Source organism: Brassica napus, chromosome C3 (assembly GCF_020379485.1).
Source record: "Brassica napus cultivar Da-Ae chromosome C3, Da-Ae, whole genome shotgun sequence".
NCBI lineage: Eukaryota > Viridiplantae > Streptophyta > Magnoliopsida > Brassicales > Brassicaceae > Brassica > Brassica napus.
In genome coordinates, this window is record NC_063446.1 from 41,751,277 (window position 1) to 41,813,340 (window position 62,064).

General features: G+C 34.5%; 5 protein-coding genes and 1 long non-coding RNA gene across 7 annotated transcripts; 4 read left to right on the forward strand and 2 right to left on the reverse strand.

Annotated features, from left to right (window-relative positions):
- The first annotated feature begins 4,148 nt into the window (after positions 1-4,148).
- Positions 4,149-7,829, forward strand: LOC125583088. The gene has a single exon (XM_048749642.1). It carries the CDS (start codon positions 4,149-4,151, stop codon positions 7,827-7,829), a length of 3,681 nt encoding a protein of 1,226 aa, XP_048605599.1.
- Positions 7,830-8,697: 868 nt separating this feature from the next.
- Positions 8,698-10,597, reverse strand: LOC106384835. 2 transcript variants are annotated; one of them, XM_048751627.1, is made up of 4 exons: positions 10,429-10,597; positions 9,781-10,352; positions 9,066-9,705; positions 8,698-8,978 (listed from the first exon to the last, which is right to left on the reverse strand). In XM_048751627.1, exons 2-4 carry the CDS (start codon positions 10,273-10,275, stop codon positions 8,887-8,889), a joined length of 1,227 nt encoding a protein of 408 aa, XP_048607584.1. In that variant the 5' UTR covers positions 10,276-10,352; positions 10,429-10,597; the 3' UTR covers positions 8,698-8,886. The 2 variants fall into 2 exon arrangements, with proteins under 2 accessions (XP_048607584.1, XP_048607583.1); XM_048751626.1 differs by having other exon boundaries at positions 8,698-8,984.
- An 11,283-nt stretch (positions 10,598-21,880) lies between these two features.
- BNAC03G51920D lies at positions 21,881-22,991 on the reverse strand. The gene has a single exon (XM_048751628.1). The coding sequence runs from the start codon at positions 22,213-22,215 to the stop codon at positions 21,907-21,909; it is 309 nt and encodes a 102-aa protein (XP_048607585.1). The 5' UTR covers positions 22,216-22,991; the 3' UTR covers positions 21,881-21,906.
- Positions 22,992-34,664: 11,673 nt separating this feature from the next.
- LOC106435057 lies at positions 34,665-36,602 on the forward strand. Its single transcript, XR_001286894.3, has 2 exons — positions 34,665-35,822; positions 35,913-36,602. It is a non-coding gene; the product is annotated as an uncharacterized LOC106435057 (long non-coding RNA).
- Positions 36,603-39,792: 3,190 nt separating this feature from the next.
- On the forward strand, positions 39,793-42,568 carry LOC106435056 (post-GPI attachment to proteins factor 3). The gene is made up of 4 exons (XM_013875907.3): positions 39,793-40,296; positions 41,118-41,576; positions 41,660-41,847; positions 41,944-42,568. Exons 1-4 carry the CDS (start codon positions 40,193-40,195, stop codon positions 42,228-42,230), a joined length of 1,038 nt encoding a protein of 345 aa, XP_013731361.1. The 5' UTR covers positions 39,793-40,192; the 3' UTR covers positions 42,231-42,568.
- Positions 42,569-51,182: 8,614 nt separating this feature from the next.
- Positions 51,183-53,813, forward strand: LOC125583089 (hornerin-like). Its single transcript, XM_048749643.1, has 6 exons — positions 51,183-51,496; positions 51,806-53,065; positions 53,152-53,220; positions 53,391-53,477; positions 53,575-53,622; positions 53,760-53,813. Exons 1-6 carry the CDS (start codon positions 51,449-51,451, stop codon positions 53,811-53,813), a joined length of 1,566 nt encoding a protein of 521 aa, XP_048605600.1. The 5' UTR covers positions 51,183-51,448.
- The last annotated feature ends 8,251 nt before the right edge of the window (positions 53,814-62,064 follow it).

The window sequence follows — 62,064 nt, forward strand, 5'->3', positions numbered from 1 at the left end:
ATGACCAATCCGGTCATACCATAAAGTGTATAATTTTGTGGATAAACCATTCTGGTTACCATGACTATTGCCTCTATCATACTGATCTTGGCATAGTCTAGATCAATAGAGAATGCATGTATAGTTTTTTAGGACTCATTATGGCCTTGGGCGATTTTATACATATATCTGAAGGAACTCTTTGTTTCCTTCGCCCATTGTTTCAATATGGAAACCATTCATTCTTATATCTCTATATAATCTCAATGGGTTTTTCTGGGTGAATATAAAGCATCTAAATGCTTGCCCTTATACATATTTTGCCATAGCCCTTAATGTGTACCATACCCGCAAATCATATTGGCGTTTTCAAAAAAATCATTCATTCCTTTTATTAAGTTTTAATAAAACAAGTTCATAGAAATGAAATACATAGAAATGAAAAACATCAAAACAACGAACATAGAATTTAGATTACAAATGTCGAAATCAATCTTCAGTTTTTTTTTTAGACAATCTGAACTTTCATAATCCATAAGATCGTCCTTCTCATGATTGAAGTCGTTTTCATCATCTTGGTAAGTCATATGGACTTCAGGATTCTTTCCTTTCAAGCACTCTTGATAGAGGTCAACTAGATGCTTGGGAGTCCTACAAGTCTTAGCCCAATGATTGCTCATTCCACATCTATGGCACATGTATTTCTCTGATTTAATCGAATGTTGGGGTTTAAAAGAAGATCCACGGCCACGACCATGGCCTCGTCCAAATGAGCCACGGTCCCGTCCATGGCCTCGACCATTTCCTCGCCCGCGGCCAAAGGATCTTCGGCCGCGGCCACGTCCGTTCGATTTGTCTCGACCACGGCCATGCTGGCCGTTTCCTTGGACGTGGTTGGACTCTTTATTTTCCTCTGTAGCGTGTGCATCAGGTAGTGGAGCTGATCCAAGTGGTTGTTGGACCCGAATATGACCCTCAGGTGAGGTACCGATAAGCGTGAGCTAGCATGTGGGTTGCGATAAGCCCATCATAACAAAGGGAGCTGAAAGCCGAGCTGACGACTGGACCTGGGAGACATCATAGCAGAGGTCACGACAGAAAGTGAGCTAACACCTTAAGAGACTCGGTCAAGAGGAGCCTAAAGCGAGTTCCGTAATTGAAGCCGAATATCTCGGAGAACAGTTGAAGGGTTGCCAACGAAACCTAGACTATATAAAGACGGAGAAGATAAAAGACAAGTCATCTCTTTTCCATATATCAACTTTTGTACTAGATTAAAAGCATTACGTATTCTTTAGTAATCATCTCAAGATACATTCCTTTGTATTCATCATCTTTCAACTCATCAATAAAATCATATTCATTCTTCAAGTTTATTTACGGGATTCAGCCCACGATTCTCATTCATCTCTCTTGACCTAACCTAAATCTAAGAAGTGAAACCTTGTCTCTCACAATTGGCGCCGTCTGTGGGGACAAATAATCGAATCCCTTTCTCTAAAGCTTAAAGGATGAATCCATTAGACGGAACGAATCCATCTAACCCCGATCAATCGAACCAGAGCAATAGCTCACCGAATCGCACTGCTCCGGGGGCAAATAACCCGAGAGCCTCCGGAGGGACCAACTCTGGGTCCTCAGCCCTCAATAACCCATCGCATCAATCCGCTCCGAACCAAACGGAAGATCAGCTTTCTGAGATCCGTCGGATGATGCTCCAGTTAGTGGACAAAGCTCAAGAGACCGAGCGAACGGTGCAACAGTTAGCCGAACGGCAGCAACAGTTCGAAGAGATAACCAGATCTCAATCCGCAACGACCCAACCGTCCGTCCACCAGGGAAGAGGAGTCACTTTCCATGAACGGTTAGCTGACCCTTCCTTCCCTAGAGAGCGCCTGAACTTCTCCCCTGATAGCCCAGGTGCAGAAGGGCAGGAACCTGCTTTCCAAACGCCTCGCGCTAGGACAGCTCCTGCGTTTACCCCTCCTATCACCAGCACCATGGGGAGCAATGTAGCTACAACTAGCTCCATGCCTGATCGAAACACCGGTGGGAGCACCCGTTTGCCTCCACCGCCACCTCCTTCCGGGTCTGGAGCAGGAACCAACATACCGTCCGGGGCCAGAACATCAGCTTCAGTGTTTCAAGCTAGGGTTTCAACCCCAAGCACAGACGAATACCAAAGGACGGATGCTGATCCTGCAGCTCTCCGCACTAACCTCGCTCGGAGCCTAAGGACCAATGAGCGACCTATTTCGCCAGCTAGCTGGGAAGACGACCGAGCTCGGTCTCACCAGGAACCTGCTCGCCGAGTATCTGATAATGACCCAAATGTCCTTCCCTTCGAGGGACCTGACGCAATTCGCAGGTACATGGAGCGAACCCACGCAGCTCTCCAGAAATTGGGAGCTCAAGTTCACAAGGTAACGAGCTCAGCTCCCGAAATCGAGAGCTTAATTGAGGAGACTCGTGGAACTCCGTTCACCGATAGAATTGCCAACTCTTACATAAGAGATACTCGAAAAATTAAGATTCCTGAATACGATGGGAACGCAGACCCAAAGGCCTATTTAAGAGCCTTCCGATTAGCTATCGTTAAAGCTCACTTCACAAAGGAAGAGTGTGATGCAGGATATTGCAGAACATTTGCCGAAAACCTGATCGGAACAGCTCTCGAATGGTTCTCCAGCCTCGAGCCGAACTCTATAGACAGTTTCGATCAATTGGCTAACGCCTTTATGAAGCAATATTCAACTCACATCCTGAAACAAGCGTCTGAGGCTGACCTCTGGAAGATCAGACAAGGACTGGGAGACTCACTGCGAGTCTACATCGAAAAGTTCAGAGCAGTAAGAACTAAACTCTCGAATCCCAACGATCAGGTAGCCATTGAGGCTCTTAGGAGAGGTCTCTGGTATAAATCAGGTTTCTTCTCGGAGCTAACGCTAAATCCCCCTCCAACTATCGACGACGCCCTCCATAAGGCCTCTAGATACATTACCTTGGAGGAGGAAATGGCAGCATTAGATAAGCTCCACAGAAAACCCCAGAGTCACCCGAAAGGCGAAGCCTCCGATGGAAAGGGACCTCACAAAAGAGGTAGCTCCCGAAATAATCAGACCCAGGGAGAACATTCTTACGTAGTCGAGGAAGACAAGGAAGAAAAACCTGTCGCCGCGACAGCTAAAGCCCCCTGGTCCAAAGGTTATGACGAGAGCAAACATTGCTCTTACCACGATCGAAAGGGACATTCAACCGAAGAATGTTGGGACCTCCAACGACAACTGGCTGCTAAATTCGCAGCCGGAGAAATAAAAGATGTGGACCTCAAAAAGCCACAACCTTATCAGAAGAGAGGTCCCAGAGATAGCTCTCCAAAACGCGAGAGGTCACCTGAAAAAGAAACAGACTCACCACCCCCAGCTCCCAAAAAGAGAGTCGATATGATCCTTGGAAAGTTTCCACAAGGAAAAAGCCTACAAATCGAGGCCCTCTTGAGTAAACCACCTCCCCAATCGAGCCCTGGCTCAAGGATCGATTACATCCTTGGAGGGTCCGATGTGTGTCAAGACTCCGTTAACTCTATTAAAAGTCACGTACGGAAAGCTGTGTCAAACACTCAGTCCAAACCGACCAAGCCTGAGTCTAACACTAAGATCTCTTTCTGGGAGAGTGAGACATTAGACCTCGATAGACCTCATGACGATGCCCTTGTCATAACATTAAATATAGCAGGGTACGAGGTACCTAAGCTCATGATCGACACCGGAAGCTCCGTCGATCTTATTTTCTACAACGCACTAAAGGGAATGGAAATAGACGACTACGAAATTGTCGACCAGAAATCCAACCTCGTAGGTTTCTCAGGTGAAACAGCCACCTCATTGGGAACAATTAAGCTCCCAATTATAGCTGGCGGAGTCATGAAAATGACCAACTTCATAGTTGTCGACAAACCATCCCCTTTCCACGCAATCCTCGGAAGGCCTTGGATTCATAAGATGAAAGCAGTAGCTTCAACTTATCACCAATGCGTGAAATTTCCAACAACCAACGGAATAGCTACCATACACGGTAGCCAAAAGATTTCAAGGATCTGTTACCTGGGAGGATTCGAGATCATAAAAGAATCCCCCCAATAGCAATTACAGATCCAGGAGAGTCGCGAAATGCAACGAAATATCCGAGGTCCCCCTAAGAACCTCACCGAAAAAGTTAGCATCGACGACTCAAATCCTGAGAAACAGGTGAGCATCGGATCCGAGCTACCTCTCGAAACCAAAAAGGAGCTCGTCGAATTCCTAAAACAGAATATCAAAACCTTTGCATGGACCACCAGCGACATGAAAGGCATAGATGCAAATGTCACCACTCATAAGCTCAATGTAGACCCTACTTTTAAACCGATCAAACAGAAACGTCGTAAGCTAGGTCTAGAAAAAGCCCAAGCTGTCAACGACGAGGTCGATCGACTAACAAAGGCCGGGTCCATCCGAGAGGTACAATACCCCGATTGGCTAGCTAACCCAGTGGTAGTAAAAAAGAAGAATGGGAAATGGAGAATCTGTGTAGACTTCACCGATTTAAACAAAGCCTGTCCTAAGGACAGCTTCCCGTTACCTCATATCGATCGTTTGGTCGAAGCAACGGCTGGACACCAGCTCTTGTCCTTTATGGATGCCTTTTCAGGATATAACCAGATTATGATGGATCCTGAGGATCAAGAGAAAACCGCATTCATAACTGAACGAGGAACCTATTGTTACAAGGTCATGCCGTTTGGTTTGAAAAACGCGGGAGCTACCTATCAAAGGTTAGTAAATAAAATGTTCGCTGGACAACTCGGAAAAACCATGGAAGTCTACATCGACGACATGTTAGTCAAATCCTCAAAGGGGGAGGACCACATCTCCCATCTAAGAGAATGTTTCGAAATCCTCAACAAATACGACATGAAGCTAAACCCAGCTAAGTGTACCTTCGGAGTACCTTCCGGCGAATTCCTAGGTTACCTCGTAACCGAAAGAGGCATCGAAGCCAACCCGAAACAAATAGCGACATTCCTGGAAATGCCATCACCTAAAACGACCAGAGAGGTACAAAGATTGACCGGACGGATCGCAGCACTAAATCGATTCATCTCCAGGTCCACCGATAAATGCCTTCCATTCTATAAACTTCTGAAAAATAATAAGAAGTTCTTATGGGATGAAAAGTGCGAAGAAGCCTTCAAACAGCTGAAGGCTTACCTCTCGGAACCTCCGATACTATCCAAACCTGTAGTAGGAGAACCACTGTACCTGTACCTCGCCGTGTCGGCAGCTGCAGTCAGCGGAGTGCTAGTACGAGAGGAACAAAACGAACAGAGACCTGTCTATTATACTAGCAAAAGCTTAATAGACGCCGAGACGAGATATCCCACCATGGAAAAACTAGCCCTAGCAGTCGTGACAGCTGCCAGGAAGCTGCGACCTTATTTCCAATCGCACTCGATCATCGTAATGACCTCACAACCATTACGGACGATTCTGCATAGCCCTAGCCAATCCGGACGATTAGCCAAATGGGCTATAGAGCTCAGCGAGTACGACATCGAGTACAGACCCCGAGCAGCAGCAAAAGCTCAGGTCCTCGCCGATTTCGTTATTGAGCTAGCATCCGAACATCTAGACCAGGAAACAGAGGTTCCGAAATGGAGCCTATACGTGGACGGAGCCTCGTCAAGGCAAGGCTCCGGTGTCGGTTTAAGACTAACCTCCTCAGCCGGAGAAACCATCGAACAATCCTATAGACTTGGATTTAACGCTTCCAACAACGAGGCCGAGTACGAAGCACTAATCGCTGGATTAAAGCTCGCCCTGAGCCTCGGAATTCGGGAGCTAAACGCCTACAGCGACTCGCAGCTGGTAGCTAGCCAGTTTCACGGGGAATACGAAACAAGGGACGAAAGAATGGGGGCATACCTCGAGGTCGTCCTAAACCTCACAAAGCAGTTTGACAAGTTCGAGCTAACGAGGATCCCACGAGGGGAGAACTCCTCAGCAGACGCGCTCGCCGCATTAGCTTCCACATCCGACCCTCTCGTAAAACGAATTATACCCGTGGAAGGAATCGAGAAGCCAAGTATCGACATAGCTACCAAGGCTGAGATGGATAGCAAACCAAAGGAAAAAATAGAGGATAACAGCCTCCCGACGGTAGCTACCCAAGTTTTCACGACATTCTGGTTCCCGAAAACTAGAACACGCAGCTTTAGAAAGCACACCTCCAGGAAAGCAACCCAGAACCCGGAAAACAACGACAAAAGTGAAGGTACTCACCGAAGTTCAGACTCCCTAGAGCCTAACTCTACGAGTACCTCCGGGGGCACCATCCAGACCTCGGAGCCACTTGTCTATAAAGTCCAAACAAGAAGCCGCACCGCTCTTAAAAACGCATCTAGGAACGCTACACAAACCACAGGGGATAACGAGGAAATTGGAGATATTCCTCAGAACCCAGAACCTACTCCAACGAATATCTCCGGGGGCACCACGGCACCAGGTCCCGAACAGGAATCTCCCTCCTCTCTTCACAACAAAGTTGTAGGGAGAGAAGACTGGAGAATACCGATCATGGATTACATCCTAGAGGGAAAAATTCCACCCAACAAGTGGGAGGCTCGAAAACTCAAAGCTTTAGCAGCAAGATACTGTATAATCGAGTCAGCCCTCCACAAACGAAGTGTCTCCGGACCTTACCTAAAATGCGTTCACGGCCTAGTAGCTATGAAACTCATGAAGGAAATGCACGACGGTTCCTGTGGAAACCATTCCGGAGGCAGAGCCTTAGCCATCCGAATAAAAAGACAAGGCTACTTCTGGCCTACCATTATCGCAGATTGTGAGGTCTACTCCTCATCGTGCGACAAATGCCAAAGGCATGCACCGATCATACACCAACCAGCGGAAAAGCTGTCTAACATATCAGCTCCCTACCCATTCATGAGGTGGTCTATGGACATTATAGGTCCATTAGTACCTTCAGGGAAAGGAAAGAAGTTACTAAACCTCCTGGTCCTAACCGACTACTTCACGAAATGGATTGAAGCTGAAGCTTTCCAACAAATAAACAGATTCGAGGTCGAAGGATTTGTTTGGAAAAACATCGTATGCAGGCATGGCGTCCCATACGAAATCGTAACCGACAATGGAGGACAGTTCATATCCCACGACTTCAAAAGTTTCTGCGATAAATGGAACATCCGCCTCACCTTCTCATCACCTCGGCGACCTCAAGGGAACGGACAGGCGGAGGCTGCCAACAAATCAGTTTTAGCAAACCTCAAGAAACGCCTAGGAGCCCAAAAGGAGCTTTGGTCGGAAAAACTACCCGAAGTACTATGGGCCTGCCGAACCACCCCACGAAAAGCTACAGAGGAAACTCCCTTCTCCTTAGCTTATGGGATGGAAGCTGTCGTCCCAGCAGAAACCACCGCAGGTAGCCTCAGACGGGAGCTCTGCACCTCAAATCCCGCAGCTAATAACCAGCTCCTGATGGATAGCCTCGACTTGATCGAGGAAAGACGAGACCAAGCCTTGCTTCGCATTCAAAATTATCAGCAAGCAATGGCACGACACTACAATTCCAAAGTAAGGCCCCGACAGTTCGCCGTAGGGGACCTAGTGCTTAGGAAAGTGTTCGAAGGAACAAAGGAACCGGGAGCTGGAAAGTTAGGAACCAACTGGGAAGGACCCTACCGAATTATCCACATAGTACGACCCGGAGTTTACAAACTCCAGAAGGTACGAACCGGGGTACCTGAAATCCGATCGTGGAATGCCACGAACCTCAAAAGATACTATCATTAGGTACCTAAAACCCCTGAACTACGTTTGGCTTGATCCCTTGACTGGGTACGTAGGCAACTCCGTCATGAGTGCAGCCCCAACCTCTTCTCACCAACCTCCTCACCTAAGCCAAAGGGGCAGGTGTTACCAAGAACACTTAGCCTAAAAATAGTTACTGTGTAAATAATCTGAATCATGTATTCTCTGATATCTGATATTAATAAAACGATTGATTCAGTTTCATAAACATCAAAGGTCTTAAAACCCTCCAAGAAAATTTAGGTCCCCCTAAATCGGGACCTAAGCTCAACAATCTCGAATACATTCAGGTCCCTGAAAACCTGAACCTAAGGTCTTAAAATCCTTAATACACCCAAAGGTCTTAAAATCCTTAATACACCCAAAGGTCTTAAAATCCTTAACATAAACTAAGGTCTTAAAATCCTTAACAATCAGCAAGGTCCTAAAATCCTTAACAATCAACCAGGTCCTAAAATCCTAATCAAAACCAAAAGGTCTTGAAACCCTTATCAAAATCGAAAGGTCTTAAAATCCTAAAGAATCAGGAAAATCCCGAAATTCCTCAATTCCATCCGTTAAACTTCAAAGGCCTCGAAGTCCTTCGAATTAACTCAGGTCCCTATGAATCTAAATCCAGGTTCCTACGAACCTGAACAACCAGGTCCCAGAACCTTTCGAATCGGACTCAGGTCCCCGAGCTAAAATCAAGAACTTCTCTTTAAGGTTATCACGACCGAATATCCATTAAGCTAAATGCTTATCATAAATTAAGACTAAAGGTCCTAATCCGACTCAACGATGACAGCACACAACTCATCTGAGATTCGCAATCACTATGATTAAATGAAACGAGGTTAAGTTCAAAAACTTAAAACAGAAATAATAGCCACGATTTAAACATAAGAAAGGGTTTAAAAGCCTCCCCAGGCTATTGAAATCCAGCAAGTGTTAAGGTTTAAAGGCCTCCTCAGGCACTAAGTCATAATGCATAACGAAACAAAGCCCTTAGGCCGAAGTCTTAAAAACACAAAACATAAAGCTAAAAGAGCCGTAGCTCTCAATCTTCCTTCTCTTCCTGAATCGGATCACCAGCACCGGCAGGAACTCCCTCATCGACCACATTGCCATCACCTCCTATTGCTGCCTCGACTGGAGCTAAGTCAGGAGCCATCAAACCCAAATTAGAGCCATACTCCCCAGAAAAGGATGGATTAAACATGTTAATCTCGAAAGTACCTGAACTCTCCGAGATCTGGGGAAGAGGAAGCTTGCTGACCGAGAAGTCAGAGACTTGAGCCTTCTCATACGCAGTTGTCGCTTCTGGTAATAAGGCCACCAATTGGTTGTACTCCTCTTCAACGCTTTGGATCTTGTTGTTCAGCATATCCTTCAAGAGGTCGGCATTAGCTTGGAGCTCCTGAGCGTACACCAAGGCGTTGACCTCATCTTTCTTCCTAGCAAACTTCTCCTTAACACAGACCAGGATCTTGCCGTAAGCTTCGGCGACTTCTTTCTTCCCTTCCCTGACAGCCAGCTTGACTTCAGCTTCCTTGTTCTTCTGGCTATCCTGGGATGAGGCAATGAGCTCACGTACTTGATGCTCAGCTATCTTTCGAGCAGCCTCCAAATCATTGATCCTCCTGCTCTTCACCTGGATATCGAGCTTTTGACTCTCGATCTCTCCTTGCTGAGCATCGGCCTTCGAGCCTAGCCTCGTCACTTCGGCTTCGAGTTCAGAAATTCGAACCCGGGCTTGGTCAAGATCGGCTTTGGCTGCCTTAACCATCTCGGTAACCTCAGCAAGTTCACCAGCATTGGGGGCAGCACACAGAGCATTCTCAAACCTGAGCTGGGCCCTGTTAACAGCCCCAGCCAACTGCAATAAATCCAAAAAATATATATATCATCGTCTCCAAAGAATGTAAACAAAGAACAGATAGAGATCACGTACCTGACCCATACAGTGAGCAATATCGAGATACTCATCTCGGTTAGTCAGGTCCTTGAGCGCTGGAAGGGGACATCCCACGCTCTTCAGGTGCCTCATTATCGCAGCTAGGCCCCAAGAGTCGTCCAGGATCGACCCAGGCTTCGAATGGGTAAAGCTCCACCCAACAGTCCCTCCTCTAGAGGACGAGGAAGAAGAACGGGTGGGAGCTCCGCCCTGATCGGTCCTGGGCCTCTTGTGTCTCGACGGCTCGACCTCAGAGGTACCCTTCGGAGCCTGGTAGTCAGCCTCCGGCACCTGGACCTCAGGGAGAGGAGCAGCATCCTGAGCTACAACCTCAGTTGGAGTAGTCTCGACAACAGGTTTGGATCCTCCGTCGTCCAAAACTTCCTTCATTGAGATAAGGAACGATCCTCCTTGGTTCCTGTCGCTTCCACGAGAAGCACTGGCAGCTTTAGAGGGGTTACCCCTAGAACGGAATGATGGTCGCAGAGTCATGTCACCTGGCTGAGACTTTTCAGTTCCCGAAGCACTAGCACCAGTTGAGATCGATACAACTGAATCGCCTGCCGAAACTGGAACAATGGAAATCCTTAAGTTTAAAAACTTCAAAGCGATAAAATCATTAAAAAGGTTCGAACAAGAACTTACTCTCAAGGTTCTCAGCAGGAATGGGATCTTGGAAAGAGGCGTTGTAGGTATCTGGGAATCTGGCTGCACTTATTCGAGAAGTGGTGTAGGCTACCCAGGTACAGGGACTCTGCTGCAACTTGCGGTATAGAGCCCTGGTGAGCTTGGTAGAGAGCTTCGGAGGATCTTCGATTTCTGCAAGTAAATCAGAGCAAAAAGGTTACTCGGCCATAAATGAATAAAACGGAAAAAGCATATCCCTAGAATTCCTAACCAGATGGATTAGTCCAAGTGACCCTAAGGTTCCGACCCACAGGAACCGTCGAAGGATCAACTTTAACGTAAAAATACTTCTTCCTCCAGTCATCATCACTACTAGAGAATCTGAAGATAACATGATTGGGACGACTAGGGAGGTAGTAGGTCCCGGTACCACCCTCCTTAGAGGCGCTTTCCTTCAGGGAAAAGAGGCTCATAAGTTCGGTAAGACCGACGCTAACCCCCTCCTCTTTGGACCTAGTGATAAAGCCGTTTATCACCCGGATAACCGAGGGACAGAGTTGGGAAAGGGCTAACTGATAATGATCTAGTAGATCAAGCAGTAGGGTCGGAAGAGGAAATCTCAAGTGAGACTTGGAGATGTACTTCTCATGGCAACAGAACCAACCCTCCGGAGCGGTCTCGGGGGTTTCGTCGGAATTACAGGCACGGCCAAGCTCCTTTTGGCCGAGAGCTTGAACCATGAGGTTAACCACGTCTTGATTTTTCAGCAACGAAGGCGAGTGAGGACTGCTCCCGCTAGAATCGTCTTTCTTCTTCCGTTTAGAAACTCTGGTCGCGATTGCCTCCCTGGCTGTCTTTTTCCCCTTCCTCATCTTGGCTCCGACTTCTTGCTTAACTTTCAGTAGTTTAGCTCCAGAAGCAGAGGGAGGCATCCCGGATTCCCCGGAACCTTCTTTCGGATGATCCATAGTATGGGAAGGTTAAGGAGAAAATCGATTGCAAGGTTTGGGAGAGAATTTGCAGAGAAAAGTAACGAGGAAGATAAAAAAAATCGCAGTAAAATAAAGAGAGAGGAGAGAAGTTACCTTGAAAACCGAACGGAGGCGTGGAGAAAGTGGGAGGCTAGCAGTTAATGTTCACCGCTTTATATCCCATCACCTCTCGAGATTCGGAAAAGTCATTTCAAACCCTCTCCATCTGAACCGTAGATTCTGCCAAACGTAATAAAGACCGTTAGATCGAGTAAGCTGAATCTAAATAGGATAAGAACTAATCATTATCTTAACGAAAAGATAAGATCGATAGCTAGATTCTAGCTTCCGAGACAAAGGATTTTATTCGGAAGCTGGGGGCAACTGTTGGACCCGAATATGACCCTCAGGTGAGGTACCGATAAGCGTGAGCTAGCATGTGGGTTGCGATAAGCCCATCATAACAAAGGGAGCTGAAAGCCGAGCTGACGACTGGACCTGGGAGACATCATAGCAGAGGTCACGACAGAAAGTGAGCTAACACCTTAAGAGACTCGGTCAAGAGGAGCCTAAAGCGAGTTCCGTAATTGAAGCCGAATATCTCGGAGAACAGTTGAAGGGTTGCCAACGAAACCTAGACTATATAAAGACGGAGAAGATAAAAGACAAGCCATCTCTTTTCCATAAATCAACTTTTGTACTAGATTAAAAGCATTACGTATTCTTTAGTAATCATCTCAAGATACATTCCTTTGTATTCATCATCTTTCAACTCATCAATAAAATCATATTCATTCTTCAAGTTTATTTACGGGATTCAGCCCACGATTCTCATTCATCTCTCTTGACCTAACCTAAATCTAAGAAGTGAAACCTTGTCTCTCACAGTGGTCTCATCTGACTATTTCTCATTAGTAATTCATTGTTCTGCTCAGCGAACAAGAGACAAGAAATAATATTAGCATAGGTTTTGAAACCTTTCTCTCGGTACTGTTGTTGTAACAGAACATTGCTTGCATGGAAAGTGGAAAAGGTTTTCTCAAGCATATAATGTTCCGTAATACTTTCACCACACAATTTCATTTTAGAAACAATCTTAAACAGTGCAGAGTTATATTCGTCCACAGACTTATAGTCTTGGATCCTCAGATTCGTCCAATCAAACCGAGCTTTTGGTAAGATCACCGTTCTCTGGTGATCATATCTCGATTTCAATTCATTCCAAAGATCTAGTGGATTCTCAATGGTTAGGTATTGATCCTTGAGACTCTCAGCTAGATGATGACGAATGATCAAGATGGCTCTGTAACGATCATTTTCATTGGCATTATTGTTCTCGGTGATACACTCACCGAGTCCCTTGGATTTCAGGATGATCTTAGCATCGAGCGCCCACTGAAGGTAATTGTCTCCAGATAGATTTAGGGCAGCGAAATCAAGGTTGTTGATTTTCGACATCTGAAGTTATAGATTAATATTTTTAGATCTTTTAGGAATAGTTTTTAATGTTTAAACGATTAGGGTTTTATGTTCAAACAATCAAACAAGCCTTCACAGCCAAGATCAATGCCTCATGGCCAATGAGCAAGCCGCACGGCCATGGATGCAAACTAGTTCGTTTTTATGCATTTAGTTTGTCGTGTAATTGCAATCCTAACATGGTTTGTTTCTATCAGTTCATGATGCAATCAAAACAAGCAAACCTATCGGCCAAACAAAGATCAAGCCACACGGCTATTTGATTCAATTCAACACTATTCCTAGAATAAGTTCTAAGTGTAATTGCAATCAATCAATGTGATTAAGTTATGGTATGAATGCAACAAGGCCATACGGCCACGAGTATGATCAAGTCTATAACAGTTTAACCTAATATGTAGTTTCAGATTTTGATTTTAAAATAATCTAAACTATGTCATTAGGGTTTTAGTTTAAATAAGCCAAACAATCAGATTCGAGTTTCAACAATCCTAACAATAGTTCTAGGTGATCAAATCAACCAATCAATGTTCAATTTCAAACAATCAAAATCGATTTTCAGAATTAGGGTTTTAGGGTTTTAGGGTTTCGATTTTATTAACAAGCAATTTCAATTTCAGAATGATCAAATTCAATCTCAATCAATCAATCAATCAGTTTTAATTAATCAATAGTTTTCGAATTAGGGTTTAGGGATTTCGAAAATTTGATCTTAGATCAAAGGGATTTGATTTGAGATTCAAAACCTTTAAGGTTCTGATTTTAATTGATCAATGGATCAATCTCGATTTTTAGGGTTTGGAGACCGTACTTATAGAGCTTCAATTTACTCGCTTAGGGATTGATCTATTATCCTATAGCTTTCATCTTAGAGATTATATTTTAGGGTTTCATTCTTTACAATCAACCAAATTCGATTCATTATGTTCTTAGAATTCGAAATACCTTTAGTTTAGTTGTTTGTAGAAACCGGACCACCAAGAATGAAACTCGAGCTTAGACATGATCGGGACGTGAGCTGGCTGGGACGCGAGCTGGCCTGAAACGCGAATGGATTGAGGTTGGAGACGCGAGCTGCTTCTATCGGATCGCGAGCTGTCCTTGATGTAGGATGGAGCTGAGTTCGTCTAGGATCAGGAACGCCTTGGGGCTGGATCTGATCAGGTGGACACGAGCTGGAACGGAGTTGCGAACGGATTAGGGTTCGTCGGTATCGTCGGGTTTGGATTAGGGTTCCAAAGCAGATCGGCGCGCACTGTATCTGTGCGTGAGGACGTGTCGGTGGTCAGATCGGCAAGCGGTTTGCACTGACTGATTCGTCTCGGCCAGGGCTTCGATTTGATATCTTGATCGTTTCCTGGGTCCTCACGGTTTGGGAAAACGGCATCTTCGAAGTTCCGAGGCAGATTCCTTTTCATTTAGGGTTTTAGGGTTTTAGCAATTTGGTTTTAGGCTCAGAGTGTTAGAGGCTATCGTGCTGATAACGTGTTATAAACTTAAAGATTTAGAACTGTAAGTATCTGTATATTATTAATGAATAAGTGTTCCCTTTATATAAGGGTTACAAGAGAGATAAATGGAAATACAATAATAGGAAATATTACAAATCATAAACATAAACGAATTAGGAAATAGGCAAGTTGTAGCCGCCTCTCTCTCCTCTCCAAATCTCGCGGCCGCCTCTCTCTCTAGGGTTGGGTCGTCTTTCTTTAAGTGTATGGACCGGGTCGGTTATAGACGGATCGGTTAGAAACATTCACCGATTGATTTATAACATTCAATTCGTATTTAATGCAAATATATTTTGACTATTTAATAGCCTAAAAGCAAACACGAGTGGTGAAGTTCTCAACCGGAATTAATATCTAAGCCCACAAATAATAATAATGTAATATTATAAAATATTATAATTGAAATTTATTTTTTTGTCATCCAACTCAACTTTCAGATTTCTAAAGAGGTTCTTCCAAGTTGAACTTTATACGACACTCTTTCACGTTTTTACATTATTTTAATATTTATAAATTTTCATAAATCATGGTGAAATTTCAGTTAGACATGAAGTGTGATCGGTAAATATAAAGTAACTGAAAGTAAAATAAATAAATAAATGAATGGAAAACAGTAAGAATAAATAAATAAAAGAAAAAAAAACAAATCCAAGGCAACATTTTTTCTCACAAACCAAGAAAGAAAAGTACATACTATCATACTCTTTGTTTCTTTTTTAAACAATGAAAAGTGTAAAAAATAAAAGAAAAAAAATCACCTAATTGGTATAGAGATAGCTGAAGTGAGAGTAAATTTGCTTTCCACCTAGAATATATCGTTAATAACGTAATAAAGCCATACCTATAGTCAATCTAGAAAAAAGCTTGGCCAACGTGGACAAATTGGTATAGAGCTTGGCCATCTCTAATTGGTACATGAATCTTGTTCCTTTCTGAGACGAAAAATAAGAAGCCGCTGTTGCAAGACATTCAGACCGATCTAGGTTTTAATAAATTGTTTACCGTTGAGCCACCTGACCAAAGGCGTGGTTTAACTTTGTTTTTTTATGGATGAATTTCAAGTTGATATTTTGTTTTCGAACAATCAAATGATTGATGTAAAAGCAATCATTAATAGAATAAGTGTCTATATGACATTCGTTTATGGAGTCCCTGTTTTAGAAAAAAAAAAGATCAAGTTTGAGAACGTCTTATGCGCTTTGCCACAACTAGAGATGGTTTGTGGTTTATGATTGGTGATTTTAATGAAATAATAGGACACCATGAGAAAGAAGATGGAAAATGACGATATGATATAGGGGTGGGCGTTCGGGTACCCGTTCGGGTTCGGATCGGGTATTTCGGATTTTCGGATATTTCGGTATAGAGGTATAGAACCCGTTCGGGTATTTCTGTACTTCGGGTCGGGTCCGGGTATTTTTAGTTCGGGTTCGGTTATTTTGGATCGGGTTCGGATATTTAGATTTTGAAATTTTTTTTAAAATTTTCATTTCTCATATTTCTTGTATTTAAAAATATAACTTTCACTTAACTATTTTTTTTTTAATAGATTGAATGGTTAATAGATTTGGATATAACATTTTGAAACTAAAAAATACATTAATTTGGTTATTGTTTTTAAACTTTGGATGTAACTTTTTGTTAATTCTTGAAATAAAAAGTTTGACATGCATTTTAAGTGAGTAGCAAATCATTTTCTTCGTAATTTTATGTATATCATATGAACTTAAAGTATGTGTAGTATCAACATAAATATTTTATATAGAATGAGAGATGTAAACTAGAAATATATGGTTAATTATACATATGTTCGGTTATCTTCGGATATCCATTCGGATTCAGATATTACCCGTTCGGGTTCGGATATCCAATCTCTCCTAATTCAATACCCGTTCGGATATTTTGCTACTTCGGTTCGGATTTCGGTTCGGGTTTATCGGATTGGATTCGGGTGCGGCTTCGGATATCGGGTAAAGTGCCCACCCCTAATATGATACATCATTCCTGGCCTTTAAACAAATGATTTCGGATTGTTGTATGCTTGAGTTTTCATATACAGGGAACCATTTGTCATGGGCTGGAAACTGACCCAACGGATGTGTACGCTGTCGACTAGGTCTTGCGCTAGGCAATGAAGATTGACATGAAAATTTCTACACTCTAAAGTACAATACATGCGCATGTGGGGTTCAGGCCATCATCATGTACTAGCAGATATCCTATCCAAGCCAACGAGGACAAAGAAAAATTTTAAATTTAAGAAACAGTGGCTGGATAACGAAGAAATAAAATAAGTCATTATTGATGGATAGAACTCCTCTGATCTATCTCCTAACACCAACATAATGGATCATATATCCAGTTGCATGAAAGCACTAGGACAGTGGAAAAGAAAAAGAAAAAGACCTAAATGCGGCAAAATTAGTGAAAGATCTAAAGTCCAAAGTGGATGCTCTATACTCAGATGATGATGCCAGAACATAGGAGATAAGTGCAGCTCTAAAGGAACTTACGGAGGCTCTTAAGACTGAAGAACGATTCTGGAAGCAAAAGAATAGAGTTTTTTTCTAAGCGAAGGAGATTTAAATACAACATTTTTTCATGCTATTACCAAACAGAGAAGAGCCAGAAATAAAATTACGGGTCCCCTAGATTCCGCTGGGAATCTAGTGGAGGATGTGGAAAAGTTGGTGGCCATTGCCACTAGTTAGTTTAGGGACCTGTTTGCGACATCCAATCTGGAGCTAGTTGAGGAGGCCTTAGCCAATGTCACGACAACTATTTCTGACCAGCTGAATGCAGATCTTATGTCTCCTGTTTCAGAATGGGAAGTTATGATGGCCCAATTTTCAATGCACCCGGAGAAGGCACCGAGACCCGATGGCCTTACAGCCATATTCTATCAAAAATTATGGGATATTGTGAAAGTAGACTTAATCCATATGGTTAATGAATTTCTCTTTGATGGAAAAATGGCCAATAGCTTCAATGATGCAAATATATGTCTTATTCCTAAGAAAGAGAAACCAAATGAGATATCACAGTTTCGACCCATCAGTCTTTACAATGTTAGTTACAAAATAATATCAAAGGTCTTATGCCAGAGATTAAAGAAAATCTTGTCAGATCGGATATCGGAAACCCAGTCAGCCTTTGTTGCTGGAAGATAAATATCAGATAATGTACTAATAGCACATGAGATGTTCCATGCTCTTCGTACAGGTCCCGGTGGAAGAAATAGGAGAATGGTGATAAAGACGAACATGAGTAAAGCCTACGATAGGCTAGAATGGGATTTTATCAGTGCAGTCATCAAGAAAATGGGTTTCTCATAGTTATGGATTGGATGGATAATGTGATGTGTAACATCAGTGAAGTATCATGTTTTGTTCAATGGCCAACCAAGAGGGAATATCATCCCAAAGAGGGGACTACGTCAAGGTGATCCTTTGTCTTCTTTCATCTTTATCTTATGCACGGAAGCGCTCGTTAGCCTTCTTAATCATGCATAGAAATAATGTAAGATAACGGGAATGCGCGTCTCACGCACTAGCCCCCTGGTATCGCACCTTCTCTTTTCTGATGATAGCATGTTCTTCTGCAAGGTGGAGCCCCGTGAATGCGATGAAGTAGTGAAAGTTCTTAAGACTTATGGGAAAGCTTCTGGACAATGCATTAACTTTGAAGAAATCATCTTTACTCTTTGGTAAGAAGATTCCCGGACAGGTGAAGGAGGCAGTCAAAACCTCAACTGAAATTACAAATTATGGGGGAATGGGAACATATCTTGGGATACCGGAGCACATCAGTGGCTTAAAGAGGAAGTTGTTTGTGTTCCTAAAAGATTGACTGCAAAATAGAGATAATGGCTGGACTAGCAGATGGATAACAAAGGGAGGAAATGAAGTCTTGATAAAATCAATCTTGTTGGCTCTACCTACCTATGTAATGTCGAATCTGTTACTGCCACTAGAGACATGCGAGAATATAGCTAGTGCCATTGCATAGTTTTGGTAGAGCTCCAACCCTCCTAAACGGGTATCCATTGGGTTAAATGGGATAAACTGTGTAAATCAAGAGATGAAGGAGGGATTAGATTCAGGATGATCCATGAATTCAATCTTGCATTACAAGGCAAACAGTTATGGCGTTTAGTACAATATACGGATTTACTGGTAGCTAGAGTCCTGAGAGAAAAATACTACAGATGCAGTTGGCCTTTGCGACTGAACAAGACTGACAACGGGTGGACAAGTATAATGGCGGCTAAGCCATTAATATCCCTAGGGATCAGACAAAAGATACACTTTTGAAATGTGATTAGAGTTTGGGAAGACCTTTGGATACCGACAATACCTGCTAGACCGGCAAGGCCTATTGCACCAGTATTACACCCAATGTTCCCAGTGAGAGAACTAATAACAGGAACCCCGAAAAGATGGAATCCTTTGATGCTGGAAAATTATGTCAATCCGAATGATATCCCTTTGATTCAATCTTTGGTCATAAGTCAAAGGTATCATCGAGATGAATATTGTTGGAGTTATACAAAGAATGGGAGGCATACTGTGAAGTCAGGATACTGAGTAGCCAGGAACTTGCTGAACAAGGATAACTTGGAAATCCAGATAGAACCTACTATCACAAAACTTCAAGCTTTTGCTTGGAAGATACAAGCTCCACCAAAAATCAAATACCATATTTGGAAATTGATCTCTGGACAATTAGCAGTGACAAGTAACTTAAAACATCGTCATATGCAATGCGATAATTATTGTCCAAGATGTGGTGCAGAGGACTAAATTATAAACCATGCCATCTTTGAATGTCCCTCAACTCTACAGACATGCGCACATGCAGCTACGCCAACCCCGCCTCTAGTGTTCCCTAACGCTAGTCACTATACAAACATGGACTATCTATTTTGGCGAAAAAATGATATTGAAGATCTTGAGCTGGATAAAGATCCATATCCTTGGATCATATGGTACATTTGGAAAGCACGAAACGATAAACTTCTTAGAGGAATAGATAGGGACCCATTGGAAACTGTCTGACATGCAGAGTCAGAATGCCATGTGTGGTTTGAAGCAAACTGAAAAGACGAGGAACCGATGCCACCACCACATCCTGAACAAATACCAATCTCTGAGAGATGCATGGTGGATGGATCTTGGACACATGACGCACTCTTTTGTGAGTATGGTGGAAATGGATGACTGCATGAGGAGTAATTCAGCTATTGGGAGCCAAGAACCAACTAAGTAGAATCTTACCCATTCACTCAGAGCTTGAGGTGTTATTATGGGCGATGGAGTGCATGCGGCAACTATCGACGTCTCAAGTTTTTCGCACCGATTGTAAGGACATAGTCTCGATGATTCAAGAACCAGGAGCATGGCCTAACTTTTTTAAGGAGTTAAATGAGTTTTCAAAGCTGAAAAATAGATTCTCAGAGTTCTCAATTGTTTTTATCCCTCGTTTTGAAAATGTATCGTCTGATTCATTAGCTAAGGTAGCGCGATCCTTTCATAGAGATATGTACTACATTGTTCTGTTCCGGTCTGGTTTTCCAGACCACCTCAACCTTGAGTAATAGAATAGCCGTTTGACTAAACAAAAACTAGAAAAGAGCTTGGAAAACTTTTCTTAGGATTTTTGGAATAGCTCCAGTGAGGAGTTATCATAGAAGTTCTTAAGATTAAACAAAAGAAATGAAATCAGAAAGATGAGAAAGAGTTAAATACATGTTCTTAGTTTCTAGTTTTATAAACCCCACCAAAACCTCAAAAGCCACATGGGTTTTCAACTGATAAGATTGTTCTTAAAATGCTTCCATAGAAGATTTTTAGATGGAGTTCTCTGAAACAAAAAATAAATAAAAATAAAATAAAAATAGAAAAGAAAAGAAAAATTAAAGAAATCTGCAAGAACCGCATGAGAAACAATGAACTCCACGTGTTTATCGGTCAATGATCAATTGTTCTTTTAAAGTTTAAATTTAAATACATAACTAATTTAAATTAAAAATATTAATACTTTATTAATAAGAACCTCACACTAGCATTTTCATGGATGTAGGTGCTCTTAGAACACTCACATTAATAGGTATCTTACATTTTCTGATGATTTTCATCATTTAAGTAAATAAATTAGTTGAAATTTAAGAGAACGATTATGAACTTTTTTTAAAAGCAATGTACACTTGTCACTTTGTTAATCATTCAAGGATTGTTTAAAAATAAAAATATTTACATTAACAAAACATTATTATTTTATATTTTTGAGAAGTTTATGTCAACTTTAACCATTAAAGATATGCCAAATGGAAATTTTTTGAAAGATCTCTAGTGTATTAAAATAAAGAAAACAATTAAAAATAAGGGGAAATGAAGAGAAAGAATGATTCTTCCATATACTTTAATTTTTATAAATACTGTTGTTTTTAGTGGATAGTATTTTTAATTGTCAAAATATTTATCAAGAAACTTTTCAGGTCTCTTACTATTTTATTTTAGAAAAAAAAACCATGGAGCTTTGAAAGATATATATGAAGGTTGACACCGTTTTCATTTACCGAAAGTCGCATTCTTCTTGTTAGTTTGATAAATTACAAAACGAAGATTAAACGAGACCATGGGCTTCTACCAAAATGTTATGCTTCTCATATGTTTTTGGCCAGTTAACGTATTAGCATTACACGGTTAAAGAAAATGTATATATCAATTAAATTCATTTTCGTCCAAGGTTTTATAAGTCTAAATTCATCAAATAATTTCGAGTGCATAGCACAGTTGGTTCAACAAATAATCAGTATACTATTTAGGCATGGGCATTTCATGTACGTATTCGATTCGGTTCGGTTGATTTCTGTTTTTAGTTTTTTTTTGGTTTTAGCTTTGATCCAGTTATTTTGGTTTTCAGTTCGGTTCGGATAACAAAGCTGGAAACTGGTTAATATTCAAGATAATTTCTGATCCAGTTTGATACTGGTTCAGTTTCAATTTTTCGGTTAATTCATGTTAAAAGTAAAAAAAAATGAGTTATCATATATTAAAATTTATTTATTTCAAGTTTTCGGATAAAAATTTGGATAATTTAAATAATTTATTTTCGGTTCTGTTCGGTTATTTATTTCGGATAAATGTGTCCAAACCTAATACTATTCTTTTGAATACAAATAACTAAGCCGAGGTTAAAGTTCAGATTTCATGATAACATAATCCCTTTAACAAAGTCGTTGACCTTTTACAAATTTGGCGTTTTGTTACTGCATTGATCAGCTACTTTTAAAATTGAATTTTTCAATCCAAAGCCCGGAAACTATGACAAATTATTTACACCTAAAACTTTCCCTAATGGTCATATAAGTCTTCAAAACATGAATAATTAAATTCACGGTGTACTCTGTTTTTGCTCTGTTTCCTTAAAAATCTCTGTATTTGTTTTGGAATTCATTTAGTATATACAAACACATACTGTGGAAAGTATGTTCAATACAAAATTAAAAGAGACAACTAACTTTTTTATATATGTTACACTTTCCTGGGGAAGTAAAAGGGTGCGATCCTGATAACAAGACCCGGGAAGACGTCATCCGGGTCATGGATATGCGGGTTTCTCTCAGCTATAAAAGGGTCGCCGCATTTATCGTCGATGGTGTGAAGCGTTTCTCCTTCTCCCACGACATAAATATCTTCGCAAGTTTTCTCTGAGAATTGAGACCCTCTAGGTGAACCGGAAGCGTTGTTCTCACGAACTGATAACAAAAGTATTAAAGACAACAACACAACAGCAGAACACCAAGCGGTCATCTCTGAAGATGATGTTCTTGAATCTCTCATGCCTTTAAATTAAAACACAGCACGTTTGCTATTTGTAAAATTAGTTTCTATTTGGGATGAATTTTTTTTTATTGGTCTAAATTAGCTTTTAACTGATGCAAGTTAAAACAAAATAGCATCATTTTTAAAATGATGTTTAAAATACATATAAATACATAATTTATAATTTTTTGTTAGCATCATTTTTTATTGATGCAAATTATGTATCACTTTAATAAGTGATGCTAACAAAAAAAAAATACATGAGTTTTTAAATTGATATAAATTTATAAAATAGCATCATTTTTGTAAAGTGATCTAAATTAAGAAAATTATATCATTTTTTATTGAAGTGATGCCAAATTAATTGATAATAACGTCTATCTTATTAAAGTAGAAGTACTTTAAGCTTTTGTTTGCCAACATAGATATCAGTTAAAAAAATAAGTGTTGTTTGGAAACATAGATAACACTAAGTTAGGAAAAAAAAGCAATCTATATTATTAAAGTAGAAAGTATAAGTACTTTAAGCTTTTGTTTTGGCAACATAGATCTATCTTATTAAAGTATAAGTACTTTAATCTTTTGTTTGGCAACATAGATAGCAGTTAAAAAAATAGTGTTGTTTGGAAACATGGATATTAGTAACTAAGAAAAGAATATTAATGGACTTATGCTATTAAAAAAATTAGAAGTCAATTACATTATATTAAAAAGTAATGGGTTTATGTTACTTGATATACATATTCAAATCAAAATAATAATTTAAAATTGATTTATATCAAAAATTCATTCAAAAATATACATATATTCAAAATTTTGATTTTTACTAACATATTTTTCAATAACAATTATAAAAATGATTTCAATATATATAAGAAAAATACAATACAAAGCCCAATTTCAAACACCAACTTAAATTATGGTTTTAATATTTCACATTGAAATTTAAAAATATAATATATGTAATTATTTATATGATTGTACGTATAAAATATTATTAATTATAAGAAAACTTATTTGATGGCACGTATAAAATTTGATTAATTATATGATAGCACATATTTTGTTACATATGATGACACATATAGGATATATAATAGTGATTAGGGGTGGACGTTCGTGTTCGTTTTCGGGTATGTTTGGTTCGGATTTGGATAACCAAGTTAAATTGGTTTGGTTTAAATATTTGGATAGAGAATTAATAATTATTTAAGTATTTTGGAGTTTTGAGTATATTTTAACTATTTTAGATATTTACGTTTGATTATTTTTATATATTTTCAACTATTTAAATGAACTTAAAAGTATCATATATATTCTGGATATTTTTATATGTATTAAATCTAAAAATAATTAATATATAAATATATATAAATCTATTCTGGATACCCAAAATACTTCAGTTCGGATCGGATTAGGTTTCAGTTCTTCAAATACCAAAATTTTGAATAATCCGGATATTTAATCAATTTCGGTTCGGATTTGGCACTACTTATTTGAATAGGGATCGGTTCGATTCTTATCATTCGAGTTTTTTGTTCAATCCTAAATAGTGACATAAAAACAAATAACATCGTATTTAAAAAAACAAATACACCCGCGCGCCCGGGTCAAAATTCAGTCAGTTATTATAATTGATATTATAATATATATATATATTTGTCTCATTTAACAATAATTGATTTAAAATAATATCACTTAATTTTGTGATACAATTTAAGTTATGTAATTCAATCTTTTTTTAAAGTGTAGATTGCACTTGTGTTCACTACGTGAGCTCGCGTTGTTTATATTGGTGAGAGAAGTAAGAGTATTTTCGTCGTTTGGATTTAGGGGTTCATGTGTTGTGTCGTGTTGGTTGGGTTAAGTAAGGACTTGATCACTTGTGGCGCAGGTCAACCGTCATGACTCACTAAAAAACGGTTTTTACTTTTTAGCTATTTTCTCAACTATTCCTTTGAGTCACAATATCCTTATCACTGATTGTTTTGAATCTATTTTATTTTATTCTTTTAGCAGAAATTTGTGTCTATATCAGCTAGCACACTTGGTGGAAAATATTGAGAGATTGATTGTTTGTGGTTTTTAAAATAGTTTTTGATTTTTGTTTTTCTAAAAACTACTTTTTTACCAATCAAGTTTAAAAAAAAGTAGATTTCCTAAATTGTAGGAAAACCAAAATTTGAAAATAACTACCACTTCTTAGCAAAAACCATAATCCATGTTTTCTTCGTTTTTCATCAATGTACGTCAGTTTTCTTTTTCTTTTTTCTTCTTTTCTTTTGTTAAAATTAATGCATTAATATAGCAAAACAATCTCTATGTAAATTAAACGGATCAAACATTAATTATTCTAACTTCTTAGTTGAGTAAAAATAATTTATCTGACGTCTAAAATCTAATAGAAAAAATATATTTATTTTTATTAAATTTTGTAGCTTTGTTTAGGTCTATTATTTAATAATGTTTTAACTAATATTTTACCATAGACTTTAATTGTAGAAAATATAACTGAAGCTGTTATAAAGTAATAAGTACTATATATTTATTGCACTATATATATATATATATATTCTAACTTTAGCTATTAATATTTAAACTACATAAACTTATATACGTATCATAGTGTTAAAATATATTTAAATTTTTTAATATTAAAAAAAAATAAAATTAATCATTTTATGTGGTAATATTTTGTATTATTTATTATTTTCCGAGTAAGTAATATATTTGTTTTTGCTATTTTTATAAATAAGCTTATGTGTGTTTTGGTAATGATATTATATTTCATTATTTCCAGAATAAATATTTTATTATTGATAATATTTTATTTCATTATTTATAATCAAAAACCAAAAACTGAAAACCAAAATCTAAAATCTTCATTCATGTTTTTCAAAAAACTTAAATCTAAATCAAAAACCAAAAATCTAAATCTAAAATCTAAAAGCCAAAAAATAAAAACCAAAATCTAAAATCCAAAATCTAGAAACCAAACAAACAATAATCACCTGAATGTATTTGTATATGTTATGCTAAAAATATGGTATTCATTTAAAAAAGACAGGTGGAAAATCATACTTAACACTTTAACAGGTTATGATGTCTAGTATAATTAGCTAATACTCCATTTGTTTCTAAAAGTTCTAAAAGATACATTTATGTATCACAAACATATTAAAAAGTGATTTAAATACATTTTTTCTAGAATTAGTTATTTTCATAGTTTTAAACAATAGTATTGAATAATATGTAATTAATTTTGAAGTTTGCAATTTACCATTATTAATTAACAAATTTTACTTTTTAAAACAAACTTCTTTAGAAGATTAAATAAGAATCTCTGGAAGATAAGATAATGAAAAGTATGAAAATCAGAAATTAGATACAATGTGTTTTTTTTGTGACAACAGAAATTCGATACTATGTGTATGGGTGTTTGATAAATATATTACATAATTCTTATTAAATTTAAAATATTTAGGATACCGTATTAGCAAGGGAAATGGAGAACTTCGGTTGAGAGAAACGTAGCCGCCAAATAATGTCACGTAAGTTATACTATTAACTTCCACAAAAGCCAACGTTCCACTTCCAAGTACCTTTTCGATTGCTTAATTAAGCTCACACTAGATCTTGAGTGCGAGTGTTTTCTTTTTATACTAAATTTTTTTAGTTTATATAACAAAATATATCACTAATTTAATGTAATTTATATGTATTACATAACTCTATAATGCCTATATTTATGTGGCTTATAATGCTATCACTATAATATTTTGTAAAATTTGTATTTATAACAAAATTTGTTTTGAGAACATTATTATGTAACCATACTATTTTAGATAATTTTAATTTTATTTCTAAATTTGAAATGTATATGAAAGTTAAATTAAATTAGACCTACATAACAGAGAATAAATATTTTGAGATATTGTTAACAACAACAAAAAAAAAACTATAATATATTGTACATGCAAAATAATTTTGTAGTAAAAATCTTATTTGAAAAATTGCTTGAAGCACACAAAATTGGATAAGATTTTTTATTTTCTTATCTGTAATAGAAACAGATATTTCTTTCTAACAAAATGTTTTAAGATGTTTATAAAATTTATTTTTGAAAATTAATCAATTTAAAATTTTTAATATCATTAAAATATAATTAAATATATTTAACATGATTTCAGTTTTCGTTCATAAAACATTACTAAATTTAGTTTGAAATTATAATTATATTTTATGATAATTAGATTAAATTAATTAATTTTCAGAAATAAAATTTAAAATGATTCTGAAAATATTTTTCTTAAGCAACATTGATTTGTATTTTAAATGAAAAATACAAATATTAAAAGATACGATGATTAAGTTATGTAAAATTTGATAGTTTTTTTAGGAGATGGTTCATTTTAAAATATCACACACGAAAGAAGCCATGACTTTTATTTTAATAATATATATATAGATATTACGAATGGCTTCCAAAAATATGAAATTACAAAATACCCTAGTCATCTGAAAAAGTGGTTCACCAGTGTTATCAATATTTTGTTATTTGTCAACGTCTTTTCGACTCTATTAATCATACTTCGGATAATATAACATCGAACCAATTGTCACCGCATTGGTTGTCCTGTCATGTCGTGTGTATATACACCACTCATAACAATTTGACGAAAGCAAATGATCTAGGAATTTATATAATTGATATGTAGAGTTCAACTATATACTCTTTTTTTTGTTTACTAAATTTACTGAAGACGGGTGAGCAACCTAATATGTTATGATAATTTGAAATAAATAAACTTTTATCAAAAAAAAGAAGAATACAATTTGAAGAAAGATCGATGTATTTCCATATATGCATATTATTGAATTTCCATATAGTGATCAATACGTAGCAAGTTCTCCTATTGTTAATCTTGATCCTTTCAGCAATAACGTAACAATACGTTGTAAGAACCTTACAAAACAAAAACAAAAATAAGTTCAAAAATAAAAGAACCTTACAAAACATAAATGAACAAAGAAACATCTAGCCAAATAATGCCCTTTTTCAAAAAAAAAAAAAAAAAACATCTAGCCAAATAGATACTAGAGTGCTATGTGTCGTGTTGATGTACAACTAAATTAGGAATGGGTGCTTTTCTTCTTCTTTTTTTTTCACTGGAAATATGGTGTTATGGAAGGCTGAGATTAGGAAAGCATTGGCGATGATAAATAATGGGAATCTTTATTGTTAAAGGATTGCGGAAAATAAGTAATTAATCGATAGGATGGACTATATGGTCTATGGAGGACCAATGGTTAAGATGAAATTTGACAGTCAGATCGGTCCATATTCTACAAAAGCACACTCCCAATTTTATAGACTTATAGTTTCCACAATGGCTGAAAGTCTTTAATTTTCTATATATATACGCATATTAAGTGTTTCATACGCACATATTCGCTCACGAAACGATCTAAACGTATTAATAATTGAAAAATGAGTGGCTCTTTTTCAGAGTTTTAGGAAATTTTATAATTCCAACAACCCATTAGTTTGGCTTGCATTTTATACAATTTGGACGGTTGTAATGTTTTTAGATTTGGTCGATTATCTAAGATTAGCTTTTAAATAGTTTAAGTATGGTTGGATAGATTTATCACATGTTTTTGTATGTATCCTTATCATTATGATATCTTTTAGCTTTTGTAATATATAAAACACAATTGTGGGTTTGAGTTAGTAGTGGATGCGGAATGGTGGACAGAGGCTCACTTGAAAACATGGCATGACCAAATATAAATGGTTTCTGGCCGTCTTCCTTTTCTGTGTCAAAGTGCTTGTTGCGTAAACGCAAATATTTATAATAATAGTGTAAGAGATGAAAATTTCAAGAAATTTAAAATTACATGTACTTTGATTTTCTAAATTATCTTTAGTAGTTGTAATTCTTTTAGTTCCAATGACAAGTTACAAGCTCGACCATTTTCCCATTTGCTTTGACTAAACCAACTTCGGCCTCACTCATTTGGTAAAAAGAAAACGATGTCCAGCGTGCATTATGTACAAGACCAACATGAACCAAATGTCTCAAACCAGTAACAAAACTTCCGGTTTCTTACACACTGCAGATAGATTGAGCCCAAAACTAAATAAGAGTAAGCTAGCACACTGTTTTTTTTTGTTGGGCCCATGTATATCATTTTTCTTTCAGCCCATTATTCGTAAAACTATAATTATGCGAGCTGAAGGATGAACATGAGAAACCAGGCATATTTTCAAAATGTTACATGATAAGACCTATGATTTCTTCAATTTGTGTTTCCTTAATCAAATAATAGACTGTTAAGTACAGTGAGAGACAATGGCTTCAACAAAGATAAACACATTAACAACAATGTGCAAATCCCACTAAAGATACATTTAAACCACCAATCCCCAAACCAAATCAAACTAGTTTCAAGTTCCCTAAGCCCTAAACCCAACACTACACAGCTTCCCAGTAATCTCTACAATGCCAGTTTCAAGACTACTGGAATAGGTAAGCTTGCATCTCAAGATATCCCGACTTCGAATGTTCTCCTAAAGGAGACTCCGGCGCCGGAACCGCCCGGAAAATCTATGTCGACGACGAAGACAAAAACAGAGCATCAAGTTCCGAGCCGTCTGCTACTTTCGACGTGGGTATTATTTATATCGTCGGAACGTCTCGCCGATCTACATGCTGTAATATCAGTCAATATTGATTCTTGATGATAGACATGCATACTAAGACATTAAAAACTGGTTTAGTTAAATATTTTGGGATTACTGTGGAAGAAATCTATACTATTAAAAGTGAGCTTTTGAGGCTCCATAAGACGTTCACATCAGCAGAAAAAACTTATTGTAAAAAATGACACGTGGCATAAAATATAGTTTTACATTTTAATATTACTAATTTTTGAAAATTATAAATAATATGTAAACATACAGCATAAAAAAAAGGAAAATCTACATTAAACATATGTAAAATTACCATTTTTCACTTTAAAAAAAAGACGGCTTATCTCCATAATGTAACATTACCGTTTTATAAAAAAAAACAAAAAACATTATATATAATTTCGAAAATAATAAATATATGTAAACATACAACATAAAAATGGAAATACTACATTAAACATATGTAAGATTACCATTTTACATTTTTATTTTTTAAAAATAATATGTAAACATACAACATAAAAAATAGAAAAACTCTTACTAATAAAAGAGACCTTTTGAGGCTCCATAGAGCGTCCACATCAGCAAAAAAACTTCTCCCGAAAGATGACACGTGGCATAAAATATAGTTTTACATTTTAATATTACTAATTTTCGAAAATTATAAATAATATGTAAACATACAGCATAAAAATGTAAAATCTACATTAAACATACGTAAAATTACCATTTTTCACTTAAAAAAAAGACGGCTTATCTCTATAATGTAACATTACCGTTTTATAAAAAAAAACAAAAAACATTATATATAATTTCGAAAATAGTAAATATATGTAAACATACAACATAAAAATGGAAATAATACATTAAACATATGTAAGATTACCATTTTACATTTTTATTTTTAAAAAATAATATGTAAACATACAACATAAAAAATAGAAAAACTACATTAAACATATGTAAGATTACCATTTTTCACTAAAAAAAGACGGCTTATCTCCATAATATACATTACTATTTTGTAAAAAAAAACATTATATATAATTTAAATAATAAATAATATGTAAATATACAACATAAAAAATGGAAATCTATACTATTAAAAGTGAGCTTTTGAGGCTCCATAAGACGTCCACATCAGCAGAAAAAACTTTTTGTAAAAAATAACACGTGGCATAAAATATAGTTTTACATTTTAATATTACTAATTTTTGAAAATTATAAATAATATGTAAACATACAGCATAAAAAAAAGGAAAATCTACATTAAACATATGTAAAATTACCATTTTTCACTTTAAAAAAAAGACGGCTTATCTCCATAATGTAATATTACCGTTTTATAAAAAAAAACAAAAAACATTATATATAATTTCGAAAATAATAAATATATGTAAACATACAACATAAAAATGGAAATACTACATTAAACATATGTAAGATTACCATTTTACATTTTTATTTTTTAAAAATAATATGTAAACATACAACATAAAAAATAGAAAATCTCTTACTAATAAAAGGGACCTTTTGAGGCTCCATAGAGCGTCCACATCAGCAAAAAAACTTCTCCCGAAAGATGACACGTGGCATAAAATATAGTTTTACATTTTAATATTACTAATTTTCGAAAATTATAAATAATATGTAAACATACAGCATAAAAATGGAAAATCTACATTAAACATACATAAAATTACCATTTTTCACTTAAAAAAAAGACGACTTATCTCTATAATGTAACATTACCGTTTTATAAAAAAAAAACAAAAAACATTATATATAATTTCGAAAATAGTAAATATATGTAAACATACAACATAAAAAATGGAAATAATACATTAAACATATGTAAGATTACCATTTTACATTTTTATTTTTAAAAAATAATATGTAAACATACAACATAAAAAATAGAAAAACTACATTAAACATATGTAAGATTACCATTTTTCACTAAAAAAAAGACGGCTTATCTCCATAATATACATTACTATTTTGTAAAAAAAAACATTATATATAATTTAAATAATAAATAATATGTAAATATACAACATAAAAAATGGAAATATACTACATTAAACATATGTAAGATTACCATTTTATAAAATCCTTAGTAATAAAAAGGACCTTTTGAGGCTCCATAGAGCGTCCAAATCAGCAAAAACACTTCTCCCGTAAGATGCCACGTGGCATAAAATATAGTTTTGCATTTTAATATTACTAATTTTTTTAAAGTGAAAAACGGTAATTTTACATATGTTTAATGTATATTTTCCATTTTTTATGCTGTATGTTTACGTATTATTTATGGTAATCTTAAACAGTTTATAAATAATAATATGTTTACATATTATTTATAATATGTAAACATATTATTATTTATAAGCTGTTTAAGATTACCATTTTATAAAAGAGACCTTTTGAGGCTCCATACAGCGTCCACATCAGCAAAAAAACTTCTCCCGAAAGATGACACGTGACATAAAATATAGTTTTACATTTTAATATTACTAATTTTCGAAAATTATAAATAATATTTAAACATACAGCATAAAAAATGGAAAAACTACATTAAACATATGTAAAATTACCATTTTTCACTTAAAAAAAAAGACGGCTTATTTCCATAATGTAACATTACCGTTTTATAAAAAAACAAAAAACATTATATATAATTTCGAAAATAATAAATATATGTAAACATACAACATAAAAAATAGAAATCCTACATTAAACATATGTAAGATTACCATTTTACATTTTTATTTTTTAAAAATCATATGTAAACATACAACATAAAAAATAGAAAAACTACATTAAACATATGTAAGATTACCATTTTTTCACTAAAAAAAAAGACGGCTTATCTCCATAATGTACATTACTATTTTGTAAAAAAACCATTATATATAATTTCGAAAATAATAAATAATATGTAAACATACAACATAAACAATGGAAATACTACATTAAACATATGTAAGATTACCATTTTACATTTAAAAATAACAAAAATATGTAAACATACAACATAAAAAAAAATGGAAAAACTACATTAAACATATGTAAGGTTACCATTTTTCACTAAAAAAATGGCTCATCTCCATAATGTAACATTACCATTTTATAAATAAAAAAAAACCTAAATATAACTATTTGACTATTTGTCCAAGTTCTTCTATTAAACATTGCCATTTTACATTAAAAATGGAAAAAACATTAAGATTTAAACATCTATCTTAAAATATAAAATATAGATATTAACAAAATATAAAGTATAAGAAAGAAAAATACTCAATATATAGAAAAATAAATAATAAGTAAAAATTATAAATATATAAATATATGAATTATATATACAATAATAAGTAAATGCACAATTTTTAAAATATGGAAAGAGTACATTAATATTAAACATCTATCTTAAAATGTAAAATATAGATATTAAGTAAATAGAAAGTATAAGAAAAAGAAATACACAACTTAAAAACAAAGGAAAAAATATATTACTATTTAAACATATATCTTAAAATGTAAAATATAGATATTACGCAAATAGAAAGTATAAGAATAGGAAATACACAATTTAAAAAAAATGGAAAAGTACATTAGTATTTAAACATCTATCTTAAAATGTAAATCTATCTTAAAATATAAAATTATTAGTAAATAGAAAGTATAAGAAATAGAAATACAAAATATAAAGAAAAATAAATAATAAGTAAATACATAATATAAGTAAATACGCAATTTAAAAATAGAAAATTACATTAAGATTTAAAAATATATCTTAAAATTTAAAATATAGATATTACGTAAATAGAAAGTATAACAAATGGAAATATACAATTTAAAGAAAATGGAAAATTTACATTAAGATTTAAACATCTATCTTAAAATGTAAAATGAAGATATTAAGTAAATAAAAAGTACAAGAAATGGAAATACATATACAGAAAAATAAATAATAAGTAAAATAATGTAAATATATAATATATGAATTATATATATAATAATAAGTAAATACACAATTTTTTTAAAAAAATGGAAAAAGTTCACTAAGCATTAAACATCTATCTTAAAATGTAAAATATATAATATAAGTAAATACACAATTTAAAAAAATGGAAAAAGTACATTAAGATTTAAATATCTATTTTAAAATATAAAATATAAATATAGAGATTACGTAAATAAAAAATATAAGAAATGGAAATAAACATTTTAAAAAATGGAAAAAATACATTAAGATTTAAACACCTATCTTAAAATGTACATCTATCTTAAAATGGTAGTAAATTATATACAAATGAAAATACCACATTAAACTAAAAAAAATAAAAATGTATAGTTTTACATCAAGAAGTCCCTATAAAATTTATTATTCCATCAACATCAACCTCACACTATTAAGGAAAAATTCAAAGCACTCGAGCAAAAAAATGGTTCCACCATCAACTCTTGCCTTCCCAAAAACCTTTAATGACCTTGAACGAGATTTTTTATAACAACGAACTTTTTGTTAAGTGGATTCATTGTTGGGAAACCCGCGACTTCCAAAAGCCAAACTTATTCATGGGAATTGAATTGCTTTTCATAGACTCAAATGTATTCTTACAAATTTAAATTAATCTAATCCATAATTTTATTGTTAATATTCATATTACTCTTTCATGATCAAACCATTACAGTTAATAACCATTCAATCGTTTATCCCGAAACACTTCTTTCCTCGCCGAATCAGATATTGGTTCATGTTAGTTTAGTATTGTTTTTGGTTTATTAACCGGTTTAGGATGGTCCTATTGTAAATATAATTTAAGTTGGTTTAGCTTATATTATGCTTAAAATAAATTAAATTAAATAATAGTAATATTATGCTTAAAATATAATTTTAGAGAATTTTCAAATATAGTTTTCAGAACATTATAGGTGATGAATTTAATTTATTAAATTCGTTTATTACTTAAGACTAAGTTTTTTTAAAAAACATACTGAGTTATAAATATCAATGCTGGATTGGTGAGTATAACATGAAGACAAAAATATAAATATTTCATTTTCAAGATAAGAAATTCAGCTTTTATTCAGTTACTCAATATATAATATCTTAAATTATTTTTTTAAAAAATATACATAATTTATATATATAGATTAATCTTCCAAACTTAAACTATTATATTATATATGAATAATGTTTTTAAATAAAAATAATTTCTGATTTAAAAAAAAAAAAAACATCAAATGGTTATTTTCAAATAATGGATGTAATTTACATTATACTATCATTTAACAAGTATTAGATACGTTCTGATATATCATTATTTTCTATTTCCAGAAAAAAAAAATTGTTAAACATCAATATCATCTAGGTTAAGTATACTAACATCACAAATTCAAACATCACAAAAAATATTTACATAAACATTATAATACAATAATTTAATCAAAAAATACAATTCAAAAAAAATATTCACAAGAATAGTTATATACTTAATATTTGAAAATCAAAGATATTTTTGCTAAAATTGTACTTACCTGGCCAAGGAGATCGACCATCTTTTTACGGATCGATCGATTGTTGAGCATATGGTCGATCCGAAAATACTTTGCAGTTTAATTAAATATCTAAAACATTTATTCCAACACTCAACAGATAGTTTTGCTAAATATGATAACTAGATAGCCAACAAAATAACAAAAAAATATTTAAATAGTAAAAAATATGTTAATTTAACGTGTTAAAATTTAAAAATAAATTTTAATTATGACATGCATCTTAACATTTATATAAATATATATCATAACCTAAATATAAATAATTTAAAAACTTAAATTAGAAAAAAATAAAAAATCCCGGGCGTAGCCCGGGTTAATCCCTAGTCTTTATAAATAAAGTAGAGTTTGGTCCCTCCACAGACATCCACGTCGACAAAGAGGGATGGACGTTTTTTGACACGTGTAGCTTCCTAATTCTTCAACAAACAATTTCCGTGAACAAAAGCTATTTGGCATGTGGGCTTATCGATACTTCTTGTCCTTTTGTTCAGGCCCACTGTAATGTCCGTTTCACCACCTTACGAAGATCAACCTAGAGAACAACCCCGTCCGATGAATTTCCTGTATCCGAGCATTTTCCTTTCGATATCTAGGGTTCATATTCATCGTCTTTTTCGATCTCTAACATCCTCTTCTTTATCTTCTTCACTTCATCAGTTTACGCTTGATTCGTCACCGTACGTCCATCTACTACCGATCTCATCTCCGATGGAATTGACTGTGGAAGTCTCGGCTCTGGATCTGTTATCAAGACGGTGGTCTCGGATGAAGAGAAAGAGGAAGCTTGGTAACGTGTTTTTAATTTGGTTTATGGATTTCTCATGTTCACGGCAGCTATGTATCTATCTGCCGAAAGTGAGATCCTGCCCTTGAATCGTCGGTGGTTTGTTTTTTTCCATGCTCGGAGCACAGCCTGAAGCTATACTTATTATGGGTAGGTGAAAATGTAGATTCTTTATTGAACTTTGAGTTATAAAAAGTGAATCGTTGTTTGGTTCTGCGAATCAAATAGTGAGTAGCGAAGATACTTTGATGTGTAACTTTATATGTGAGAGATTGAAAGTGAATCTTTGTTTAGTCAATGAGTCAATTTTTTCTCTGTCAATATAACTTTTTCCTGTAAAGTTTGAGATTTGCTCTTTTGGGTTTTGAATCTTTTGGTGTTTGTTTAAATGTCTGGACTTTCTGGAGATGTAGCAACTGCGCAAAGCCAAGCCTCTGTGGGAATGGGTTTACTCGCTGGGCTCAACCTTTATGGTTCTCACTGTTATTTAGGGAACTTGCACAGTTTTTAGCAAGTGTGACATTCGTTATGCTATTGTTGTAAACAACCAAGACACTAAAAGGCTTCCATATAAGTAAGGTAAGGAGAAAGTGTTTATTATGTCTTATGGCTTGGATTCTTCATTTTTTTCTCTTACTTATATAACTGTGATCATTGTTGCCTCTGTAGATTCTGGTGTTAGTGTTGATATTTGGACCAGCTATGCTGTGAGAATAATGGCTATATCGGTTTTCCCGTTTGTCATTGTCTAGCTTCCTTTAGTGTTGAACTCAACTTCTGGAAGACACTTGGCCCTGTTGGTTGCTTTAATCGCTCAGCTCTAATGTAAAGCTCGCGGATCCACACTTATAAATAAGCGACTTCTATTCTGTGCAGTTCATCACTTTCTTCTTCTACATCATTGTAATCTTCACAAACCCATCAATCCGGAATGACGAACTCTTCTAATCTGCTCGCCGACTTGAAGGCAGGACATTGTAGCACAACCGTCGAAGTCCGGTTGCTGAGAATTTGGGAAGCCCATAATTGAAAAAGGAGGCAAAGTTCAAGCTCATATTTCATCTACGCTGTTGTTGTTACGCGAAGCAATAACAATTTCAAGCTCTCTACTTCTCCTCTTTCGATATGATCCAATGATCAGATCGCGTTTGCTGAGAGCTAACCGATCTGGATAATCCAATACCAACGGACGTGCTCAGATTCCGCAATCATAATCATTTAATACGTTTGACAAAAAAAAATCATTTAATACGATTATTAAATTATAACTAATGTCAGGATGAGCTTACTTTGCTTTTTCGTGTATTGTATTTGTACCTATGAGATTCTTTTTTTGTCAAATATGTATCTTTAATCTTTTTTCTTCTTCCAAGTATCTATAACCTATTAGCTCAGTTTGCATACATACACTCATGTTATGATAATAGAATTTCAAATTCTCTTAACTTATACAACTAAACCTCGCTACATACTATTCCATTCCTAAAATTATTAAAATCTCAAATTTAAAAAGAAGAACGCTAAATATCATCATAAGTTTGAAATTATGAAATCTACTACATCTTTCGAGCTCTTATGAAATCCCCTACATCTTTATATTTGGACTAATTATATTAACACTACATTAAATTGTTCTTAATGTTTTTCTTATAATAAATCATGTCTTTAACACAAATCAGGTATAATTTTTATAAACATAAATAAATATTCATACACATTTTTTTATTAAATAACAAAATTAATAAATTTAGTTATACTGATATATTTATATTTTTATTATTTTAAAATTATGGAAGATACATAAAGTTGTTTAGAAGTCATGCGATCATCACCAATCCTTGACAAAGCCGCTTAGAAGTCAAAACAAAAATGGCTACAAGACTATGACCTTTTAAGCCACACTGTTTACGTTCTTTTCCACTAAATAATACATTATCGTTTAATTTTCACATATTATTTCCACCAATGTATTCGCTCGGCAAAAAAATAACATTTTATTATATGTACAAAACAACCACACTTAATTAAACAATATATCCCAACTACAAAAGCTCAAATACAATTCAAAAGATGATCTTCAGTCTTAACCGCTTATCCAGTGACTTAAACTTGCAAGTAAACAACTACAACGTTAATTGCAAACCAACTCTTACAGTTAGAGTAGCATATTAACGATTACATTAAATGCACATATTGTATTCAAAATTGCTCATATCTAAAGTTCAACTGACTTTTTATTCATGTAGCTTGCTTTCTTAAATATAATTTCCAGTTATCAAAATGCAAAATATGAATACAAATAATTTTAGTTTCTTCATCATGAATAAATAAACAACACATTTTCATTTATCTACCATTATATATTTGTATAACCGATTCACTGTATATGTAAGATATATTTAAATACAAAATCAAATAAAAAATATAATTTAAATTATAGAGAATCCCGGGTGCAGCCCGGGCAAACCCCTAGTGAATACTGTATTTGATAGGCTGGCCTTAAAAGGAGAAGAGATTATATGGTCGTGACTTGTGAATATATAAAAACAAATTACAGCTTGCAGAAGTAAATGTCAATTGATACACATAGCTCAAATTTGTTTGTTTGTGAAATGTGATAGACCATATACTGTATATTATAATGATTATTCGACCGACCTTGTTGTTGATGACATTGTTAGTGGAAATTGATTGAAAACTGCAGATGAATTGACGAAAGAAATGTGGATACTTTATAGTTTGCACCGGTTTATATCAAGAGAGAAAAGCTTGAGTAAGTTTTTTTTTTGGGTAAAAAAAGCTGGAGTAAGTTAAACGTTTGACTTTTTAAATAAACAAGATGGAAATTTAAACCTTTTAAGAAAACTAAGTTCATGTTTCATGACATAACATTAAAATTAAATATTACTGTACTTCAAGTTTTAAGGTTCCAATTACTAGGGGGACCTTTGGAGTAAATTGGCATTTACGAAGAGTTAAAAGGAAATTCGTATGAACTCGTTGAGAAAAGATACGAGTTTAGGAAAGTGGAATCAAATCTTCCTCGTACTAGTGAATAATTAATTACCAAGTGTAAGATAACATATCATGTTTGATCTTCTTTTCCTACAGAAAATGATTTATTTTCTTCTATCACTACAATGATCTTGTGTGTCTGTCGTATCATCTGATGCTTAAGATATTTAATTAATCACATCTTAAAATCTAAAAAAACCCTGATTTGTCTGACTTAATTTTTTTTTTTTTTAACATATTTGTCTAACTTTATATTTCATTAATTTTATGATAATTAACGAAAACAACGAAATGAAATAGTAGTATTTTTCAGGATCTCTCCATCTTCTCTCTTCAACTTTTTCATCGTTTCCGGCTGGTGGTTGTGTTTCTCCGGCGGTGGCGCGCCTTCGGCGTCACCGTCGGAATAGCTTGTCTCTTTTTTTTTTATGTTTTCCGGCGACTGTGTAGTCTTTTTGGTTTACTTCTCTCCGACAACGGTGGCAATCGTGTGCACCGGGTGGCTGGCTTATGACTCTGGCGTCATCATTTTCTTCTTTGGTGAGGCGGCCGGCTCTGCTTCCGACTTTGATCTCTTATGGTAAAGTCGGCGTTATCCTATAAAATTCTCCCGATCTTCGGAAAAAGTTTGTTTGGTGTGTGATTGGTGACTCGTTGAGGCGGATGAGATCTCGAATAGGTCGAGGAAGCTCTCCGCTGGGTGATGATTCCGATCTGGGTAAAGCTTTGTGTGTGTGTGGTGTGGGGATGGAGGAGATCTCGACTCTGGTCGATTGAGGCTCTCCATGGGTGTATGCCCTGAAACTGGTGGGCTTGTGATCGTGCTACTATCTCTGGTAGGTTTCTGGCGACGAATCTCAGTTGGTGAAGACGGTGGAGGCTGCTTCCAACACGTGTCCCTCCTCTTCGAGCGGTTAACACGTGACCACCGAATGTTCTTCTGACGTGTTTTAGTATTTGGGCCGTTTGTTTGGCTTTAGATCTTTAAGTATATGATGTTGGGTTTATATGCTTTTTTGTCTGGGCTTTTATATTTTTTTTTTTGTAATGAACTCTGTTTAATATAATATTAGTTGGAAAAAAAAAATAGTAGTATTTTCTCCTCCAAAAATTTCGGGGACCGAATCTCTCATTCACACGCGCAACACTTGAACGTGAGCGCTATGAAACATCGTGCTCTCATGTATTCGCCCAACGCCACCTACTTATTTGATTTCGATTTTTTTTTGGTTGGTAGTTATTAGTATTATTTTATAAATGGTGATGGGGAATAATGAATAAGTCATACCACTGATTTATTACTAGGCATACAAAACGAAAAAAAAATCATCTTACAGTCTCATATTTTATAAAAGAAATGTATAAAAATTACAAGCTTTTATGCAAACATAACTATTATTAGCGCGTTAGAGCTATTTTAATAGTGTCACATTACTCTTACTTGAAAAATTCGGAAATAATAAAAATGTTTTAGCCTGAGGAATAATAAAAAGGAAAATAAAATTTTATTTATAATTCAAAGACAAAAAGTGAGGGGGAAGAAGAGAAGTGGAGGTGTATCGATCGACGTCTGTGATATAAATCTTTTTATTACAGAGTTCCACGCGTCTTACTCTGTTTCGCCAAAGCTCTTTCTCCTCCATCCTCCTTCACGCTCACGGGATATCTTCTCTCTCTCTCTCTCTCTCTCTCTCTCTCTCTCTCCAGCGAGATCTTATTTCTTCTCTCTCTCTCGATGCATCCACCTGTCTCCGCTACTTGATGGACAAGAAGAAGAAGAAGCTGCCACACCGAAGAAACCTACTCTCAATTTCTCCAATCATCCCCACCGACTTATATATATAACTCATTCCTCTAGCAAATATCTCCAAGGAGAACCTCTCTTCCTTCTTTCTCTTCTTCTCTCTTTTTCTCTCTAACCGTTTGATAATCAGATGGCGCGAAATCTGAGATGGGTTCTGCTTATTGTAGCGGTGGTGTCGTGGTGTCTTGTTTCAACACTGGAAGCGAGCGAAGGAGATGCTGATCCTCTTTACAAGTAAAGAACCTTTTCTTTAAGTTATATTCTTATGAATGTTGTCTGCTTTTCATATCTGAGTTCGTTTGACTTCCCTTCCTAGAGTTTACAAGTATCGAAAGGCAGAGCTAGTTTCTTTTTTGGATTACTACTGGTAGAGTCGACCGTTAAAGATTCCGTGATTGCTGGACTGACTTGTTACTGCTTTTGACTATTATGTGTTTGTAATCAATACTATCTCTGTTTTGTGAAAATTTGATCTCTTTTGGGGGAAAAAAAAGGGGTCCAGATTTTAAATTTTGTTAGGTATAGCTAATTTTTTTCAAAGGGGATAAGAGCCACAAAAGAGGAGTGGTGTGGGGAAAGGGATTAGAACTATTATGTGGTTGACTTTTCCCAGATAATTTTCCAACTCTTGTGGTTAGAGTTGAAACACGTTTGAGGATGAAAGCCTTGATTTCTATTTACTGTAGTAGGGTCATTGTTTTTGTTGGAAAAGAGTTTTTCTTTAAAAAGACTGCAAGTGGTGGTTTGATAGAGTTTGGTCTTTCCTTTTTTCTTGTTTAGTGGAAAGCTTCTCTCTCTCTCTCTCTCTCTCTCTCTCTCTCTCTTTCTCTATGTTGTTCTTTGTTTTGTCGGCCATGTAACAGCTTACTCTTGTCTTGAGCTTAGTAGTGGGAAGAGGGTGGGATATGACAAAAAGGACTAGAACTTGTTACAGAGGTCTTATGGTTTTGTCTAATTAACTTTTATGACTATGGAATACTTAAGACTGTCTGCTTTTAAAGTTTTTGGCTTTTTCCTTCAGTTTAAAGACCAAAAAAGCTCTGATTGGTTTCCAGGTCATGTGTGGATCAATGTCAGAAAACTGGATGCGTGGGAGACAATTGCTTCCAGCACTGTAAATTTTCAGCCGATGGAAAAGCAATAGACGGTCCTTGGTACATGCAAGAGCCACTTTACCTGCGTTGGAAACAATGGGACTGCCAGAGTGATTGCCAGTACGAATGCATGATGACAAGAGAAGAAGAGAGGAAAAGAAACGGAGAGAAACCCACCAAGTACTTCGGTAAATGGCCACTCAAACATGTCTATGGGATTCAGGAACCTGTCTCCGTTGCTTTCTCTGCTCTTGACCTAGCGATACAGTTCCATGGATGGGTCTCCTACTTCATCCTCGTTTACTATAACTTGCCTCTCCAGCCAAACCGGAAAACTTACTACGAGTACAACGGATTGTTGCATATCTATGCCATCATTGTAATGAACTCACTCTTCTGGAGTGGTGTTTGTCACAGCAGGTAAACACATTCATCCATCTCCATTGTTTCAGTTTCTAACTAAAATTCTCACTAATGATTTTTTTTTTTAATGGTATATATAGAGATGTTGCATTGACAGAGAGGCTAGATTACTCATCAGCTACAGTGTTAGCCGGGTTTTCGCTTATTCTAGCTATAATCAGGTCTTTTAGTATACATGATAAATCTGCAAAAGTCATGGTTACTGCACCTATTCTTGCAGTTGTAGCAACTCATATCCTCTACCTCAACTTCTACAACCTTGATGAAGGTAAATGATCTTTCCTAAATGAGGCTTTCTTCTTTTTTTTTTAAAAAAAATGCTTATATGACTTTCTATATATATATATATATATGACTTTTACAGGGCTTCACAGGAAAGTTATAATCGGAATAGGAGCAGTGGAGCTAGTGGTGTGGGGTGTATGGGCGGCTTTAACGTCACATCCATCAAAGTGGAAGCTAAGAGCTTTCTTTGTCTCGAGCATACTCACAATGTGTCTTAGAATGCTTGATTTCCCACCGTACAAAGGGTATGTTGATGCTCATGCTCTTTGGCGAGCTGCAGGGATCCCTCTCTCTTACCTTTGGTGGAGTTTTGCCTGCGACGACGCCGTTTTCAGGACCACTGTTCTTCTCAAGAAGTCAAAGTGATGGAAAGAAAATTGATTCAAGGCTCTCTTTTTTTTTTTCAAATCTTTTTTTTTTTCCGGTGAGGTTCTCCGGTGTTCAGAAAGTTGTTTTTAGGTTGTGTTTTCGCAGAAGAAGCAAATGTTTTTGTGTTCTTCTGTGGTGAATCTTGGTAGTGTTTTGGGGTCATATGCTCTGTCTTTCTTGTGTGTGTTTTTTGGGTCTTTTTTCTTTTTTCTCTCATGGCTCGTCGGCCGGAGAGTTTTACCGTCGGGGAGGAATTGACCTTTGATGATCACCACTTTGTTTGCTTTTTTCATTTTGTGATGATGACTCTTAAAAAACTTTTTCAGTTTTCTCAATGTAAAAGAAAAAGAACAACATAATAAATTATATTGCTTATGGAAAACCATAACATAGTAAATGAAGGTATGAATTCACTCGATAAACAAGTTATCTACACAACAAAATAACATAGTATGTGGTAAAATCAGAGTCATATTGTGAAAACTGGTACAGTTGTCCAAAGCTCTAAAATATCAATCGTGTCCTCATAGCTCTCAAGCGGTCAAGCCCTCTTTGTTATTTACTTAAATACTTGTATTTTTCATTAACTAAGTTATAACAAACAAACAAAATATGTTAAATGAACCTTTAGTTTTTCAACCATATTCTAAAACGCGGCGGCTTGAACCGAGAGCGCGGCGGATAAGCGTTAGCCGGTGATGAACCGTGGCGAATTCAGTCTAGTCGGATTAAAAAATCGGGTGCTATGAAAAAGCTCCAGTTTTTGTTCGTTTTGACCCATAAATCATATATCCTATACCAGATCTATGATGGACTGACTAAAACAACAAAAAAAAGTAAGAAAATGATAGGAAATGAAGAAAAAAATTTGCAGCCGTCGTAATTACTTTTGCAGAAAAAACCAAGAAGATGACCGGTTAATAACGAATTTGCTCCTCATTAATGAAAATTTCAAAAATTTAAAAAATTTGTACTCAACCCTATTCGAACCTGAGATGGAGCAAGTTATATAAAGACACTAGACCACTACACCAACACGCTTTTTTTATAAATGTTAGCAATATATTTTACATATAAAAATTATCCTAAAACAAATCTCCGATTAATCCTCGTATATTTCCCGATTAATTGATTCAGCGTTAGGCGTTACCCGACCGCACGCGTTACGCCTAGCGCAATTTCGAACATGGGTTTTCCTACGTTGAAAACAATTAGAGATAACAAATAACTACCGTGACATTTATCACCTAATCCATATATTATTAAAAAAAAACACAATTAGACATGGCAAGTTCTCGATCCCTGCAGACTCCCGGATCCACACGGATTCTCGGCAAGTTTATTTCAGTCGAGTTGACCAGTAACTGAAAAAAAATATAGTATCAGAGATCCATGCATTTTTTAGATCGAACATTCTGCCACCTAAAATAAACGAGATTTATGTCAGGCTAATCCCAAAAATTCTTAGTCCGCAAATCATTGCAGATTATCGTCTTATTTCTCTTTGCAATATATGCTACAAGATCATCTTTAAAATCTTGACTCAGCGCTTACAACTTATTCTCTCATCGATTATCTCGAAAAACCAATATGCTTTGTACCGTGAAGGACGATGTCAGATAATGTCCCTACCACCCACGAAGTACTCCATTTTCCAAAAATTGCTTAATCGGAGCATCGATACTCAATGGTCGTCAAGGCAGATATGAACAAAGATTATGATAGATTAGAGTGAGATTTCACTCGGCTCGTTATGTAATGCCTAGGGTTCCATCCTAAATGGATAGCTTGGATCATTCAATGTGTCTTTACTTCCACTTACTCCTTCCTCATCAGTGAAACCCCCTCTCACCATACGTATTCATCTTGTGTATAGTAAGGTACTCTCGGGCCTGTGTAGAATAGCGCAATATGATGGTTTGTTGTTGGGAATCAGAGTTGCTAGGGGAATCATCGAGTAAAACACTTATTCTTTGCCGATGACACGATGTTATTTATGAGATCGAGTAAAATTGATGTACTCTGATGATGATCCTTAAGAAGTATGAAGAGCGTCGGGCCAACTGATAAACCACAATAAATACTCGTTCATCTTCTCGAGGAAAACTACACTAAACCTAAAGACTCTAGTGAAAAGTGAACTGATAATTGATAGAAAAGGAGGAGTTGAAAAACTGGAGCATTTTGAAAGGAAGAAGTGGGATCTTTTCACCTCTATTGTTGACAGAATAAAATAAAAGGCGAATGTGTGGTCAACTAAATTCCTATAAACAGCCGGAAAGTTAGACATGCTGAGAAGTGTCCTCTCTCCTATCCCGTCTTACACAATGACTTATTTTAAATTGCCACTCTCACTGTGTAAGAGAATCCAATCGGCTTTAACTCGATTTTGGTGGGATGATCGGAATGTAAATAAGAAGATGACATGAATTTTGTGTTCCAACATCTCGTTACCAAAATCACATGGAGAACTCTGTTTTAGAGACTATCAAAGCTTTAACGACATCTTTCTCACAAAACTCAGCTGGCATATAATGCACAACCCATAATATTTGCTTGGATGGATTTTACTTAGGAAATATTGCAAATATGAGGACTTTCTTACCTACTCAGATCGGAGCTTTACCTCTCATGTATGGCAAAAAATTTTAATCAGACAAGACCTCCTGGCTCAGAACACTGAACGAGCAGTGGGTAATGGTTCTTCGATTAAGATATGGTCACATACCTAGCTCAACCTCTATTGTGAGCACAGAAACAATACTTAAACCGGAGCTCAACCAGACAACCCACAACTACCACAACATAACTATCGCGACCAAGGTTCACTCAAATGAGAATAGCTTACAAGCCACAAAGATTTTTTACATGAAATCAATTCTTAAAGACATACAACTCATCCTTACAGCACCAGGAATTAAAATCACCAGAAAACTTCGTGGACCATAAAGATATGGATTTTAAAAGTCAGGCAATCTTCTCAGCATCCAATGGGCCAAATCAGCCATATTTTGGTCCATACAAATCCAACCATGAATGGGCCTCGACTAAAGCTACCTGGTATGTTAAGGAGAACCTTTTAGAAGACCAGTGAAAGAAGAATCAAGCCCGAAAACCAATCCAACCAGAAGATTCACTTGGTTTACTAAAATTGGCCAATAATCGATACTATCTAAGGAAGGTCTTCTACATATCTACGGAAACCAGGAGATCATCTGAACCAAATAGAAGATATCCAAAAATATCTTAGCTGCACCAGCACCCAGAGGACTAGGCGGATCCTCATGCACATCAATTTTCCATATCCAGCCGCATTCACATTACAAGCCTTACAAAAGTTTCTTCAGATTCTTCCCCAAGACGGAAAGGCCATATTCTCTTTTATTGCGACAAAGGATTATTTCTGGAAGATTTGCAGACCATGTGCATATCCAGAAGATGTCTAGATACAAGGCTCAACCAAGTTTTCTTTTGGAGAGGCTCAAATTAAGCCTAACAGCTATATATCTTTAAGGAGCTAATCTTATGATTCTTTTGTTTAATTTTTGTGTATTTTATTTCCTTTGGGTCTTTAGACTGTTTTATTAGTCCCAGGGTCAAGAATATATAATCTCATGTTATTGTTCATTGTAAAGGACCCTTGATCATTTTGAAAGTAATAGAAATCAATTTTCTTTTTAAACAAAGTTGTGAATTCTTTGTTGTTAGTTCTCTAGTTCTTTGTGTGTGATTCACTAAGTCCTAAAGAAGCCATGTATAGAGATATGTGTGATTCGAGTCCCCTTGTTTGTCCATTGATTGAGCGATTCAATCCTTATCCATCATTCCATCCCATCCAACGGCCAAGCTTGAGAGTGATACACAACCAGTAAGCTTAGCTCCATTACAACCACAAATCGGCCATCTTTCTTATTTTATCACCTATTCTCTGTTTATTATTATTTTCATTCATATGCATTCCTTTTTGCATTCTTTTCAGGTCCATCTTGCTCGGCCAGCCTTCAATCAGCCTTTATAGATCACCCGACAATTGAGTAACTCGACCATCTGGGTGATATGTGCTCCCGTGCCCATAACAACCTCCAATATCAAGAGAGACCTATGGGACCTGCTACAGAGGAAACTTCTGAATGGACTGTGGCTGACTTGTTTCTTCCTGGAACCGTGGAGTGGGAGAGAAAAAAAAAATCCAACTCGTACTCCCTCATGAAGAAACTAAAGTCCTAAACATAAACCCTAGTTTATTGGGGCTTCCTGATAAACATATTTGGCTTTGTTCGGACTCAGGAAAATATACAACAAAAATAGGATACCATGCAGCTATAAACAGAAGAAGGATTCTCCCTAAGGATATCCATATTGAATACTCTTTCGAATGGAATATGCAGATCTGGAACCTTGACACATCACGAAGATGAAGCTGTTTTTATGGAAAATTTTTAAGGGAGCTGTCACAGTAGGAACCAACTTAACAGCTCGAAACATTGATGTTGACCCCCGATGCAAGCGATATGGGAAACGCGAATCTAGCTATGATCGTCTCTTTCAATGCTCTTACACACCAAGTCTAGTGCCTAGCTCCATATGCAAGAAACATTGACTCAAGCGGATCTCTAGATTTGAAGAAAGCATGGAGTAAAATCTGCAGTATCCATGTCCTACCTCATGTATAAATCTCCTCAATCCAACTATCCCTTTAGGTTCTATGGCGTTTATGGATTGGTAGAAACCATATGTGTTTTAATAGTAGAGGTGCCTCACCTCAAGATGACGTTAGCAAAGGCTATCATTGCAGCTCGAGAATGGGCCACCAATCAAGTAAATGAATTCTAGGACAAACGAGTGCAGATTAGCCATTTTTGTCCCTATTTATGTCTCTCTTGTTAAATCAGATGCTTGGAACGCAACCTCGCAGATTACAGACTTGGGATGGATAGTGCGAACAGGATCTCAGACGTTTTCCTCAACCTCTACCGTTGATTATGTGATATCACAGAAAGCTTGGCTCTTAGAACAGTTTTCCAGTATTGTAGAGATTTGAAAATGAAAAAATCGAAGAGTGAGACAGATTCTTCTCAGCTAATCAAGGCGATAACAATTGCTTTCATGAGTATAGATATTTATGGCATTGTGACCGATATTTTGACTTTAACTCCATTTTTTATATAATTCTTTCCATTGGATCCTTCCTGAAAGAAACAAAGAGGCTGATTCTTTTGCCAAGCAGATTTTATCTGTTGTTCAGGCTCCCATGGCCTTAAACTATGTCACCTAATTTTCTGAGAATTAATGAATTATTTATCTTGTTCAAAAAAAGACATGGCAATCTAATTATTAAAAACTCAAGGATTATAGTTTAATATTCGTTTAATAAAGGGCAAATCTCCAAAATAGCACTTTTTAAAGTTTATATCACAAAAATAGCACTCAAAAACTAAAATGACCAAAATAGCACCTTTCTAAGTTTATCTTTTGAAAATTTTAATTTTTTTATTTTTCAAAATTTGAAATCTTATCCCCAAAACCTCATTTCTCAACTCTAAACCCTAAACCCTAAACCCTAAACTCTAAACCCTAAACTCTAAACCCTAACCCCTAAACCCTAAATCCTAAACCCCACCCTTTAACTCTAAACCCTAAGTTTGTGACTTTTGATAAAACATTAAGTGCTATTTTTGTGACTTTTGACCTTGGGTGCTAGTTTGAGAACAAAAACTTGATTTAGTGCTATTTTTGTCTTTTTCTCATTAATAAATCTAGATTCGTAAATATAAATATTCATTAAACATAAAGATTTTTAAATATTTTTAAAATTTATTGGTAAATATCATTAATTTTCATTAGTTTGATCTAGATTTTGTATATATGTAGTACAAAGTATTTTAAAAAGTGGTATATATCAAATCTTTCAATTCATCTTGTTTAATACTTCTTATATCAGATACCTTTTGTATATCTTTAGCACAAAATATTCATTCATCTGGTTTTTTCAAACCTTTTTTTTTTGTTACGGTTAATTTTGACATCTATATCAAATACTCTTGTTTTGCCCATTGTAACTCCTTGTTACTATAAGTTTTCTCCACTCTTAAATATTATAACCCAAAATATTTATCAAAAACAACCCAAATGGGAAACCAAAGCTTGTTATTTCACAATTATAATACATACCATGGTTCCAAGATTTATCTTCGCTAGCAAGTTTTATAAGTTCCAACTCTATATATATTTGCATAGTTTGTTGAAAAAACTATATCATACTGTCGACACACAAATTGCTTATATAGAAAAGTGCAAAATGGACTTTGATCTACCTTCTTACCACCAAAACACTCATATGAACATCACAGTTCTGGTTGTAGATGATGATCGTATTTCCCTCTCTACTATCTCCAATATGCTTAAAACGCCGACCTACATAGGTATAATCATTATCCTGACTCTTAAAATATTTTCTGGCTACAATTTGGATTGCTCAATTCGCCACTAGAACTCTACCACATATTCGATAATTTTTTTACGTATGGTTGATTCAAGAATATTTACTGTTTACCTATCACCCATTATCAGCTTAATCATCTAGGTTCTATAGGGTAAAAGAATTGTTGTCCCCAAGATTAATGTTCTTGTGAACTGTATATCTATTTAATTTTGTCCGAATCTTTTCAAACATTGGGATTTAGATTTCATTAATTTAGTTTTTGATGTAAAGTTCAAAAATTTTTTTATACATAATTCATTAATTTATTATTCTCGTTGTTTGGAACCCATAGACCATTCGATTAGTGTCCTACCTTTTTTTTTTGTGCACAACGATTAAACCGGCAATAGCCTCTTACGCAGAGGCGTGCTTAGAGTTTCTAATGCCATAAGCCAAAAATATAGTTTAATGTTTAAACACTTTCCAATAAATAAATTACATTTAAAAACTATAAATTAATTGTTTAAATTTTATAAAACAAATGGAAATTTATATGTTACATGTTTCAATATAACAAAAACATATAAGTTTATACTGTGATACTTTAAATTCAAAAGTTATTTGTACAATAAATATAGACAAAAATAAATAACAAGTGACTAACAAAGAAGAAAATTGTGAAAAATAAGATTTAATATGGTGAAAATTAAATATAAATAAATGTGTAAATAAATATAAAGAAAGAAGGATTAAACTATGGTTTCCCCCTTGGATTTTGTATTTATGTTTGTAAGAGAAACAAATTTACACCATATAAAAGAAAATGTTGTAAATATACCACACCTTGGTTTTATATGCCCTAAGCCATATTTTTCTGTTTTTAGTGAATAGGCACGGCTCATAAGACTGGAAAGTATGTGTTTAGTTTCTCAAAATATTATTTTTTAAATTTCAAAGTTTTAATCAAAATAATATAAATAAAAAGTAGATTATCAGATTTATCGACTGGTTTTTAGAATTGCAAACACCACATCGTTTCTTTTCTTTGTAAGAGAAGTTTTGATAGAAACAAATATCAACAAAAAAAAAAAAAACCTTACAAAAATTGTCCAAATCAAATGCATATATATACACGTGTGTACATATTTACCCATACACATTTTTGATATTTTAATTGTTCGATTTGTAGATAAGTCATTTAGGGAAATTACAGTAATGAAAGCAAATGATTCGTCAGAAGCATTATCTACGCTTAGAGGTCACTGCAACAACATTGATGTTGTAATCACCGAGTATCATATGCCTAATTTGAATGGTGTACAATTACAAAGAAGGATAAACGAAGAATTTGGAAATATGCCTGTCATTGGTAAGGTTTTTCATACCACTTATTGATAGCCTAATTTTTAATTTGTCTGTCAACAAGTTATATATATAAGAATTATTTTTGTTCACATTTTAAATTGATCAATAACTAAACAAGATAACTAGTGTTTCTAATTCTATTTAGTTTATTAATATAATTTTCCCTATAATAAAAGGAGAAGTTACAATAAGAAATATGTTACTTTTTCTGTAAATACGTATAATTACAGAAAAGGTGTATTATATGGTAGAAAAGGTGTATTAGATACATATGTGTGACAGCTAGGAAAAGGTGTATTAGATGGTAGAAAAGGTGGTGCTCCAAAAAAAAAAGATGGTAGAAAAGGTGAACCAATGTATTCCTTTAAAGAATACATTTCACACATATAAAAACATTATGCAATAAGAAAAATTGTGAAAAGATATTAATTCCCCAAGCTCTCAGGTCAGTGTCGAAAAGAAGAAGAAAATAACACAGAAGCAAACTAGTTCCTTTTCGATTTCCTTAAAACATTGTGATTTCTTTTTCTTAACATTTTTTTATAGTTGCAATTGATGCTAACTATCTCATTTTCATTATCTTTTATGTTTTCATTGCAGTGATTTCATCAGACATGAACAATGAAATTGAGCAAGAGACTTTATCTTCTGGAGCAATGTGTTTCATGAGAAAACCGATCAAGCCAAACGACATCGACACCATATACAAACATGCTTTAGACTACAAGATAAACGGTAATTTCGTATTAATATGATGCAAACGATAATGACAATCCTATTGTTCTCCTTGTTTGGTCTTTACACAATTTGATTAGTTTGATACTAGATATGTTTTATCATTATTGTAAATATATTATATAAATGATATCTGAATGTTATAAGTAAAAAAAGATGCAGGTGGTTCAAAAGAAATTCAGAAAACAAATTCAACCAGCAATCCAGAAGATGGAAGTTCTGGAGCAAAGGCCACAAAGAAGTTTAAGATCATATGGACGAGTTCTCTTGAGAATCACTTTTGCAAAGCCATTCAACACATTGGTGTTCATAGTACGCACTTCACATTTTTGATCTTCTATTTTCACATGTTATATTTTTTTCCTTATCAGTTGTGTACCTTGTTATATTCTTTATCAATTAGAATAGGATAATCTTCTATAAGTTTTTACATGATCGTTGGTGTTTATTTAGATTACATTCTCTAAATGTCTTTATAGATTTTACATTTATTATGTATTATATGAGTGAACGTAAAACCAAATAGTAAATGATTCTTATACGGTCACACTAAACCCTAAAAAAATAAAACTCTCGTTTTCTTACTTGCATTTTCAAAGTGTTTGGAATTACAGAGATATACTAATGTTCTACTTTTTTGCTTCGTTTTTGATATAATTTTGAAGAGGTAACACCTACAAAGATTTTAAAATTCATGAACCTGAACTACCTAACAAGAGCACATATAGCCAGCAAATTACAGGTTCGATCTTCTATCAACATTGCTTCAGTGACCATATGCCATTTAATCATTTTCCAAAGCACATGATATTAGTTATGCTATTTTTCATCAAGTATCTTACGTCATGAAAACATGCAAATAGCTAATCATCTTTGTTCGGTGTTTTAGATGATTTTACACATCGGGTTAACTTTGTTTATACATCTTTTTTGAAAAAAATAGCTTATACATGTGTGATATGTATCTTATTCATGGTTTCAACTCATCATACATATAATTTCATAAAACATATGATATGACTAAAATGTTGAAACTGTTGACACTACGCAGAAGTACAGAAAGTTTTTGAAAAAAGTTAAGGGTGAGAGCGTAGAAAAGACAAGAAGAGTTATGATCTCCAACATTCAATCATCAAGCTACATCAACCCACAACGCTCTTACAACTACAAGACAAGCCTAGGCAACAACAATATTTTCAATTCCCAACGTGGCTATGGTCTTGGTCAATCTAGCCACACGATGAACAACAATGCTGGTTTTCATGGCTCTGTCCACTGCATGAACCGTACACCCACCTACAATTCTCAAACTGGATCCAAATTTTTGCCTAGGAGAGGCAGCCTTGGGGTTTCAAGTGGAATGTTTGCTTTAAAAGAGGAAATGGGAAGCATGTCCGGAACATCTCAAGAGTATCAAGCTCATAAGTTTGGACAATATGGTACAACAAGTGGAGCTTTGGGTATGAAATCTAATCTTAATACTGGAACAACGGGTAGTAATTACGCTGGGCACAGAATAGATGAAAAGGGGGATGTGTTTGGACCTGGTGGAATAAGAGTTAATGTCAATGAGAATGCGTCTCTTGGTAGAATGAGAGTTACTGGTAATGGTAATGGTTCTCTTGGTGGGATAAGAATTCATGCTACTGGTAATGGTTGTTTTGGTGGAACAAGAGTTCAAGGTAATAGTAATGGTTTTCTTGGTGAAATAAAAGTCCATGGTATTGGTAATGGCTCTTTAGGTGGAACAGAAGTTCGAGGTAATGATAATGGCTTTCTGAATGAAAGAAGAGTCCGTGGTACTGGTAATGGCTCTCTAGGTGGAACAAGAATTCAAGGTAATGATAATGGATTTCTTGATGAAATACGAGTCCATGGTAATCATAATGGTTCTTTTGGTGAGATAAGAGTTCACGGTAATGACTCTTTTGGTGGACTAAGAGTTAATAGTACCGATAATGGTAATGGCTGTCTTGATGGAGTTATGATTCATGGTAATATCAATGCTAATGGCTCCCTTGGTGGAATGAGAGTTCATACTGGTAATGGTAATGCATCTCTTGATGAAAATTTGAGTAGCATGAACTGGAACTTCAATAACAACAACATGAGTAACCATGGAAGTTCAACTTCAAGGTTTCCTTCTGCATTGTCATCGTTCTTTGACAATAAGGATCAGTCACAAAACTACCTGAATGCTCAGACTGGTGGTGTGGTTCCTGTTCTACAGAATCCTAGAAGACCTAATAATCATCATGGCATCAACGATTTTTTTCGCGATACAGTTAACTCGCAGTTTGATCATAATCAGGTAGATTAACTAATATTGTTTTAACTTTTTTTTTACATAGTGAATGTAATGTTTTGATTCATATATACGTGCATGATTTTGACCAGCAGCAAGGTAAAGTGACTGGTGAAAATCCTGAGGTGCCTCCTGCTTATCCTCTTGAAAACCTAAGTAACGTAAGTCATGTTTTTACTCTCTTTTTTTTAAAGATGGTTTATTTTACTTTTCTTTAGTAGATGATTAGTCAAAAATTGTATATATATGTGTATATATATATGTACATGTCTGTACGTGATAGATTGAAAATTTCTTGACCATATATACATTATGTATGATTTGTTTGAAGGGTAACTATAATGAAGAAACATTGAACTCTGTTGCTAATTCGGAAATGTATTTTCCTACTGATCAGAATATGATCATTACAAATAAGGTAAACTCTAGTTTCTATCACTTATCCGTTTTTGTACCTTAGATTAATGTAAAATGACGCGAAAAGTAATTGATATTTGAACATCGATTGCATATAGGAATATGGTGTTGAAGATTTGATGGAACTCCCATTGTCGTTCGATCAGGTAATTAAGATGGTTTTTCATAGATTTTGTTTGAAACCTATACGTACCTTGATATTTACGTACGTTTAAAGTAATAAAGTACATCCAACTTATAATATAAAATTTATTCACTGTTTTGTGTCTGTATTCTTTAATAGGATTATGAGGATGAAAACCTCCTGAAGTTTTTGCTCGAGCATGACATGAATTAAAAGTTCTACCAAATTTGTTTAGTTAAACATTTACATTAATTAGTATTATTTTATAAGTTTGGTATGGTGTTGTTTAAGACTATATTAGATTTGGGATGTTGTTTTACTCATCATATTCAAACTAGGAGCCAATTTTTTATCTAATTGGTTGTGGTGCAGAACCATTAACATTTGATATATATTTGATTACTATCCAAAAATTGTTTTTATGAAGCTGGAGTGTTTTTTAACGCTATAAATCTATACTATTAAAGCAGAATCGTTGTCATTTCATTACCTTCTGGAGTTGTTTATAATGTTATGTCATTCTCAATATTTTGAAAACCGGATCAGATACCGACTAGGTATAGCTATCGATTCACTGGTTGGACCGGTTCAACCGGTCGAACCGGGTTTTCTATTTTTAAGAATTAAATATATATATAATTATATATTTACACCATATGGACCTAAAACAAAAATAGCTTTTTTATTAACTACAAAAATAAACAATAAACGAAATCTAGCGCGCTATATACCATAAAGTGAACACTATATAAACTAAATTTGATAAAAAAAAACAAATGATTGACCGTTCAGATTACCGTATTTATTTATTCTTACAATTAAAATTCCAATTTTTTTTTTATAAATATGGCAAAATAAGAATAGTATATGAGAGCTAAAAATATTGTTTACATCATTTCTTATGAAATAAAATTAAAAACTAATTAAATAGTGATAGTCAAACATTGATTTTAAAATACTAATTAAATTTTAATAACAAATGAAAATACATTAATAATATGTTAATATTTTAGAACCGGGTTTTGAAATTGACTCGGGTCACCGGTTTTACCGGTTTTTGTCGGTTTTACCGGTTTTGTTCAAATCCGGGTTTCAAACCAAACCAGACTCGGCTTCTTCAACGAGTCACGGTCGGACCGGTTCGACCGGCCGGTCCGATTTTCAAAACCATGCCATTCTCTTATTTGCAATTTTTAATTATTTTCGCCACCTATTAATCAATCAACTCGAATTTTAGATCATTCAGAAAACCTACGAAATTGAAGCCATCAAATTTTGTGAACGAGGACCATTAAAAATGTGTTTACGGATTAAATATATGGGTACTAGATCCATTAACTTTTTAATTTATTGAATAATTTTATGGGTATTTTCATTTAAATCATGACAAAAAGAATTAGAGGCCCATTGTAAACCATGAAAAATTATTTTGTGTAAGGAAAGTCCTATAAATCAAACTTAATTATCAGATCTTTTGTGGACGACAATTTTTAAAATGTGTTTAGAATGTTTTTGACTAAGAAAAAAATATTACACTCCTTTTCATAAACTAAAATCAGAAGTTAAATCTTCTCAACTATTATCTATACAACAAGTAATATTTTTTAACACTCATAAAAAAATCTATTAAGCAAAAATAAAAAGAACTAAAAACATTATTTACAAAATTTTGTGTAAAAATAATACTATTAAAACCGAATTTCAGTAGGGGTTCTGCCATTGCCTTTGGAGTTATTTACGTTGTTATGTTTGCCATCAATCAATCAGCTGCTCAAATTTTAGACCATTCAGAAAACCTTACGAAATTGAAGGCCCATTAAATACCACACAATTTTTGTGAATGAGGCCCATTAACAATATGTTTGCGGATTAAATATATGTGTACCAGGTCAATTAACTTTTTAATTTATTAAATAAATTTATGGGTATTTTCATTTAAATCATGACAAAAAAAAATTAAAAGCCCATTTTAAACCATGAAAAATTATCTTGTGTAAGGAAAGTTCTATAAATCAAACTAAACTATGAGAACTTTTGTGGACGACAATTTTTAAAATGTGTTTAAATTTTTTTTTAACTAAGAAAAACATATTTGGGTGTGTATTTCGGTTTAATTACGGATTCGGTTTGGGTTATGTTTGGCTTGATTTATTTGGGTGTAAGAAATCTTGAACCAAAGCCAACCCAAATTAGTTTGGTTTATGTTCGGTTTGGTTCGGTATAGTTTATGTTCGATTCGGTTTTAGTTTGGTTTGGTTTGTGTTTAATTCGGTTTAATTTGGTTTTGTTTGTGTTTTCAGTTCAACCGAGTTAACTTTTTTAGTTTTGTTCTAGTTCAATTACAAAAATATGATTTATAAAAACAGAAACAAATCATCTAAATCATCATTTGACACTAAATCATTATTTTCTTTATATTTAAACATAAAACCAAACATCACCAATAAATATGTAAAAAATATAATCTAATAATTTTATATTATTATCTTCAAACCTAATATAAATACCATAAAATACTTTTCATGTTTTGATGTTAATATATGAGATTTATATTCATAGTCTTTTATTTTATTTTTATTTGTGTTTATTCTATTCATTTAAAAGTAAAATGCATAAAGTTATGTTTAGTTGTTTAGGTTAAATTGTTAAATATAGCAAATTTCAATATTATTAGTATATCTAATTACTCTAATTAAAAATAGTTCAGTTTTTCGGTTTGGTTCGGTTTAAAACCAAACCAAACAAAACCATTTGGATTGATAAAATCTTAAACCAAATGGGTTAGACATATATTTTGGTTTGGGTTCGGTCGGTTTAGTTCGATTCTTTGCCCACCCCTACTTTTTCATAAACTAAAAACGGAAGCTAAATCTTCTCAACTATTATCTATACCACAAGTACATATTTGTTACACTGATAAGAAAATATATTAAGCAAAAATAAAAAGAACTAAAAACATTATTTACAAAATTTTGTGTAAAAATAATACTATGAAAAGTGTACAATTATGTGAAATTTGTCGATTTAATCAACAAAAAGAGTAATCTCGTCCTTTTAAAACGCGGGTCAAAATATCGAACTTGATACAAACAGAGCCGGCGATTAAGCATAATCCCGGAAGTCGGAGTTGGCGAACTACAACAGAGTTCCCAGAGACATAAGCTCACGTAAGGTAGACGAGATGAAATTAACCCTAAATTTACAACAGATTCACAACAAATTCTAACGAGAACTAAAACCATACATAAACAAAATTGCATGTAATCTACAAGAATTCTTTTGAGATGAACAAGAGGATGAAGCCAAGCAAGACCAGCACTGAATAGAGAGTCCTCCTATAGTGAATAGCCCAGCCATATTAAGAACTGCAGCTTCAAGGACCGGCAACAAAGAACTTCAACAAGTTCCTGAATCGAATACCGGAAGAGGAGATCGGAAACTCGCCGACAAGAAACCTCAAGGAAGCAGCTTTGTCAGATAACAGATCTCGATCAGATCTAGAGGTAGAAGAGAAAGAGCGACAAGACAAATCTCTGGATACTACCACGCACAGGAACCCGAGCTAAGTAGAAGATCGAACCGAAGATATAGCAAAGAGGCTTGAGACTAAACATGCAAAAACCATTCAGCTGGATCTAGTTCACAAACATAAGACTGATTCAAACATGCAAAGCACCGCAATTTATCAGATAGATCGACAAAATCCCTTAACCACCCCGGAAAGAAAATAGTCTAGATCGAAAACAAGATTGAGTAGGACAAGAGAAACATAATATGAAGAGACAAACTGGGAAATCTAAAGGAAAACAAAACCCAACTTCGGCTCTAAGGAAGCTGCTGGAGTCGGAGAAGCGAACTCAGATTTGATTATCCTAAAGAGAAGCCATCACAACTATACTAAAAGGAGGATATAAGCTCCATTGAGCCTGTCCAAGTCAGCATAGAAAATCAGCCAATGAGGTGCTGCCACGTGCCATTCGTGAATTGCCACGTGCCATACTCTTTACGAAGAAAAAGTTAATTCACGTTATGTTTCTAATGGGCTTCTGTGGGCTTGCAGATATTAAGTTGCGCTGAAACTTAATGAATATTGGTCCGTGAGTCTTCTTCTTTTTCCAAATTGTTTCCGCCGTTAGGGTTCGTCCTGCTTTTCAACTCAGCTCAAGTCTAGCATCTATGGAGTTATGATTTTTTTAGAGAGAGATAGTTCATCGGTGTAATCTTTGCGTCTCTATCTGTTGGCGTCGTTTCATATTTGGTTACTTACGCCAATCGTTACAAGTTCATTGATTCAACATTGATTCAACCTCATTAATCAGTTCCTTACACTTACGACCCACTACAACCACGATTATGCATTCAATGTCTCTCTATCCTCTTCTAAGTGGTTGATCTACAGCTATAAAAAGGTTAGGCCTCATGCATTGAGAATCATCCTCACAACTCCAATATCATACAATATTTCTTTCTCGATATAACGGCTAACCAGTCTGTTCTACTTTCTGATTTGAAGGCTGTTAGGTGTTCTTCCACCGTAGGTTAGATTGCTCAGATTCTGGGAAGCGTTTAACGCGGTGGGGAGTTGATGGGAATTGACATGATCTTCATCGATTCTAAGGTTTCTGTTCGTGAAGCTCATGAGCAATTTTTTTTATAATATTTCTGGTTTTTGTACTCATAATTCTTTAAAACTCCGTTTAAAGATTTTTTTCAGATTTTTTTGTACGATAAATCAACCGTCTCGCCACCTTCCACCACCGTCTTAAGGCCGGTTAAAAAGGATAAGTTAGTAGCTCTTAATATAAATTCATTCATCACTTTCATATCTGATAAACTATATGCTGGTTATTTCATATTATGGTTTTCTGTTGGCAGTTATGTGTCTGTCTTTTGAGTCTGTTTGAATCACAAGCAGTGATGTTTCACAACAAACTGGACGGCTTTGGAGGTGATCCAAGAGTTGTTGTCGGGACTAACATCAATCCTAAGATTGTAGGAGGTAAATTTTCTAATAAAATTAACATCGATACCGTCTGCGTTTTACTCTATCAGTTATGCTTTCTTAGATTTTTGATTAAGTTGGAATAATAGATAATGTCTGCGATCTAATGAATAGCTTATAGGTTTGTAGCCACCTCCATTCATTGCAGATATGGTTTGATAAGACATACAGCTTCCAGGTCAGGTTAAGAAGATACAATTTTACTGCCAACCATCAAACCCTCATGATATCTTGCATCAAGAACGAGGGTGACCATCAGCCACTCCCCGACTTTGTTGCCAACGTAAATTGCAACATATATTTCATTCATGTTCCTCTCTAATATGCAAATAATGATGTCTTTCGGTTTAATAGGATGGGTGACGATGATAATGGATATGACATGCCTGCCCTAACTTAGTACTCTCCAAGGCTAAAGCTGGTGGTAATGACCATTAGGAATCATCATCTGCAGGAATCTCTTCCAGTGGTCTCGCCACCAATAAGTCTCGCGTATCAGCAGCTGTGAAGGTGTTTAAGAAGGCACGAAATGAATAATAGAAGATTATACATTGTCTTGAGTCAAATTTTGCGGTTTGAATAATGTTTTTGCACCGATGTGGTTTTTTATTTAAATTATGTCCTCCATGGTTTGCTATGTTTTTCTAGAACTCATTAAAATAATGCTTTGTAAGATTTAGCAAATACTTCCCACCCCAATAAATCAATAAATATGGGTTCAATGCTTATCACATATTTCCATAACAAAGTTTAAATTTTTTACACCAATACAATAATAAATGTTCTAATACCACAACCGATTTAGAATAAATCAAGAATAACTATACTAACTACAAGAATCCATATGTGCTAGAAAACTATACATCAAATATATTCATGAGATGGATCTCTCTTTCTCTCTCTGTAGACAGTAATAAAATCAGGTCAGAATATCCAGTCTTAAGAAGAAGAATAATCACAGATTTCCTTCTGCAGACGTCATTAGATGAAACAATCATGAGTCTGATTTTCATATAAACTGCATTTCAATCTATTATCATTATCCCTTAGACTGCAAGTTAAGAGGAATAAACTTGGACAAACTCGTCTATTAAAATACGATCATTCGGCCAAATGATCCATAGTCTGTAATGTAATAATTCAACTTACACTATTTACAACCCCTTTTTATAAAAAACAAACTTGGACAAACTAAACTAGGTCATAAAATATACAACCAAACTTCAGATATTGTTTCCCAAGTATCTTACACAAGATCATTTAGGCGCAACAAGTCATTAAAAGTAAAAATACTCAACTAGATTGATACAGAGTTCGAATGGATTAGCAAAACATAATAAATTCCTTTGAGCCTTATTAATATTAAACAAAATTTTTAAAATATGAATTGTTCATAAAAATTATCACGCAAAGCATGAAATATAACACTTACTATGATACATTATATTACTGTATTTGTTATCAACCAATGAGAAAACAGTTTTTATTTACTTGTATTATGACTATTATTTGTTATTATATTTGGATTTAAATTTTTTATATTTGAATATAATAAAGTCTAAGGTTAAAATTTTGTTATTTATAAATTTAAATTATAAGAGTATTTTCATGGAGAATAAAGTTTATGGTTAAGTTTATAGTTTAAAGATTAAGCGTTTGTTTAAAATTCAGGGTTTAAAGTTTAAAATTTGCGTTAAGAATTGTATATAATAAATATAACTTAGTTTAAAATTTGGGTTTTGGTGTTTGTAGTATAGGGTTTAAGGTATACTTTTAAGATTTGAGTTTAACTATTAAATTTTCTTAGAATTTAGAGTTTTAAATTACGTTTGGAGTTTAGAGTTTCAAAATTCTTTCAGAAATCTGGTGGAAATAATAAATTTTATTTTTACGATTTATAATAATTATAAAAATATTTTTTTTTAAATGAACAGTTAAAATTGTTGTAATAAAAGGAGGATATAATCCTTAGATAGAGTGTCCACGTAGGCCAAAATAATCGGCCAATGAGAAACTATATTTTTGCCATGTCACCTCATCTATTTGTTATTACAAAATGATCCTTTAACTTTTTTACTTTAACAATTATAACCGAAAATATTTTTTTAGTGAAATATAATATTTATATAAATAAAATTATATTTTTGTTTACATAATAGTTTGTAAAGAAATATTTAGTGTAAATAATATCACAATTTTATAAAGTACTAAAATAAATTGGATTGGTTTTCAACTTTCACAAATAAAAAGTATTATTTGTAAACTTAAAAAAGAATATATCAAGAATATTTTTTTTCAGGAGAGAAAATAGAAAAATACATCGGAGACAAATCTATCTCTGTTATGAAATTTCTCTATTTTAGAGAAAAAAATAGAGGAATACATTGAAGATGGCCTAAGGCATGGCCGACGTAAATGATCAACGTTGAGATTTCAGCTTTTCTGATTCTTACTATTCTAATGTTTCAATATAATTTGAATATTTCCTTTGTTTTATATTATAATGGTTTAAAAGTATTTTTTATTTCACTATATAAATTGTTTTTATATTTCAATGTAACTTTATACTTATTGGATATTGTGTGGCCAATTAAATTATGTAAATTACTGTGTAATTGATTAAATTTATATATTAAATGACAGTTTTCTAAATTAATAACTTTTAAGTATTACAGATTTTAATTAAAATTGATTACATTTTGAAACAGATAGAGTAATCTATATACTAACTCTATATAGATATGAGGACAAAATTGTAAAGTGGTCTCACTTTGAATTTCTCTCACTATGTGCATTCCTAATTGGAAGGAAATAATCAACATCTAATATTATGTTACTCTCAGTATATTAGAAATGGTCGAACCGTAAACAAATTAAGGATGATGTAAGGAAAACATAAAGATGTATTTTCAGTTATCACAAATATAAAATCAATTGATAACAACTTAATTATGTCCACCATAGGACAATATAGAAGAGTTTCCATAACTTCTAATATTATAACATCTCACTATATTAGTGACTAAATCAGTTTTCTCTAACACAAATATTCACTTCATTATTGGAGTTTAAGCTTTTCTATCTGATGATATTAGTAGTTTGATCCCAAAAAAAAAAAACGGTTGAACTGTACATTGTAATTGGAGAAACAAAACAAACAAAAATCAACCGAAGACTTTTAAGGTATATGAAACAAAAATTAGAAATAGCAATTCTCTGCAATTAAATAATAAGGCAATAAAATTGTAAAAATACAAAATAAAACAAATACTATACACAGAAAGAAAGATTTAGTAAAATAAAATCATAATATAATTTTCATAATTGATAGTGCTCAGCTACACTAAAAAGTCTAAATTTACAACATACACAGTTTTATTTACATCATTAAACCTATTATCTAATTAAAATGATTCTAAAAAAAGTGACAGCATGAAGAGTTAGAAAATATACGATAAAATA

Bases quoted from the DNA above. Each gene is read 5' to 3' on its own strand.
- LOC125583088 (XM_048749642.1), top strand. From the start codon at position 4,149: ATGCAACGAAATATCCGAGGTCCCCCTAAGAACCTCACCGAAAAAGTT.
- LOC125583089 (XM_048749643.1), top strand. From the start codon at position 51,449: ATGAACCTGAACTACCTAACAAGAGCACATATAGCCAGCAAATTACAG. The intron at 51,497-51,805 runs GTTCGATCTTCT...GACACTACGCAG, and splicing joins ATATAGCCAGCAAATTACAG to AAGTACAGAAAGTTTTTGAA. The intron at 53,478-53,574 runs GTAAACTCTAGT...GATTGCATATAG, and splicing joins ATATGATCATTACAAATAAG to GAATATGGTGTTGAAGATTT.
- LOC106435056 (XM_013875907.3), top strand. From the start codon at position 40,193: ATGGCGCGAAATCTGAGATGGGTTCTGCTTATTGTAGCGGTGGTGTCG. The intron at 40,297-41,117 runs GTAAAGAACCTT...ATTGGTTTCCAG, and splicing joins GATGCTGATCCTCTTTACAA to GTCATGTGTGGATCAATGTC. The intron at 41,848-41,943 runs GTAAATGATCTT...TGACTTTTACAG, and splicing joins CTTCTACAACCTTGATGAAG to GGCTTCACAGGAAAGTTATA.
- LOC106384835 (XM_048751626.1), bottom strand. From the start codon at position 10,275: ATGACTCTGCGACCATCATTCCGTTCTAGGGGTAACCCCTCTAAAGCT. The intron at 9,706-9,780 runs GTACGTGATCTC...GATTTATTGCAG, and splicing joins TTGCTCACTGTATGGGTCAG to TTGGCTGGGGCTGTTAACAG. The intron at 8,985-9,065 runs GTACTTTCGAGA...CTCCTGACTTAG, and splicing joins CCAGATCTCGGAGAGTTCAG to CTCCAGTCGAGGCAGCAATA.
- BNAC03G51920D (XM_048751628.1), bottom strand. From the start codon at position 22,215: ATGAGAGATTCAAGAACATCATCTTCAGAGATGACCGCTTGGTGTTCT.